Here is a 72,089-nt window from a genome sequence, read left to right as displayed (position 1 = left end):
ATAGCAGGCAAACCTCACACTAAAACTTACGACAAAAGGGAAGATTTTTCGTTCCTTATTGATATTCTGTATGCGTGTGCCTGTCTCAAGTCAAGAGCCAGTAATTCAGTATTTGTCGTTAGTTGATGTATTACATATTTGTTTTTCGTTTATTTGTTTATCATAAATAAGGCCGTTATTTTTTTCGTTTGAAATGTTTTACATTTGCCATTTCGGGGCTTTTAAAGCTGACTATGCGGCATGGGATTTGCTCATTGTTGAAGGCCGTACAATGACCTGTAGTTGTTAATTTTTGCGTCATTTGGAGAGTTGTCTCATTGGCAATCAACCCATTTTTATAAGTAAATAATTAGTAAATTAAATGTTCTTTCTTAAAAATTGTCGTGAGAAAATGCGATCGATAGGATACGATATTTTGGTGCAAGGTAGTTTACTGTGGTAAAATTTGGCTTCTAATATAGAAAATGGATGATTAAGCCTGGTTTTAAAGATAACTAAACCTCTTACCTTTATGACAATGGCATTGAATCATAAGACAATTCGGTATGGTATATAACGATATTTTGGAAAGAAGATATTTTTCGATTTTTACCAGGTAGCGGTGTTAAAATTTGGCTCTTTGTGTCATAGAAGATTTATTTTGGCAAAAAAAAATCATTATTCAATTAGTGTTTTGAATGATTATAAACATTAAAAGATGTGGTACAAGGCCGTAACTAGCCATCTTATTTTAGTGAGGCAAAATAATTGAGCCGAGCGAAGCGAGGCGAAATTTTTTTTTTTGCAGGGTATGAAATGAATGGTGCAAAATCCTGCATTCTAGGCATTTTTAGAGAGTTTGATAATGTTTTGAATTTGGACACTTTTTATATAATTTTTTCATATTTTAAGACTTTTACTAACAAATTTATTTCAATTTATATGTAAGATAATCAGTGATTTGAGTCTTCTGCCAGAACATAGAACAAACATCGATTCAGTAGAGTTTGCCAAATTTTTCTATGGCCGTTTCAGTCAAATCGTTTCAGAATCATAATTTGGTCTGCTGATATCCTTATCGCGATGAACATGGAGCATGGCAAGACCGCACAATCTCTCGCCACTCATGCATGCCCTTTTTTATAATTTTTCAGTCGTTTCAGGGCAGTCTGTGTTTCAAAATGTAGCACATTATCATCAACACAATGATCAATGTCTTCTTCCAATTCATTCTCCATCAGCAATTCGGTAGCAGCATCGGTAGCACATGTAACAGTTTTGTTTGCAAAGGGGAATTAAGTTTCCTGTAAGCACCATCATACAGTCGCAGTTACAAAATATTAAATTCGCTTTTATGCTGACAGAGAGTAGACAAACTAGGGATAGAATGTATATGATTCTATTTATAGAGTAAGTATATATGATATGGGTACAGGGGAATTGGAATGGAGTTTTTGACGTTTACATGTAGGTCCGTAATTTCAAATTATTTCTGGAAATAGTTGGTTGTATTTCAGTTCCAGAATCTATAAATTTAAGAGTTAGGGTGTCCGATTCTGAAACCCTGAATATAAAGAAACGAAATTCCGTAGTCCCGAACAAGTAAAGACAAAATCCTGTGTTAAAGGTTCTACCATTCCTCAATAATATCAAATTGGAATATGGGATATTCTTTCAATTTTTAAGGTTATACGAAACATTGATAAAAATTAATCATGCATGTTTCATATTATTTATATTTTATTTATCTGTAAAGAGAAAGATTTAAGTTAATGAAATGAATACGCAGACAGTACTGCCCCCTTGCGATGCCCAGTACTTGATTTGTCAAAAGTTCGTGAAATGGATAAATGAATACGCAGACAGGATTGCCCCCTTTCCGAAGACCAGTACTTGATTTGTCAGTCTACTTATCGTTTTTGGATTGTTCGAATGAAGTTATATGCAATACTCAGACTCTGTTCACAAAAAAATAGTTTACTAGAATTATTCCTTCTTTACCTTCAGTGTGACTGTCTCTATTCCTTTTTCTGCAAGAGCTTGTTTTTAACTAGAGATCCATGATGATTATCGTTACTAGGTTAATTTAATCGAGAAACATCAACGACACCCGTTGAGATGCTGAGTTATAGGCCAGGAAGAATAGTTTAAAAGGAATGATGACAAGTTATATAGAAATTAAGGTTGAGACAGAACAACAAATGACTATTATATTTATACATTGTATAAAAAAAAAAAACAATGTCGAACTTTTAGTGAGGCAATTGCCTCACTTGCCTCAACGGTAGTTACGGCCTTGTGGTATGATTGCCAATGAGACACCTCTCCACAAGTGACCAACTGACTAGGAAATTAACAGCTATAGGTCACCGTACAGCCTTCAACAATGAGTATAACTCATACCGCATAGTCAGCTATAAAAGCTATTTTGTTTATAAGCTAAAAATGTTTTTTATCAGCTGCTGTAATAGGACAAAATACAAAGACAAATACGATCAAAATAGTTAGTAGTAGGAATTAATCTTTAAAACAAATCATATCATATCAATATTTTAATAATTTAACGTTTAAATCGAAGGAAGATCAATCCATTTTTAATATTTTATTCATTTATGGTTTGATCTAACTCTTAATCTTGACATTAGGAAAGATAATTAAAAATGTTGATCAGTTGATGTATATACCCTACTACGATTAGAGCTTTTGCTGTAAACCATAAAACTAGTCATTACATGACCCTATTTTATAGTTTAATTATTATTTTTACTCATATCTATGATTTGTCTGGTGGGGGATACTTCTATAGCAGGAAACGCTTTATAAGATTTGGATTTTCAAATATTTTGGCTCGAGCATCACTGAAGAGAATTGATTGTCGAAATGCGCATCCGGTGCAGAAACATTTGTACCGTTTATGTTATTACTACGACTGGGACGATGACTCTGCTAGTGGACTGATAGTCCCAGAGGGTATCACCATCCCTAGAGCTAGTATTTCGATACTGACATGAAAATACGAACGTGTGTTATTGAAATTTGCTAAACTTCACAAATAATATTTGACTTCGTATTATAGTTTCTGGCTTCCATATACAGTCCAACATGTTTTATGAGACCACTCAAACGATAAGGCAAAAGTGGTCTTTTAATAAGTTGGTCTTTGAATACAGTTTTCCTAATTTAAATAGAAGACATCATTTATGTTCATTTGAACAATAAGTAAGTAAACAATACTGTATTGGTCTCGTATTTATATCCACTATGACTAATTATGATAACTGTTCATTATGTAATAACATTTTTTTCCTTGCCTCTTTGTATTTCTTTCAATTTGTTAATACACCTCAAGACGGGGTTCTTGTTATATTATGTCCAATTTAATAACTGTGAAAAAAAACAGTGTGCAGAGCCCTCACATGTTCTTTTTTATTGTCTCATTATACAAGGACTTTTAGATACGTGTTATTCAATTAAAAATATAATTTGATTGCTTGTTCCTTATAACTGTCAAGAAAAAAATATTTCTCAAGCCATGCTGGGAACAGTATATCTAACTGTATATATATATATGCTCCTGAGCAATGCTAACAGGCTATATTATGAAATTATCACCTTTAACATCGTCATTTTGGCAATTTTGTCACAATTCAGGCGGAAACCGAGTTGAAATCGAAGCTCTTTGTTAGAGAAGGCGATAAATGCTTACTGTAATGTTTACTGTAGTAACAATATTTTTAAAAGTGAATAGAAACAAATAAAACGACAATTTTCCTCTCAATTACGAAGTGTTTTATTTCAAAATCACCATTTACATAAGTTTTCAATTTATCTATTACATAGTAATGCAGAACAACAAGTTATCAAGTCGACGACATGTGTATCTATCAAGTTGGATGATGAAAATGCATAACCTCCGATTTAATTTTTTTTATTTTACCATGGACGGAGAACATTTCAATCTATTAGTTCAGTAATTTTCGTGTCTGACCATCCATTATGTGACTATGTGAAAAAAAATCCAAAAAATGGGTAGCAAATGTATCGAAAAGAGAAAATCGAGTGCACCTTTTTATGTTAGGGCGTGTTTGAGGTGTATATTTTGTCTTTAAAACGTACAAAGCAAGAGTATTTGATATATCATCTCGCTTCAGATTCTATCATTTTTATATATCAAAGCTACAGGTTGACTTTATAACATACAAAAATCACAGTACGAAAAGATGAAATATATAGGTCAAGTGAAATACCTATCTAATGAATCACAAAAACAGAGAAGGTGTGTTCGAATAGCTGTTGTTTTTTTTTACTAAAAGTACTTGACGACAGTTTTTTTTAAGTTGGATGATGAAAATGCATATCTTCGAAAAAATATATTTTTTTGTGTGTGATAACTATGGTTTATATTCTTCAACCACTGAAATCTTTTAGTCTGCCCTTCCACAAAATATTTAATATGAATTTTTTTAAATGTTTAAGAATTTTCGAAAATTCTACCTGACAACTGATCAGACAATAGTTTTAAGTTGAATCAATGCAGACAAGATCATTAACTGATGCTCATTAGCTAGTAGATACGTTTGTCTTTTAAAATACAACTGATATATAAGGATCGTAATAGTGCTATGTGGATAAATTTATCGGTTTTCAAGAGCAAAATTGGCAGCGCGTCATCCCTACAATGGCTTCCAATTCTACGATAGTGAAAATGAACTGGCGTAATGAGGAGATAATTTTGACGAAGTAGAATCCTGACTGAATTGTATAGCTGCCAACAGCTCCGTATGAATAACCGATTTCACGACAATCACGGGTTGAATTTATATATTTACCTATAAGCGATCTTTTACTTGCTAATATACGTTTTGACTGTTGAACTTTGTGGTAATCAATCGCATTAACTCGGTCGATTCCGTTCTAGCGGATTCACTTGAAGATTGACGATTATTAGAATGTCAACAATCGGCAATCCTCGAGTGAATCCGCTACTCTTGCAACGGAATCGGCTGCGTTTACACGAGAGGAAAGTGAACATAAATCATCAAAATGGCGGTACTATTATATTTTTTCGAAAGGCGCAGATACTTCCAAGTAAATTGTGGTCGTTTGAGATAGTGCATGTGGTCGTTTGAGACAGTGCATGTGGTCGTTTGCGACAGTGCATGTGGTCGTTTGAGACAGTGCATGTGGTAATAGCACACGCTACACAAGTCTGAATGAGTTTCCACTTTAACAAAAACAATCTGTCAGGATTATAGGAACCAATTTTCAAACAAAACCACTACGCCAGTATTAATTGTCTCTATAGAGGAGATGAATAATTTAACTAGTCATTTACAAACCCGAACTCTTCGAATGTATGCTCTCATCATACACATTGAGAGGATAGCATGGGATATATCCATCGTTAATACCTTATCAATTAATAACTAAAAAGTATTTTCTATCTGTATTTAATTATTTAATTATGCATTATTTGTAAGCCTGTAAGAAACTTGAAAGGCAAGCTTCACATAAACAATATTTGTAAGGTTGGCCAGAGACTGAGCGGTTATTTACATTTCCGGCCATCGAAGCCATGATGTCAGGTAGTTTCGATGTATAGGGTCACAGCAAAAAATCCAAAATAGCTTTAAACGACGTCATGGTTATTTCGACCAACTATTCTTAATAACAAACTTCTTGGTTATTTGTATTGGACATTATCCGTTTAAACTAGCTAAAACTCCTACGTTATTCCGACTGTCATAAATTACTATCTCAGTTTCATTAAAAATCAAGACCTTATAATTTGAAAAATTAAGGAGCTGGATGATCGTCACTTATTGGACATCCGAGTATAATAAGAATGAAAACCGACGTGTGTATTTCCATACATTACCGGTGTAAAGGTGAAAACTAGTATAAAAGGAAAAAGATAACGATTCAAAGAACAAACTAACGAATTATTCATTAGATATTCCTATACTGTGCGCTACATATATCAATACCGTCAAACATTGAGAATGCTGAAGAGGACATATAGTTATCTTCTCGTTTTCTTCTGTAGAGAAATTCTTGGTGAGTTGGATAAATATGAGGGGAAAAAATATTATTCAAACATTTCATTTTGTTAAAACATATTACAAAATTCTTTTACTTATTAAGAGGAATTTTGAAAAAAAAGTGTGGATGACCATTCTGGTTCATTACTTGTGTAGTCAGAAAATTTAATATACCAACAAATAAAAAGGGTTAAAAAGACATTTGTTCTGTCCATAATTTTATTTTTCACCTTGGTATGTTTTTCTTTCCGAAAGAATTCATAAAGTTGTTGACATGTTCAGATACCTACATCAAGAAGTCATTTAATTCATCTTGTTGTCCTCGTGACGTTACCAAAACCAAAAGATATACAACAGATACCAAAGACATCACATACACGGTACAATCTTTCAAAATCGAGATGCGTATTTTGATAATTTATTCTTGTTTCAGCGATGTTTGAGGACAAAATATTTGAAAAGTTTCAGCTTTCTCCTGACTACTATCAATGATAGGCTTACAATAGTGTTCTATTATAAATGATTCCCATGTCCCAATATATAAGATTTGGATTGAAAAGCATCTCCAAACGAGGTGCTAAAGGGACAAAAGACAAAATGTGTTAACAAATTTTGTTCCTGCCTAAAGCATTGCTTATATTTCTAATCTATATTCTACAACTTGTACTTATCACCAGCTTTAATAATAATGTCTTGACAAATAAAATTTGCCTTTTCTACAAATAAAATAATTCATAAATGACAAAATACTTTATTCTGCCTCTGAACCAAGATGATAAGCCATAAACTGACATTTTCGTTCTATTTTCTACCTTCAACTTTGTAATGGGTTCTTTTTTTGGGGGATTTTTTTTTTTTTTTTTTTTTTTTTTTCACAGGATCAAGCTTTAGTTGCCGACATTTAACGATCAAAATCCTTGTATACCGTGAGACTATTAACAGCTATACAAATTATGTCAGGTGTCAATATAATTATAAATGAAATATCAATGTATCTGTACATGCAAAAGCCACATCTAACAATGGGGTGTAACATGCACAGAATAGAATAAATAAATATCTTGTGATATATCAATCCCTTATCAGTGTTATCATCTCCTGAGATGTCATGACAATATTTCCATAGTCCACATGTAACCTTATCATTTGATCAGTTCTTCCATGTTGCCTGTACTAAATCAACAATACTTTCATCCCTGACCTGTGATCAAACTGACACCAGTCCTGGGAAGTTCTTATCTATATAGGAACATGTGTTAATCATTTAGAATAGTGTTCTATTATAAATGATTCCCATGTCCCAATATATAAGATTTGGATTGAAAAGCATCTCCAAACGAGGTGCTAAAGGGACAAAAGACAAAATGTGTTAACAAATTTTGTTCCTGCCTAAAGCATTGCTTATATTTCTAATCTATATTCTACAACTTGTAGTTATCACCAGCTTTAATAATAATGTCTTGACAAATAAAATTTGCCTTTTCTACAAATAAAATAATTCATAAATGAATAAATACTTTATTCTGCCTCTGAACCAAGATGATAAGCCATAAACTGACATTTTCGTTCTATTTTCTACCTTCAACTTTGTAATGGGTTCTTTTTTTGGGGGATATTTTTTTTTTTTTTTCACAGGATCAAGCTTTAGTTGCCGATACACTTAACGATCAAAATACTTGTATACCGTGAGACTATTAACAGCTATACAAATTATGTCAGGTGTCAATATAATTATAAATGAAATATCAATGTATCTGTACATGCAAAAGCCACATCTAACAATGGGGTGTAACATGCACAGAATAGAATAAATAAATATCTTGTGATATATCAATCCCTTATCAGTTTTATCATCTCCTGAGATGTCATGACAATATTTCCATAGTCCACATGTAACCTTATCATTTGATCAGTTCTTCCATGTTGCCTGTACTAAATCAACAATACTTTCATCCCTGACCTGTGATCAAACTGACACCAGTCCTGGGAAGTTCTTATCTATATAGGAACATGTGTTAATCATTTAGAATAGTGTTCTATTATAAATGATTCCCATGTCCCAATATATAAGATTTGGATTGAAAAGCATCTCCAAACGAGGTGCTAAAGGGACAAAAGACAAAATGTGTTAACAAATTTTGTTCCTGCCTAAAGCATTGCTTATATTTCTAATCTATATTCTACAACTTGTACTTATCACCAGCTTTAATAATAATGTCTTGACAAATAAAATTTGCCTTTTCTACAAATAAAATAATTCATAAATGACAAAATACTTTATTCTGCCTCTGAACCAAGATGATAAGCCATAAACTGACATTTTCGTTCTATTTTCTACCATCAACTTTGTAATGGGTTCTTTTTTTGGGGGATATTTTTTTTTTTTTTTTTTTCACAGGATCAAGCTTTAGTTGCCGATACACTTAACGATCAAAATCCTTGTATACCGTGAGACTATTAACAGCTATACAAATTATGTCAGGTGTCAATATAATTATAAATGAAATATCAATGTATCTGTACATGCAAAAGCCACATCTAACAATGGGGTGTAACATGCACAGAATAGAATAAATAAATATCTTGTGATATATCAATCCCTTATCAGTGTTATCATCTCCTGAGATGTCATGACAATATTTCCATAGTCCACATGTAACCTTATCATTTGATCAGTTCTTCCATGTTGCCTGTACTAAATCAACAATACTTTCATCCCTGACCTGTGATCAAACTGACACCAGTCCTGGGAAGTTCTTATCTATATAGGAACATGTGTTAATCATTTAGAATAGTGTTCTATTATAAATGATTCCCATGTCCCAATATATAAGATTTGGATTGAAAAGCATCTCCAAACCTCGTTACTAATTGATAACATATCAAAATACTGCAAGTGTCACCTTAACTTTTCGTTCTATTTTCTACCTTCAACTTTGTAATGGGTTCTTTTTTTGGGGGATATTTTTTTTTCTTTTTTTTTCACAGGATCAAGCTTTAGTTGCCGATACACTTAACGATCAAAATCCTTGTATACCGTGAGACTATTAACAGCTATACAAATTATGTCAGGTGTCAATATAATTATAAATGAAATATCAATGTATCTGTACATGCAAAAGCCACATCTAACAATGGGGTGTAACATGCACAGAATAGAATAAATAAATATCTTGTGATATATCAATCCCTTATCAGTGTTATCATCTCCTGAGATGTCATGACAATATTTCCATAGTCCACATGTAACCTTATCATTTGATCAGTTCTTCCATGTTGCCTGTACTAAATCAACAATACTTTCATCCCTGACCTGTGATCAAACTGACACCAGTCCTGGGAAGTTCTTATCTATATAGGAACATGTGTTAATCATTTAGAATAGTGTTCTATTATAAATGATTCCCATGTCCCAATATATAAGATTTGGATTGAAAAGCATCTCCAAACCTCGTTACTAATTGATAACATATCAAAATACTGCAAGCACATACACGGTCAATCTTTCAAAATCGAGATGCGTATTTTGATAATTTATTCTTGTTTCAGTGATGTTTGAGGACAAAATATTTGAAAAGTTTCAGCTTTCTCCTGACTACTATCAATGATAGGCTTACAATAGTCAATACATGTCTTCATTACTTGTATTTTAAACCATCATTACAGATTGTTTCTTTTATTTTTTCACGCATATACATTTATGTGTCGTGTCTTTCAGGCGAAGAAATACACATCAAACTTGAGGGAAAAAATGACAGGCATCTTTTGTCCAAATTCAATGCCTTACCAAAAGACGAGAAGTTTGTGTCTTTTAAACTTATGTCATGCTATGAAGGCATAGTCTGGTTTTTGTCAAAAAGCACAGATTTCTACAACACTAACGTTTATAATCATAACATTTATCAGGCTCATGTTGGAAGTGATTACAATACGAATGCAAAATTAGTCGAATTCAAGAATAGAATTTGGATTGACCTGCAGAGGAACCTCGGCCCGCAAGTGGACTGTAACAACTACAAACAGTTTTGGTTTAGTTGGGACGATGGGCATTTAATGGTAGGAAAAGGAAGCATTAGAAACCAGAATGTTCTGCTAATTTATGAACCAAAATGTCCTTTTTACACAGAACAGATCGGTATAAGCGGTAGCGACGTACTTACACACTGGATTTTCAATACAAGTAAAGTATATTTTTTCAAATAAAGATTACATGTTTTTGCTGTTCTGACATTGATTTGTATCCTTTTTTGTAATTTTCTTTGTTTAATACTACATAAAAGGGATAACACAAAGAAAAAACCCGTACCGAACAGTACAACTCACCATACAAACGACAACCAACCGATACCTCGGGGAAAAACCAGATGCGCAAACAAAGACAAGCAACAATTAACAATATTTCATACAGACAACCTGACTTGTAGTAGTTTATATGATTTTTACTTTTTTTAATTTAAATTAAAGTTTTAGATTTAACGAATTGTGAACCTCAAACATACAAATATGCAATGTTCGACGTATATATAATTTATAAAATGTTTCGGTCGTTTGGTGATCTGGACGAGACACCAAAATAGAGGGTCATTTACTGATCTGAACGAGACACACGATTAGAGTATACCACAAAGAACAAAGAACAAAGAAACAAATCATGATTAAAGGGAAAATATATACAGAATAGTTATTACAACAAATTGTTATACCGTATGGCGGGTTATTTTCGCGGGTGTAAAATTTCGCCATTTTCATTGAAGAAGGTAGAAGAAATATTTTGGTGGTTATTATTTTGGTGGATTCAAAACTGTTATCAATACCTTTACATGTGCATTTTGGCGATGTTGTTCTATCCGCGAAAATAAGCCAAAATTTACACCCCGCGAAAATAACCCGCTATACGGTACTCAATCAAGTCACCAACCTTAATTACAACCAATTATTCACTAATGTTTTTCATCTTTCTATCAAAGCAAACTCTTATAAAACAACTCAACAGGAACAGAAGAACACACAAATTGGTACAAGATACAGACTTACACTGAGCTGCCCAGCAAGTTGGGTTGTTCTGACTATGGACACCGAAAGTACAATTGAATGCCTGATAATGTGCACATATGACAAACAGTGCAAGAGAGCAATGTACAAATCTGATACAACACCTAACTGTGAACTGATGACAGGTGAACCTGTAAGAGATGGGACGCGCCCAAATTATATACCAATAAATTGATATCACAGTATACCGAATACATTAAAAAAAGGTATATTTCAAAGCATTGATAAGAGATATTGCAAATGAAAATCAATGACATATTTTATTAGTTATTTTTCTGTTTTTATTGTTTATTGATGAGTGATTAAAGTAATTTGTACGTGTAAAACAGTCAATAATAATTATTCTGTAACAGCAATCCGTGATGATATCGAGCTATTTATAACGTCAGGTTAAATTATTTATTTTAGAAAATATGAAGGAAAAAGCACTTAGGTCCTACGAAACTAAACAAGTGTTTAGTTTTATTCACTAGCACTTGGTCCATACCATAGCTGTTGGACTGTCAGTCCCCGAGGATATCAAAGAGTTTTTTTTATCTCTAGATCTCCGTTAATAATTTACAAAATGATTGTGAAATTAAGGTTTCCTCAGGCAAAGTGTAGATTATTTTGGGTAATTTGTCTCTTTTCAGTCAAATAGCTATTGACGAATTTATATTGTATACTTAGATAGTTTTCCAAATATTTCGCTTACAATATTCCTTTTGAAGTTAAATCAAGAAAATCGCTTCGAACGCATTAAGTTAATACAGTGCAATTTTTATGAAGTTATATAATAATTTGCACATTGCTTTTTCATTTAACACGCCGTATTAATCCATATCTAATATAATCTCTTTAACAGAATACGTTGGACTGTTGATGTGTCTGATTGATACGGTTGTGAAATTGAAAAAGCAATATGATATTCCTTATCTATTATATAACTGTACATGCTGTCTTTGTTTTGCTGAAAAGAAAATTAAATGTCAAATTTAAATAATGCTTATTATTTCTTGATAGTGTGCAAATTGATGAAAACAAATTGAAATATTAGATGGATATAACATTTTAAGCTATTTTTGTCGTCATTATCGGAGTGGTCCTGCTAATCCTTAACGTTATATGTTCCAAAACTCTGTTAAAATTAGTAGCGTCAATAAAATGTCTACCTTAAATGACTTTATTATTAAGATAAAAAGATATAGCTAATAATTCAGATAAATGCATTACTTTTAGGATAAGCAGGACTATATTTAGCTGCCTCATTGGTCTTGGTTCCTTAAATCTTTCAAGCTGTAACACAGCTTATTAGGGCCCGGTCTGAAAGAACATAATCGAAAATAATGCATATTTTAAACGCCATATGCAGGCGCTGCTGCAATGTTGCTACACAGAAATGAAAAAGTCACAATTGTGAAGCTCAAATCATTTCTTTTGTCGAAAAGTTTAGTTTTTAACCGACTCTTCTTGTCAATTTCTAGATGGGAGTCAAGATATGATTTGATATGCAATGACTGTCACTTTATTTGAACTTAAATAAGACAAACGAGATACGATTGCTTGCACTTAAAAATTTATGTAGAAAAGTAGTTATTACGATATTTTGGTGAAAAGATATTTTTCAATTTTTATCCCGAAATAAGTTTGCTGTATCAAAAGTTGTCTCTTTGTTTCATAGAAGATTTGTGTTTTGGCAAAGACAATTCATTATTTAATTCGTGTTTGGTTGACTAGTGAATATTAATAATACATTTTAACAGCTGCTGTACATGTAATAGGACAAAATACAAATTATCAAAGACCAATACAATAAAAATAGTTAGGAGTAAGAATTAATCTTAAAAACAAATGATATAATTATATTAAGAGCAAGAACATATTAATGCAAACACAGAAATATTATAAAATCAAATTATGACAAATTATTACAAGATATTAAAAAAAAACCACCTTACTTTCCTATATTTTGATAAATTTATGAATTAATCAAAATTATTTAAAAAGTTATGAATTAATAAAGTAGATATATGAAGATGTGTTATGAGAGCCAATACGACAACCCTCCATCCAATTCATAATTTATAAAAGTAAACCATTATAGGTCAAGGAATGGAATTCAACACGGAACATAGGCTCACACGGAACAGCAAGCTATAAAGGGCCCCAAAAATTACTAGTGTAAAAACATTCAAACGGGAAAACCAACGGTCTAATCTATAAAAAAAAAAACGAGAAACGAGAAACACTTATGAACCACATAAACAAACGACAACCACTGAACATCGGATTCCTGACTTGGTACAGGTGCTCACAATAGCAGCGGGATTAAACGTTTTAATGGTACCAAACCTTCTCCCTTTTCTGAAACAATAGTATAACATCACAACATAGGATAAGCATATGTATATTATAAAACAATAATATTCAGTCCGCTTTAAATTTACTGATAACAAAAACAATGTTCACTGGGGTAAAGCTGATGACCGTAACTGCATTCACGGTCATCCCAAGATGTCGGATGAAAAATTAGGTCAGTATCTGTATTGTCTGTTACAGTGTTTCTATATTATTTTCTTTGCAAAGTATACATTGATACGATGAAAATGTATACAAGATTCACACAGAAATCACAAATTACTACCGAAAAATGTTCAGGAAACGGGAAATTCAATCTGAAAAAATCGCTAAGATGTCCGTAAATCATTATCAAAATATTTTCAGATGACCGTAACATAAAACAAGGATGACCGTGATTGTTAAACAGATGACCGTAACTTGTAAAAGATGACCGTAATTTGTAAAAAATGATCGTAACTTTTAAATGATGACCCTCAATTTTAAGAATATCCGTATTTGTATTCATAGCGTTTTGTTGTGTTTGTCTCAATAGGGGCTCAGTTAATGGCTATAAACATGTTTCGTCATTTATTTTTAACTATTTGCCGTATTTTGAGTTCATGACAATTATAGTAGATTGCAAATTTCTCGTAAACAATGAAATATTTATTGATAACGACTTTAAAATTTTAATACAAATTGACAGAGATACGACGAAAAGTTGAAGAAACAAGAATGTGTCTCTAGTACATGCCTCATCTACACTATAATTTTCTATGTTCAGTGGACCGTTAAAATGGGAAAAAAAACTGTAATTTGGCATAATGATTAGAAAGATCATATCATAGAAAACATGTGTACTAAGTTTCAAGTTGATTGGACTTCAACGTCATCAAAAACCTCCTCGACCAAAAACTTTAACCTGAGGTGGGACACACGGACGAACGAGCAGACGAACGGACGAACAAATGAACGGACGAACAAACGAACGTATGCACAGACCAGAAAACATAATGCCCATAAATGGAGCATAAAAACACTAATCAAACATATGAATATCCGGTAATCGAGCCTGTGTATATGGTGACAGAGGAAGCAGATTAAAATATTAGTTTGTCTTTATATATGAATAATATTGCTGTATATACAAATTGACAAGGTTCCCCTGAGTAGTGGATCCAAGGGGGGGGTCCGGGGGTTGGAACCCCCTTTTTATTTACCAATCAGTGCATTTGAATGGGGACATATAGTTTGAACCCCCTTTACCCTGGGTTGGGACCCCTTTTTTTGAAAATAATCCGCCCCTGCCCCTTGTGATACGCTATACGCACAAAACTATTTTAAGGATCTATTTTGCTGGAGCTCGCCTTCACTAGTTTGATAGTAGTATTTTAAAAACAGGTTCCGCTATTTTACTTGCAAGACAAAATAGAAGACAAACCAAAGATGATATAATATCAACTGTTGTACATCAATTGGCATTTTTAAAAAAGTGCATTTATTATATGTTATTACAAGGAATTACAGAAATAAAAAAAATCTTTTGGCTTTAAGTCGGAGGCTATGCAGCACAATTTTTTTTTATTATACTTGTAAGGTGTCATTTAACGCGCTTTTGATGCATTTATTCCCACTTTTTCATGTGCATGTCTTATTGTATGTTCATTTTAAAAAAGATATATACCCTCTACCGTAAAAAAAGATATATATGGTGAACTATGTATTTAAAGCACGTCTTATTTTCTCCTACCTATAGGATAATACTCTCATATAAATACGTTTTATATATCAACACCATTAATCATTTGATACACAAAAGGTAGTTATACAAATACGGATATTTCTTAGAATTGACGATCATCCTTTAATTTAGAAATTACGGTCATCCTTTACAAATTACGGTCATCTTTTAACCAATTACGGTCACCCTTGTTATGAATTGCTAATTCTGTTACGGTCATCTCGATTGTGATTTACGGTCATCTTAGCAACTTTTTTAGATCGAATTTCCTGTTTCATGCACATTTCTCGGAAGTAATTTGTGATTTCCGTGTGAATCTTATATAAATTTGCATCGTATTAATGTCTCCTTTGTAAAGAAAATGATATAGAAACACTGTAACAGACAATACAGATACTGACCTATTTTTTCATCTGACATCTTGGGATGACCGTGAATGCAGTTACGGTCATCAGCTTTACCCCAGTGAATGTTTGTACCGATAAAAACAATATTCAAATATTCAAATATCTAGTTACTGTGTTGAATTGGTAACATTTTAGAATAAGTTTATCTAAAAGATCGATAATTTTACCATAATCATTTCTAAGTTTCCGGGCACGGTATACATTATCTCCGTAAAATGAAGATGTGTTATCAAGTTTGAAGAAGTTTTGATAACTATTAGCATGTCGAAATGTCCTGTTGTAAATTTATGTGTGTATTTCTTTATCAAGAATGTTCTTGCATTTATTTGTACTGTAGTCCTGTCATGTAATGTTGTCATTTTAATGTTATATTTAACATTGCCATAAAAGCGCGAGGTTTGGCTAACTGCAAAACCAGGTTCAACCCACCATCTTTTTCTTAAATGTCCTGTACGAAGTCAGGAAAATGGCCATTGTTATATTATAGTTCGTTTCTGTGTGTGTTACATTCTAGTTTTGTATTACATTTTAGTGTTGTGTTTCTGTTGTGTCGTAGTTCTCCTCTTATATTTGATGTGTTTCCCTAAATTTTAGTTTGTAACCCGGATTTGCTTTTTTGTTAATCGATTTATGAATTTCGAACAGCGGTAAACTACTGTTGTCTTTATTTCTACTGGTAAACCAAACTTGAAAACCAAATCTTTATATCTTTATATCTATGGAAGAATGTGTCTAAAGGTTTAAAGTCATTTGTTTTAACGAAATTCCTGCCTGGTACAACCAAACTTTAAAACTAAATATTTATATATATTGAAGAATTTAGTTAAAGGTTTTAAGTAATGTGTTGTAACGAAATCCCTGACTTAATAACTTACCAGTAAAACATGGAATATGTCTATTAAAATACCTATGCAATTAATTGTGTCATTACAACCATTTTGGTTCTTAAAAAGTACAGGACATTGTTAACTGAATTGCAGTCGAAATGACATATAATAAATAAATCAAATCCAATTGTTCAGAGAACAATTGAAGATCTTTCCACCCATAAAGATCAATTGTGATATAGAACTATGAAAATTCAGATTGAAACATCATATCCAGCGTCAGATGATAGCTTATTGTACACTGATTCCAGAAATGTATGGTTTCTATACATTTATTTATAAATAAGGGAGATTGGTTTGAAATATGTCACTTCCGGTTTTATTTGATAGTTTACTTGATAAATATGTTGTCAATATCTTTTTATGGTTTTTGAAAAGAATTGAAAATAACCCAAAATCAAAATTTGAAATATGACATTGACTTCTGACCTTGACCTCATTTTATTATTTTTGGACCACGGACCTCAAATCAAAAAATCCTAGGTCTCTATCACTTATGGTTCACAAATGAAAAATCAATGACATATGTTATTTGTTATTTTTCTGTTTTTATTATATATTGATGAGTGATTAAAGTAATTTGTATGTGTAAAACAGTCAATAATAATTATCCAGTAACAGCAATCCGTAATGATATCGAACTATTAATAACGTCAGTTCAAATTATTTATTTTAGAAAATAAGAAGGAAAAGCACTTATGTCCTACGAAACTAGACAAGTGTTTAGTTTTATTCACTAGCACTTGGTCCATGACATAGTTGTTGGACTGTTAGTCCCCGAGGATATCAAAGAGGTAACTCAGGTTTTTTTTATCTCTAGATCTCCGTTGATAATTTACAAAATGATCAGTCAAATAGCTATTCTCGTATTTCTATTGTATTCCTAGATAGTTTTCCAAATATTTCGCTTACAATATTCCTTTTGAAGTTAAATCAAGAAAATCGCTTCGAACGCATTAAGATAATACAGTGCAATTTTCATGAAGTTATAATAATTTGCACATTGCTTTTTACTTTTAACACGCCGTATTAATCCATATCTAGAATGTATCTAAAGGTTTTAAATTAAAAGTAATTTGTTGTAACGAAATCCCTGACTTAAAAACTTACCAGTAAAACATAGAATATGATGTCTATTAAAATACCTATGCAATTAAAGGTGTCATTACAACCATTTTGGTTAATAAAAGGAGAGATACAGAACTTGAAAAAAACCAACAGGACATTGTTAACTGAATTGCAGTCGAAATGACATATAATAAATAATTAAAATCCAATTGTTCAGAGAACAATTGAAGGTCTTTCCACCCATAAAGATCAATTGTGATATAGAACTATGAAAATTCAGATTGAAACATCATATCCAGCGTCAGATGATAGCTTATTATACATTGATTCCAAAAATTATATGGTTTCTATACATTTTTTTATAAATAAGGGAGATTGGTTTGAAATATGTCACTTACGTTTTTATTTGCTAGTGTACTTGATACTAATTCCAAAAATATATTGTTCAATATACTTTACTTTGAATAAGTACAAAAAATAGTTACTTCCGGTTTACACCAGGTCACTTCCGGCTAGATTTTCCATGGTCAACTGGCTTGCAACGTAATGCAAACAAAAAGTCCCAAGGCTTCATCATGTATACATATGAGGTAAAGCAAAGGTCAAAACCTAGAACGTCAATTTAACATATGACCTTGAGTTCAATTTCAAGGTCATAAACCAAAAGCTTCAAATCAAAAGACCATAGGTCTTAATTATATATGGTTAATGAGTTATATCACTATATGCCTAATTTGTTATATAAGAGGGGAGGAAACTCTAATTTAATGTAAGCGTACCCTTTTAACCAAAACTTATGACATGTCGCAACTTACATTTTAGTAAAAATATGTTGTCAAAGTCAAAATTTGAAATATGACCTTGACTTCTGACCTTGATCTCATTTTATTATTTTTGGACCAAGGACCTCAAATCAAAAGATCCTAGGTCTCTATCACTTATGGTTCACAAGATAGAAATGCATATCACTCATATCACATGCATAAGGGGAAACAACTCTCATATGGAGTGTTCTTATTCTTCGGTCAAAATAGGACAAATCATGCGAAGGATAAAAAGAGCAATTTTATCAAATGAATTTGTTGCTTTCTTTCATGGTTATGGAGGAGAAGTAGTCACAAGGAAAACAGTGTTCAGAGAGATAACTCTTACAAAGAAAATTGTTCGTCTGAGCAGGGTGAAAAACGCATGAACTATAAGATACAATATGAAAATATCTAAGCAACATATTGCAAAACAAACATTTATCGCAAGAACAAAATTAGGCGGAAGATTAAAAAAAAAAATCAGAACAAATACAATAGGTCTTTCCACAGAAAAGTGGAAAAGTGGAAAGACCTAAAAAAAAACTAAAAAAAAAAACCCAATTGTCACAATCGGAACAACTCGGCCTTTCTGGTTGCACGAAGAAATAACCACGTATGCATTAGGCGGAGGAATCATTGTCCGGAAAATTTTCCGATTCGATTCAAAATTATATTTTTTCGACTGGACTGGTACATTTTTTTTACCACTACTGATTTTACTTGCTCCTGTCCGGAAAATTTTCCGATCCGATTGAATTTTATATTTTTTCGACTGGAATGGTACAAATTTTTTACCATTACTTATTTACTTTGCTCCTTCTTTCGCGCCAAAATATTTGGCAGAGTTAAAGTTCTTGATTACTCTGTGATATGTAACCAAATTATAGCGCCACCTGGAGGATAGAACTTTTTTGTGTCGCGGATCACTACAATTCCGGCCAACAATTTAAGAAGAATTTCTCCGTAGTGCATACGAGGCTATTGTACTGCGTAGCGAGAATGGCCGAGTAGTTACGATTGCCAATTGTCAGAGAACAATTGAAGGTTTTCCACATTAATTTTCAAAGTTCTTGAAAAGATGCTAATTCCTGTGTACTCAAAGTTTAAATTGGCATCTAATAAAAAGTTTCTTCATACTGATGCTATGAATAAGTGGTTTCTATATACCGTTGAGCGAAATCAGGGAGATAATATGCATCTTCTGGGGAAGTAAATTTCACTTCCGGTCTCATCAGATAGCTTCTTTCACACTGAGTCCGAAAATATATCGTTTCTATATATGTTTGCATGTAAAACAGGAGATAAAAAGTAAAATCACAAAAATCAGAGGAAAATCTAATCGGAAAGTTCATAATCACATGGCAAAATCAAATGACAAAACACATAAAAAACGAATGGACAAAAACTGTCATGTTCCTGACTTGGTACAGGCATTTTCAAATGTAGAAATGGTGGATTTAACCTAGTTTTATAGCGCTAAACCTCTCACTTGTACTACAGCCGCATCAAATTTTATAATAATGATAATGATGCGTGAACAAAACAAACCGATAAAACAATAATTGTCCACTTATGGTTTATCAAAAGTCACTTGTGGTCATTAGTGAAAAGTTAATGTATCTATATTACAAAAAAATATGGATTCTGAGTATCTTTCCATGAAAAAAGTGCAAAAATTGCTACTTCAGGTTTTCTCAAGGTCACTTCCGGTTGTTTGATTGATCAGACAAATGTTTATGCATACGGAATTTTATGATTTGATATAAAAAGAAGTATACCTTAACTTTCAAATGCTCTTCATATTGTACTAGTATATTCAAAATCTATTTATATTGTAGATTGTGAGTAAGACAATTTGTCTGAACAAATAATAGACAGATAGTACCATAATTAAGCGACGTGCAAATCTTGCATAAAAAACTAGACTAAGGGAGCTACCATTTGATGTTTATGGGGGGGGGGGGGGCTAGGATGAAAAATTTTGTCCTGCATTTTTTTTTAGTTGTAATCTCTCTCCTGCCTTTTTATTTTTCACTCTATTCGGTCTTTAAAAGTGTTGAAGAAATACCAAAACAAGGAAAAGTCACAATTGAGAACTTGACCTTGACCTTTGACCTTGATCTCATTTACTTAGTTAAGACCTAGGGGTCTCAAAAAAAGATTCCAGGGTTATACGGTTAAAGGTTTATGAGTAAGAAAAACATATTGACAAATTTATTTGGTAAAGGTAGATAGCTTCTATAAAATTTCATCGAATCACTTCGATCCAAATTAGCCAAAAATTTCTAAAGATGTAACAAAAAATTTAGAAAAAGAATTTTTGTCAATATCTCTTTTTGTTACGAAGGAGATGCACACATTTGATAAACAGTGAATAGGGAGATAACTCTTAAAAAGAAAAGTGTTCGTCTTAGCGGGGTGAAATTTAAAAGCGCATATTCAATAATAAATGAGAAATATCTATGTGTGACTATTGCGAAACAAATATTTATCGCCAGAACAAAATTAGGCTGATTTTTTTTTAGTAATAATCAGTAGAAATACAATAGGTCCTTCCACAGAAAAGTGGAAAGACCTAATAATCAGAACAAATACAACAGTGGAAAGACCTAGTTAACATGCAGGAAAATGAAAATTAGATACTATAATTTTAACTGAAATGATAGGATTTAAATGTTGTTTTTTTCTTCTTCCATATTTTGAGAAAAAAAGTTATTGTGTTAAATTTTAGTTTAATTGTACGTTCATAAATCAGACAAAATGTATGTAGCAACTTAATTCAAACATTTGATAATTTTATAGAATAATAATGCTGAACTTACTGGCAAATTATTTAACAACCGATTATTTATAAAAAAAAAACAAAAAAAAAAAAAAACGGGGAACATAAAAAAATGTGGAACATGCAGACAATATGTCAATCGCACGATGTTTTCTTGCTACTCTTTTTTTATCAACATTTACGGACATTTTAGTATCAAAAAATTTGAAACAATTATAGGTACTTAGTTGTTTCCCTGTAACCTCGTTTTCAAACTGTCATGGCAGCCTCCATGAAAAATAATACTTTTGACAGGTAGGTGTAATAATTTTTAAAAATGATATTTTCCCTGTAAAAATGATGCTGTCTTTTTGCTGATGAAATACATACTGTTCAAGCTGTGATTCAAATAATGAGGAAACTTGTCTCTCTTAACCTAAGTCAGGAAATAGTAAATATTAACACAGGAATCGGAAGTTCTCTCAATAAAATTCTGTAAATAATAAAGTCGACTATCAATAGAGCTTCTCCTCAAATAATTTTGTATGTACAGAACTCAAAGAACTAGACACAGGATGTGAAATGGTATGGGTAGAACTATTGATATCAAATGCACGTAAATGTTATATATAATATAGGTGCTTATTATCGACCTCAGCCAGATGATGACACATCTTTAGATTTATTTTAGATACTTAATGAATCCATAAGCAGAATAAACGCAAACTCAAAGTCAGCCATAATGATTGGTGGGGACTTTGATTTAGGAAACAACAAGCGTCATCCCTGGAAAAGCAAACCCAAAACAACATTAGGGAGCTACCATTTGATTTTTATGGGGGGGGGGGGGGGGGGGGGGGGGCTAGGATGAAATTTGAAAAAAATAGGCAGGACAGGAGTTTTGAGTAAAATAAAAAGGCAGGATGAGACACTTGCAAAAAAAAAAGTCAGGACGACAATTTAGGTAAAAAAAGTCAGGATAAACTAAAAAAAAAAAAGGCAGGACCGAACAGAGTGAAAAATAAAAAGCAGGACAGAGATTACAGCTATATAAAAAAAAATGCAGGACAAAATTTTTCATCCTAGCCCCCCCCATAAAAATCAAATGGTAGCTCCCTTAACAACTTTTAGATATAATAAATGACCATTCACATGATTCATTAGCACAAGTTGTAAACATTTTTTTGATTATTCCTTGCTACAATGTAAATTATAAATTTTATAGTCGACGCCCGGCGAATAATCTTCAATAATTGAAGGATCGCTAGAAACTTTAAAAAGAAGAAGAAGAAGAAAACTTCTAAATAATATCAATATCAACAAAGCAGCTGGTGGGACTGATCTCATCCATGGAAAAATTTTAAAAGAGTGCAAATCATCTATCACTCCCATCTTATCAATCATATTCCAAACATCAATGAACTCTGGAAAGATCCCAGACGACTGGCATCACGCAAGTGTATGTCCAGCATTCAAAAAAGGCGACAAACACGATCCTATAAACTATCGCCCAATATCATTGACTTGCATCTGCTGCAAACTATTAGAACATGTTGTAGCTAGTTGTATAATGAAACATCTGGAAAAAAATAAAATACTGTATGACTTACAACATGGTTTTCGATCCTCCCACTCCTGTGAAACTCAGCTAATATCATTTATTCAAGATCTTGCAAATTCAAATAATAAAAACATTCAAAAAGACATCATAATAATGGAATTTACAAAAGCATTTGATAAAGTTTCACATCATCAAAATGTTGATGGTTTTCTGTAACTAAAGAAGAAGAAGAAGATCACCTCATGTATAAAATTGGTTTCTACGGTATAAATTGCAATGCATATCATTGGATTCAAGATTTCTTAACAAACAGAACACAAACTGTAGTCCTTGAAGGTGAAACATCAAACAAAATTCCTGTAACATCTGGGGTACCCCAAGGCACAGTACTTGGTCCAATTTTATTTTTAATTTTTATCAACGATTTGGCAGAATATATATTGAACATAGTACATTAAGATTGTTTGCAGATGATAGTATTATTTATAGGGAAATTAAAAAACCAGATGACGCATATAAATTACAGTCTGACTTAGAAGCAACCGCAGGTGGGAGCAGGACTGGCTCATGCATTTTCATCCTGATAAGTGCAACATTCTCAGTGTAACTCAAAAACGCAAGCCTTTAGACTTCACTTATAAATTACACAATCACTCTCTAGAAAAAGTCAACTCTACAAAATATTTAGGCCTAACTCTTCAATCAAATTTAAAATGGGACAAACATATAGATAACATGACATCAAAAGCAAATCAGTCCCTTGGATTTATTCGTAGAAACCTAAAAATAGCATCACCAAAAGTTAAAACACATGCATATAAAGCTCTTGTCCGACCAAAATTAGAGTACTGCTCAACAATCTGGGATCTACATCAAAAACAGCAAATTTCACAAATTGAAAATGTTCAGAGAAGAGCAGCACGCTTCTCATGCAACCGCTTCCATAACACCAGCTCAGATACTGAAATGATGACAGACCTAAATTGGTACCCACTCGAAATTAGGCGTTTACGATACAGACTTGTTTTCTTTTACAAAATTATTCATGAAATTGTTGCAGTCCCTACACATAACCTTTTGATCCCACTAGACAATAGAACCAGACATATAGCAATCCACACTCATTTAGGCAAATACAAACATCTAAAGACAGTTATAAATATTCATTTTATCCACGAACAATTATAAATTGGAACTATCTGCCACAACAAATAGTATCATGCAGTACAGTAGAGGGATTTAAGAGTATGATCACAGAATCTGCTCTCATCCCCATATTCTACCCCTAACTATTCTGTTATCAAATGTATATAGTTTTATCAAAATTCATTTTTCGAATGTACATATGTTATTTTGATTTTTTGATTTTTTTGATTTGTTATTTTTGATTATTTCTTGCTACAGTGTAAATTATAAATTTTATCGTCGACGCCCGGCGAATAATCTTCAATAATTGAAGGATCGCTAGAAACTTAAAGAAGAAGAAGAAGAGGAGCCTGTAATTCAGTGGTTGTCGTTTGTTTATGTGTTACATAATGTTTTTCGTTCATTTTTAGTACATAAATTAGGCTGTTAGTTTTCTCGTTTGAATTGTTTTACATTGACATTTCGAAGCCTTTTAAAGCTGACTATGAGTAATGGGCTTTGCTTATTGTTGAAGCTGTACGGTGACCTATACTAGTATGGTTCATCTATACACTTTAGTCTTTAACAAAAATGGCTGTGTTAACACCATGCAATTTTCTCTGAATGCAGACACAGCTGTGTAATTTTAAAAGTTTTAAATCCTCTATATGGTGTTTATACCTGTATAGAGGGATAAAATTATTCCTCTATAGACGGGTTATTTTTGTTTAGACTAGAAAATCATGTAGTACACGCCTAAATCGTGAAAGTTAGCATGTATGAGCTATCATAAGTAACAATTTTTTTTTTTGAAGAATAATTAAAATGAAATTGTAATGATGCTCCTTCCTATATTTTACATAAAGACTATAAAGTTATTGACAAAAAAATCAGAAGAATGGAGGAGATTTCTGTGCAAATGCGGGAAAATAAAAAAGTCAGAAAATAGGAAAATAAAAAGTTATCCATTTTGAGGATTGGAAGATTGATTTTTTTTTTTTTATAGATTTCCTACTGTGATCATGGTAATAAGGGAATTGTCCCCATATTGAAAACAACATTAACATGAATATAATACAACTTTCATTTACGAAGTTTTTTATATAGATTAGACTTTTGGTTTTCCCATTTGAATGGTTTTACACTAGTAATTTTGGGGCCCTTTATAAGTTATTGTTTGGTGTGAGCCAAGGCTCCGTGTTGAAGGCCGTACATTGACCTATAATGGTTTACTTTTATAAATTGTTATTGGGATGGAGAGTTGTCTCATTGGCACTCACACCACATCTTCCTATATATCTATCAGCATATATACATTGTATAAATACTGATTTGTTTGTACATATATATATATATAAATTAGCCTGATTGATTTAAGGTGAGTTTCTTAACCTGAATAAGAAATTCTCGACTCATTTTATTACAAACAGAAACAGATTTCATTCAAAATCTTGTTCCTTGTTATTCTCTTTGGTATTAAGATATACAAATTTTATGTAAATTACATGCATATAATTAGATGACTTGCAAGTTACAACATGGCAGCAACAATCATCAGATCAGGAACACATAGAACAGAGAAATGCTCAACTGTAAGAAATAAAATATAAAATAAAGTTAATTATTTTGAGTTCATGGGTACAAAATGTATATATATATGTTCATGATGTTATATTAGCAACTTACATTTTACGCATTGAAACAATTCTATCAGAAACATATATACAGCTAGATGCATCACAGGTCAGGAGTTTTCTACATTTTTCATCACTTTCACCTTAAACTTTGTTATATTATTTTTACAGTTTACAAATACTTCTAAGATTATTGAATGATATTGAAAAGAAAAAGATACTGACTAAGACAACTTGTAAAGGTTACCATGATCTGTTTAAACCATGGTGAGTACATGTACATCATAAATATTCATTTTATACATGTTATAAATCAACAGAAGAAACTCAAATCCAAAGTCCAAAAATTGTAAATCAATAACAAGGATGTAGAAAACCTAAACACACAAAGAGCTATATGAGAGCTTGCTCATACTGTTTTTGGTTATGTGATTTCTTGGTAGTTTTTACTAAGAGTTATATGAGAGCTTGCTCATGAATACAGTTTTTGGTTATGTGATTTCTTGGTAGTTTTTACTAAGAGCTATATGAGAGCTTGCTCATACAGTTTTTGGTTATGTGATTTCTTGGTAGTTTTTACTAAGAGCTATATGAGAGCTTGCTCATACAGTTTTTGGTTATGTGATTTCTTGGTAGTTTTTACTCAGGGCTATATGAGAGCTTGCTCATACAGTTTTTGGTTATGTGATTTCTTGGTAGTTTTTACTAAGAGCTATATGAGAGCTTGCTCATACAGTTTTTGGTTATGTGATTTCTTGGTAGTTTTTACTAAGAGCTATATAAGAGCTTGCTCATACAGTTTTTGGTTATGTGATTTCTTGGTAGTTTTTACTAAGAGCTATATAAGAGCTTGCTCATACAGTTTTTGGTTATGTGATTTCTTGGCAGTTTTTATGTTGATTATTTGATTACCAAATACTTTAGGATTATTTGCAATTGATTACAATGTATTTGATAATCTAGGACTGTACTTTTGATTATTTGATTATCAAAAAAATAATTAATGATTATGTAATTATATTGGCTTATAAGCTGGGATTATATGATAACTTGGACACCCCCATACAGGTGCTCATGTGACTCAAATGGACCTAAACAATAATTAATATAAAAATAAGGAGATACGTTATGATTGCTAATGAGACAACTATCCACCAAACATTTGCCAAAGTTCAATTGAAGTGGATGTAAGCAATTTCCAGCAACCATACGACCTTTAACAATGAGAGAAAAATCTATGCTGTATAGTCAGCTAGAAGTTCATTTAAGGTAAGGTTTGCTTTATTTCTGATGATTTTTTTAATTATCAACAGAAAATTTAAGAAAAGTTTATTTATTAATCATTCAATACAACCAAGGATTTGTATAGTACTATACAAATCCTTGGTACAACTTTTCTCTTTTATCACCAACATTAATAACAAATGGGAGGACGACCAACAATGACAAAAAAAAAAAACTCTGTACAATAACTACAGACACATGCATGGATCAGTTAACAGTAGAAAATAATTTCTAAAGTAAAAAATACACATTCAAAATCAATAAAAAGACATTTTGTTACATTCCTTTAATTTGATACAAGACATTTGATTAAAATCCTGTAGTCCTGTTAGTAACATAATTATATAAGTTGGTACTAATGCATTGTTGCAATTTATTGTTTTTAGTTGCTTGAAATATTTCAAGCTTAACTCAATAACTGAGAAGCCATGAACAGGATCATAATCATGATAATGCAAATATTTGAATATCAAGCATTATCATAAATTGTATTATTTTAATTGAAAAATTATTATTTCTTTTTATGCCCCACCTACGATAGTAGAGGGGCATTATGTTTTCTGGTCTGTGGCTCCGTTCGTTCGTTCGTCCATCCGTCTGTGCGTCCGTCCGTCCTTTCGTCCCACTTCAGGTTAAAGTTTTTGGTCAAGGTAGTTTTTGATGAAGCTGAAGTCCAATCAACTTGAAACTTAGTACACATGTTCCTTATGATATGATCTTTCTTATTTTAAAACAAAATTAGACTTTTGACCCCATTTTCGTGGTCCACTGAACATAGAAATTAAAAGTGTGAGTTTCAGGTTAAAGTTTTTTGTCAAGGTAGTTTTTGATGAAGCTGAAGTCCAATCAACTTGAAACTTAGTACACATGTTTCTTATGATTTGATATTTCATATTTTTAAACTAAATTAGACTTTTGACCCCATTTTCGTGGTCCACTGAACATAGAAATTAAAAGTGTGAGTTTCAGGTTAAAGTTTTAGGTCAAGGTAGTTTTTGATGAAGTTAAAGTCCAATCAACTTGAAACTTAGTACACATGTTCCTCATTAGTTGATCTTTTTACTTTTAAGGCCAAATTAGATTTTTTACCCAATTTCACGGTCCATTGAACATGGAAAATGATAATGCGAGTGGGGCATCCGTGTACTTTGGACACATCCTTGTTATTTATAATTTTGTTATTATTAAATCTGCTACAAAAATGACAAACACAAGCCATTAGTCAGATACCCCAGACTAGTAAACAATTATTTGGACAACATTACAAACAATGACTTATTCACCAGTCTCTCCACTTTATTCAGTGTGAGCCCTGGTATACAAAAATCTCTCTATATATAAGCTATTAAAAGGATAAAGTGCTCTCAAATCAATGTGTCACATCTTTCTTGGAGTAACAATATGCTCTATCACCCTCTCAAATGTGTTTTTTCATGTTATTTTTTTTTTTATGAAACAGGACTTTTAAAAATGAAGAAAAAGATGAGGAAACTAAATCTAAAGAAGCTCCCCTGACTGAAGAAGGTAAAGTTTTAGAGGTCACATGATTTAAAGGGATATAACTATAGCATGTCTAAATCAGGTGTGAAGGGGTGGATGGCAGAATAGACAATAATTGTTATGATTGTCAAAGAATATTATGATTATAAAGAAAATAGACCAACAAATAATGAATAAAGGAAAATGGACAAAAAAAGCAAGAATAGAGAATAATGAGGTGGTATAATCATGATAGTATGAAGACAAGAAAATAATAGACAAAAAGTATAAAGAATAGAGAAAAATTACCATAAAGAAGAAAGAAAACAAGGGCTCCCATCCAGACCCGTCCCTGACGGATTAATATATATAGCCAATGATCAGACTGGGCTATAAAATATTTAAATTAAAGTATTTTTTATTTTAAGAGCTGACACTCTCAGGAATAGAAAAATACATACTTATATACAAATGTATACTGGTTGTCTTTCTGATATTGTTTTACATCTAACCCCCTTGTTTTATTAATTTTGTATCTACATTATGTCATAGATCAAATTTATTCATTCAGTGTACGTTTATCATTTAGACCCTTCTCTTTAACATGTTTCAACAGAAATTTTCTTGGTCATGATATATTTGTATGTCAATGGTTGATGCATTTGATGAAAAGTTTCTTTTTTTATTCAATAAATATAGAGATTCAGGGATACCCAAGTAAAATTATTGCATGTAAATTAAATAGTTTCAAAGGTTAATCCTGTTTTCTGTTAATTGTAGATCAACTGTCATCTGTTGAAAAAGCCGAGTTGGAACTAGTAACTAAACTTCTGTCAAAAGCTGAGAAAGCTTACAAAGTAAAAGAAAAGGTAAGGGAATTGGAATTTTCCAGTTAAATATGAATTTTGTGTTGTTTTCTTTGATCACCAAGATTTTGTACTCTAAAATTATTATCAAGTTTGAAGATGGAAAACAGAAATTATAAAAGTTTCATAAATGACCATTTTCACTTTGTTATTGATCATATAAATTAAAAACACTGATGTAATAAAAAGCTGATAACAAAACAATTTTATTTTATTCATTTCAGCTTGCAGAACCAAAAAGATCTAAAAATGATATCCATGATGCTACAAAACTCTTTAAACACAACCATGAAGAAGATCTAGATCTTCAGACTGAATCATTGAAACCTGGAAAGGAAGAATATATTGATGAAGAAAGTGTAAAAAACAATACTGCAAGAACTTCTTCAGAGCTCAAGTCAAAGATCAATAATATTAAAACAGCTGGTTCTAAATCAAGTGCTACTGTGGTTACAAAGTCTACTTCTGTAGAAAATGAAAAAACTAAGAATGCAGTAAATAATAAGGTTAAACCAAGAACAGAAATCAGAAAACCTCAAAAAACATTCCAGTCTCATATAAAGGCACCATTTCAAACAAATTCATCCATACCATTTCCTAAAAAATCTACCTCTATTACAAAAACTGCCCCTCAAATTCGTCCAACTTCAGCTAGTAGATATAGACAAGTTAACAAAAGTTCCTCCAATCAAATTGTACCAAAGAGTTCTGCCAGTCAGCCTTCAACTAGAACTAAGGATGTGTCACAGAAAAGAGGTCAAGTTGAAGGTCAGATTGAAAAAGTGCAGTCTACGCGATCAGGTCAAATACCAAAATCAGCAGATAAGGAGGACACAGACCATTTTGAATTGCATGATGGGAAGAATGCTGAAAAGGGAGATAATCGTACAGACATCAAAGACACGGAACAAGATAGTCGACAAGTTTCAGCAGACTTTTTAGCCAATCGTTTGTCTCAGATCAATGTACCAGAAAATAAACCAACTGAAAAACAGAAATTTGATCTCCTGAGAGATGGGTAAGATTGAACAATAAGCAGTGAGAACAAGATTAAGCCTGAAAACATGAAAATTGAAAAATTATGTTTATAAGTCAAGGCAAATAATTTGTTAAAGTGTATTAATTTTATAATACAGTATCAGAGTTGGCATTAAATTTTACCCTTGTCCATCTCAAAGTTAGTTTCCTTTCTGTAGGTTTAGTTGGCTTTAATCAAATGTTTCGAAACTTACATACAAGGCTTATTACAATAAAACAAAGATCAAGTTCAAATTTTGGGTGGCGTCACTTTTGCAGTTCTCTAGTTTTTATAAAAAAGAAGATGGGGTATGATTGCCAATGAGACAACTGTCCACAAGAGACCAAAATATGCTACACCAGGTCATGAATCCTTCCAAAAACGAGAGGTGAACTCAGGGGATCCATAGGGAAAGTAGTTCTTGCTCTTTATGAGGCACCTGGGGTGTTGGTCAAGCTCATGCAAATGTAGTTTCTGTTAGAATGTGTGAGAAATTATTACACAACAGTTGGGAAACTTTTTTATCTCACAGTTATGAGGTGTTCTGTTCAACCTTAAAGTTTTAGAAGGTTAAATGAAAAACTGATATTTCGAATTTTCTGGATTTTTTTATAATCATTTGAACACTTCTTTGCATTTTTATACGACTGCAAAAATTGAAAATTTTTTGGTTGAATATTGGTATCACGATGGCATCGTCGTTGTCGGCGGCATCAGACTTTTGTTTTTTCGCACTATATAACTTTAGTATAATTGAATAGAAACCTATGAAATTTAAACACAAGGTTTATGACCATAAAAGGAAGGTTGGGATTGATTTTGGAAGTTTGATCCCAACTGTTTGGGAATTAGGGGCTAAAAAGGGCCCAAATAAGCATTTTCTTGGTTTTCGCACTATAACTTCAGTTTAAGTAAATAGAAATCTATGAAATTTTGACACAAGGTTTATGACCAATAAAGAAAGGTTGGGATTGATTTTGGGAGTTTTTTTTCCAACAGTTTAGGAATTAGGGGCCAAAAAAGGGCCCAAATAAGCATTATTCTTGGTTTTCGCACAATAACTTTAGTATATGTAAATAGAAATCAATGAAATTTAAACACAAGGTTTATATACACAAAAGGAAGGTTGGGATTGATTTTGGGAGTTGAGGTCCCAACAGTTTAGAAAATAGTGGCCAAAAAGAGGCCCAAATAAGCATTTTTCTTGTTTTTTTCGCACCATAACTTAAGTATAAGTAAATAGAAATCTATGAAATTTAAACACAAGGTTTATGACCATAAAAGGAAGGTTGGGATTGATTTTGGGAGTTTTGGTCCTAACAGTTTGGGAATAAGGGGCCCAAAGGGTCCAAAATTAAACTTTGTTTGAAGTCATCAAAAATTGAATAATTGGGGTTCTTTGATATGCCGAATCTAACTGTGTATGTAGATTCTTAATTTTTGGTCCCATTTTCAAATTGGTCTACATTAAGGTCCAAAGGGTCCAAAATTAAACTAAGTTTGATTTTAACAAAAATTGAATTCCTTGGGGTTCTTTGATATGCTGAATCTAAACATGTACTTAGATTTTTTATTATTGGCCCAGTTTTCAGGTTGGTCCAAATTGGGGTCCAAAATTAAACTTTGTTTGATTTCAACAAAAATTGAATTCTTGGGGTTTTTTGATATGCTGAATATAAACATGTACTTAGATTTTTTATTATGGGCCCAGTTTTCAAGTTGGTCCAAATTGTGGTCTCAAATCAAACTTTGTTTGATTTCAACAAAAATTGAATCCTTTGGGTTCTTTGATATGCTGAATCTAACCATGTACTTTAACTTATAATTTTTATTATGGTCCCAGTTTTCAAGTTGGTCCAAATTGCAGTCCAAAATTAAACTTTGTTTGATTTCAACAAAAATTGTATATATGGGGTTCTTTGATATATGCTTAATCTAACCATGTATTTAGATTTTTGATGTTTGGGCCTGGTTATCAGATTGGTCCACATTGAGGTCTAAAGGGTCCAAAATTGAACTTTATTTGATCTCATCAAAAATTGAATTCTTGGGGTTCTTTGATATGCTGAATCTAACCATGTATTTAGATTTTGAATATTGGACCATGATAGGTAATGTCCAATTTAAAATCTAAAGTTTTTAAGTTTAAGTTCTTAGACCACATTCATTATGTGTCAGAAACCTGTGTTGTGTCAACTATTTAATCACAATCTAAATTCAGAGCTGTATCAAGCTTGAATGTTGTGTCCATACCTGCCCTAATGTTCAGGGTTTGAACTCTGCTGTCGGGCCTAGATTAATATATTGTTTGTTTCCCCAATCCTGACCCTGCCTAGCCAGGTGTGAGTAGGTAGGTAGGGAAATAATTTTATTTTTCCAAAAAGCTTGACATTATCGGACGATCCAGCAAGCCTGAAAATCAGAAATGAATAAAATAATATTTGACTTAGTTTTGACAATAAAATTTTATGAGTAGCACCATTTTTGCAGGGTCGGTGGGGATTGGGGAAACAAACAATATTTTATTTTAGGCCTCGTATAAAGCTGCGCCCTGGTTACTCTTTTGAACAATTAGATACATTTGTCATATTACTGAAGTTTTATTGTGAATTACAAGATTTAGGGTATTCCAATGGACAGTTCTTCTTTGGAGACTATAGTCTGTTTTTGCTTAGATACTGATTAAAACATTTTTATTTGTAGGTGCCATCTTACAATTCCTGCTAAACTGAAAAAGTATGCTGCTCACAACAGAAAATTGAGACAAAAGTATGAAATGTACAAAATGACAAAGAAAGTTGATGGGCAACATTCATCCATGAAAATCTTAGCTGGTATTGAATCAACTGTAAGTAACAGTAGAAACTTTATTTAAATATTTGTTTTTAGGCCCTGTGGGGCCTCGGTGGCCAACTGGTTTAAGTACGGTAGTTACTACTGTAATCCATAGCCAGTTTACAAACGAACTGTACAAGGGGAGACAATTGTTGCATTTTTGTCTTCCTTCTTTTTCAAAATAGATTTTGTGGAAAACTATTATGACTTCATGCTGACCAATCTTGGAAACACTTCATGCTTAGCCGAAACTCAACAAATATAATAATATATAAATGTTTACATCTCTGGTTTGACATGTTAAGGATTCAAACCCATGACTTCCAATGCTGGAGACAAACACAATATAAAACCCAGAGGCAGTGCACACTCTTGAAATATGTAAAGAACCAATGTGATCCGTCTTCGTCCAGGTTAAAGTTTTTGGTCAAGGTAGTTTTTGATGAAGCTGAAGTCCAATCAACTTGAAACTTAGTACACTTGTTGCTTATGAGATGATCTTTCTAATTTTTAAGCCAAATTAGACTTTTGACCCCAATTTCACGGTCCACTGAACATAGAAAATGAAAGTGGACGTTTCAGGTTAAAGTTTTTGGTCAAGGTAGCTTTTGATGAAGCTGAAGTCCAATCAACTTGAAACTTAGTACACTTGTTGCTTATGATATGATCTTTCTAATTTTAATGCCAAATTAGATAATTACCCAATTTCACTGTCCATGGAACATGGAAAAGGATAGTGCGAGTGGGGCATCCGTGTACTTTGGACACATTCTTGTTAGTACTGGTTTCTCACTCTTACAGTCAGGGGACTTACTGAAATAAGTGATTTTTAAATCACTTATTTGAGTAGCAAATTCAAGTTTTGTCACAAATTGGGATTTTGTAGTTTTTTCAAAATTTTAAACACATAGGTTTAAATAACATCTTTTAATTAGTAAAATTAATTAGTACACTTGTTGCTTATGAGATGATCTTTCTAATTTTTAAGCCAAATTAGCTTTCTAATTTTTAAGCCAAATTAGACTTTTGACCCCAATTTCACGGTCCACTGAACATAGAAAATGAAAGTGGACGTTTCAGGTTAAAGTTTTTGGTCAAGGTAGTTTTTGATGAAGCTGAAGTCCAATCAACTTGAAACTTAGTACACTTGTTGCTTATGATATGATCTTTCTAATTTTAATGCCAAATTAGATAATAACCCAATTTCACTGTCCATGGAACATGGAAAAGGATAGTGCGAGTGGGGCATCCATGTACTTTGGACACATTCTTGTTAGTACTGGTTTCTCACTCTTACAGTCAGGGGACTTACTGAAATAAGTGATTTTTAAATCACTTATTTGAGTAGCAAATTCGAGGTTTTGTCACAAATTGGGATTTTGTAGTTTTTTCAAAATTTTAAACACATAGGTTTAAATAACATCTTTTAATTAGTAAAATTAAAAAATATGAACTTTTTGCTTCTTTTAAGTAGCAAGTTTTATGCCTTTGATGCTATCATATACCTGAAAATTCTATTTTAGTTGAAAAAACGCTATAATAACGGCTTTACATAATGAACTGATACTTTCTTAAAAGATTTTTCACAGCAGTGGGAGTATTTTTCCTGTGAAGTTCAAGGTTTCATCTTTCAGATTATGTAATAAAATTCTACTGTTCGCCATAAAAATTTCACTGTTCGGGGGTGTTGAAATTAGTGAGGGTTATTGAAAGAATGATACTTAAAGAAGTGATTTTTGGGAAGGAAATTGAGGTCTGATACTTAAACAAGTGATTTTTATGTCATTATCCTAGATTCAGTACAAGGTCATCACCTGAAATGACCTGGTCATCCTAGACAACACAGATGTTGTTTCTGATAAGTTTAGAAACATAATTAGTCCCTGGATCATTAGTATTCTATATTTAAAGCTACACTAATTTTACATCACTTCTTCTAGTGATTAATTTGTACTACTTAAAAAGGTGATTATTAAAGAAAGACAACTATAACTTCCAACCTTTATGGAAATAATGTTACTTGAATCAGTGATTTAGAAAATCACTTGTTTAAGTATTGCTAATTCTGTTAAACAATTGAAAATGAATTTGATTGCAGTTTACAGATATAGAAGAATGGGTGTTGATGAATAATATCACAGACATGACAAATATGTACACCAACTTAAGAAAATACCTCAATTCACTGGATCTGCAGAACATTTCAGGTAACTCAATTTTTATGTCCCATTTATGGGCATTATGTTTTCTGGTCTGTACATCTGTCCGTTTGTCCTTTCGTCCGTTCGTCTGTCTCACTTCAGGTTAAAGTTTTTGGTCCAGGTAGTTTTTGATGAAGATGAAGTCAAATCAACTTGAAATTTAGCGAACATGTTCCCTATGATATGATCTTTCTATTTTTAATGCCAAATTAGAGATTTAATCCTATTTTCACGGCCCACTGGACATATAGAAAATGATGGTGTAGATGGGGCATCCGTGGACTTGGGACACATCCTTATTTTATTCAGATTCTCCTCTCAAACAAATTAACAAACAATGAGAAAACTTGACTGTAAGAGTTTAGGAAATGCTGCAATTGGAATTCATTCCTCATGTACGAACTTCAATTATTTTTATACTGGCTGTATAAATATCTCACTAGAACTATCTGTAATTGTATGCAGCTAGATTGTAGGAATTTGGGTAAAAATTACCTCCAAAATTGATTGGTATGCAGCAAAAGTAACCAAGTTACAAGGCAAATTCAAAGGGACTCTAATTAATGTTAACATTCATTCCAGAAATACCACACTTTTTATTTACAAAATTTAAGACTCCTTACTGGAAAAATTGTTAAAAAGAAACAAAAGGATTATCTGCTTAAAAAAAAGTATTTTTTTTATATAGTTTATTTGGTCAAGTTAGCTGTTCTCATCTCTTGGTATCCTGTATCTAGCGTTGTAGTCTACTAACTGTTATAAAAAAAATTTCCTTCTGAAACTACTAATTCTATTAGCTGTATTATTGTCATTATTATGATCAGTTTTTGTTGGTGGTAGCCTGAACCACCTATCTTCAGCAGCAAAGTTTTTTTTTCTTACAACTTCCATGTACCGTATTTTAACCAATAAAATGTAACATAATGTTTACAGACTCTTCATCAGTGTATGAGATATTAAGATCCAGAAAAGCTTTGGAGATGATCCTGTCAACATTTCAACAAGTGGAAGAACAAAGAGGCCAATTAGATACAGGTATGACAGATTTAAACTATGAGGTCAAATTCAGACATTAACTATCTTTGTCTCGGAACTCAGTTGACTCGAAATTTCTGTTTAGTCACATGAAGTTTTCACATGGTTCGGAACTTTGTTCCATATAAAACATACCTGCCAACTGTCACCACGAAGGCTCCCAATAGGAAATTTTGTAATAGAAATTTTGTCCACAATTTAAAACAAAACAATCAATTTTACCATTGGTGTAGCATTTTAGGGACTTGAGTGTATAAATCAATTTTTTTTAAATATAGGATTTTGCTATTTTTTTCCTAAAAATGAACTTTATCATATACTTTATAGAAAAATGAAATAAAAGAATGGGGTTACTGGTCATTTAAGGTCACAATCTGCCTTTGAAAGAAGCATGCATTTTTATTAAGGTAATTTTTTTCTGTTGAACTAATAGGAGAAAAATAGGTAATAATGAAGTAAAAAAAGAACTAAATTACAGAAATCACTTAAATGTTACAATTAGAATTGAGAATGGAAATGGGGAATGTGTCAAAGAGACAACCCGACCATAGGGAAGACAACAGCAGAAGGTCACAAACAGGTCTTCAATGCAGCGAGAAATTCCCGCACCTGGAAGCGTCCTTCAGATGGCCCCTAAACAAATATATATATACTAGTTCAGTGATAATGAACGCCATACTTAACTCCAAATTGTACAAGACTTACAAAGGATTTTTTAGTTTTAGTACAGCTAATTTGAAAAAAGTAATAAAAAAAAGGTTTCCGATGAGTTTAAAAGATACTTCAATTGTAATGCAAATAAATGGCATTTTTTTTTGTACCAGAGGGAGATAATTTGGAGCTTTTTCAATGATATAACTTTTGAAAAGTCATCTGGGACCAAAACAAATTAACTGTTTTGATTGATTTTTATACCATTAAGTGTAATAAAATTTGTAATGAAAAAAAAAGAGTTTAAAATTTTTGCTGAAATTTTTGTACCCTCCAGCCTCCTTAAAAGCCTGGAGAAGCAAACAAACAACATTAAGATCAATTTGAAGGCCAAATTTGAATTCCCTTCAAAACTATGACAGCCATCTTGCACATAAAACCCCTATGGGCATTTTAAAATTCCCTTAGCTACTCATATTCATCAGGATTTATTGTAGCCTTGCCATGCTATGCAAGAGTTGTGTCCCTTGGTCTTTTAAACGTCAGGTTTTTGTTTGAGTCAAACTACAGGTATCTAAAGCTAATTCTCTGGTCTGGCTGACTTCAAGATAATTAGAGTTGACACTATTTTCTTGAAATAATCCTATGTTTATTAACAGTGTGGCTTAGGATAAAGTTAGAACTTTGCCAATATCTATAAGGAGTTGTTACAAGGATTCTTAAAATTCAGTACACTTTGAACTGTCTATTTTATTACTAACAGATAATTTTACATGAAAATGTATATCAAAATTTTAGGCTGTATGGTTAATGCAGATTATATAGGTACCTGCCATGTAGATGTTACAACACCATCCCTCCACAGACAAAGTATATGGTTATCTGATTCTTGTATCAAAGGTATTTAATATTCATAGGGGTATTTCTCACACCACCCCTCAACATCCTTGTCCATCCTTACATTCTCAAACTTTTGATTGCCTAAATCAACTGAAACTTATACACAATGCTTTTAACCTTTGAAACATATATCAAGTTCAAATTTGGAAGGCTTCACTTTAACAGTTTTTTAGTTCTGTCATTTTATAACAAAACATGCAGGCAGGGCACTACCTGCAGTGTCCCATTGACACATTCTTTATTCATTTAAGGTGGTACCTAACACTTTAACTAAAATTAATTTGGCTCGTTTAATTTTCTTCAAATTTTGATAAAGTATTTACTTTGACCCTTTTACAGAAATATAAAAATTTCAAAAATTTTAACCAACCGTTTTATCAGAAAAATTACACTGGTTATATAGCAGTTTGACAAACACTTATTTTGATCATTGAAAAGCTTAAATATTCCCTTAACAACACAACGTAATTTAAACGTTTAGCTGATTTATCTCCCTGTAGTGTTAGGTACCACCTTAATTAAAATGAATATGTATTCTTTGGAATCATTGATATCAATGATATTAATTTTTATAGTGGATTCTGGGAAAATTATACTTTCAAGCATATTCCTGGTCTTGCCACTATTTTCAACACTGTTCAAACAATACTATAGTTAATTGTTTTCAGTAACATTCACTCTGTGGTTCAAGTTTTTAAAATTTTAATAACTTTCTTAAACTATCATGGATATCTACCAAACTTTAACAGAAGCTTGTTTATGATCATTAGATAGTATTTAGAAGTAAATTTTGTATTAAAAATATAAAATTCCATTTTTTCCCTATTTTACTTTTAAATGGACTTAGTTTTTCTGCCGAGAAACATTACATTCACTCTGTGGTTAAAGTTTATGAAATTTTAATAACTTTCTTAAGCTATGTATTTAGAATTGTACCAAACTTGGACAGAAGCTCGTTTATGATCAAAAGCTAGTATCTAGAAGAAATTTGGTTAAAATTTTGTACATTACATAGAGTCTGCAGTTAAAGTTTTTGAAACATTACCGGTAAATAGATTCATAGTGTGTTAATTTATGTTTTTTGATTGAGTTAAGCCTTCCAATTGATATTTTATTGTGTGTTTTTCTATGTTGTGATGTTATACTATTGTTTCAGAAAAAGGGAGAAGGTTTGATACCATTAAAACGTTTAATCCTGCTGCAAATGTTTGCACCTGTCCTTAGTCAGGAAATTGATGTACAGTAGTTGTCATTTGTCTATGTAATTTATAGGTGTTTCTCGTTTTTTCGTTTTTTATATAGATTAGACCCTTGGTTTTCCCGTTTGAATGGTTTTACACTAGTAATTTTGGGGCCCTTTATAGCTTATTGTTCAGTGTGAGCAAGGCTCCATGTTGAAGGCCGTACATTGACCTATAATGGTTTACTTTTATAAATTGTTATTTGGATGGAGAGTTGTCTCATTGGCACTCACACCACATCTTTCTATTTTTATCATAACTATCCTGGATTTTTACCAAACTTGGACAGAAGTTTCTTACAATCAAAAGATAGTATCAAGAGGAATAATTTTATTGATTTTTTTCCTCATTTTTGTTGAGCCTGCGATTAACAGCAAAAGTAGGCGAGACACTGGGTTCCCCGGAACCATTACACATTTTTATATAAAAATGAGATGGTATGGTATAATTGCTAATAAGATAATTGTTCGTAAAAGGACAAATGACAAAATTTAAGTAATGATACTTCAACTTCTAAAAATAACTATAAGCTATAAAAGTTCTAAAAAATTGTGTATGTATAATTCAGAAATGTTTTAATGCATTTATTATTGTGATTAGTGGACAATGCAAAAAAGTTAAAATGATTATTGCAATTTCAAAGAATGCACCATAAAAATTAAATATGCTCTGAAAATTAATTTTTTTTAATTTTTTTATTATTTTTTTTTTTTTTATGGTAAACCAATCCTGACTGCATTTTTCTCATCAATAAAAACATCGCCAGTCGCGTAGCTGGGTCATATTCACGTGTACGCCCGAACTTTGGTGAGGGGTCTGAGGGGGTGACAAACCACTCAATGCCAACTCCCCTGCTGGTAGTGGGTCCAAGGGGACGGAGCCCAGTGCATTCATTAAGACCCGGTACCCGGTACTTTTACCCGCCTACGGAAGCGTCTGGTACCGGCAGAAAAAATAAAAATACAAAAAAAAATAATGTGTAAATTTTTTTTGAAATCGTTCAAATCTAATTTCTTTCTTTCCTAAAGTGATAATCTCCGTGTACGCCGTGAATGTGTATGTTTATAGGTGTCTTCGTCGAGGTCCGCTTAAAGTATAGATCTATCTTCTGCCAATTTAGGTACACCTCCAAAGTAAGGAGTAGTGATTCTGATAAACCATGTGTCCGTATCTGTATCGTAAGAGCGCTTTAAAATGCGACGATTTAGCAGTATATTTTCAAGCGGCAAATTGTTGATGAATATAAACAACAACAGCATAACTATGTCTAAGAAAAGGAAAGCAGCTTGTATCACAGATTATTTTATGAATAAAAGGTTTAATAAAGGTGAACATTCTATGAAATTCAAAAAATCGTTAATTGTATCAAATCAGTTCGTTTCCCGTTGGACCATACGTTGTCCCTGATCACCGTTTTCTCTATATGTGTTCTATGTTGTGATTTAAATGACTGCTGTCTGCAGGAAATTTTTAGTGTAAGAGTTATATATGTTACTTCATATTGTTTCACGAAGTCTAAGACTTCGTGAAACAATATGAAGTAACATATATAACTGTTACGTTTAGAAAAATATAAAATTTGACCAGATTTTAGACTTCTTAAATTAAAAAAAAAGACAGCTCTGAAGAAGTGAAAAATCACAGTTTTACAATTACTTACTATAGTTAAGAAGCCTATAATTAATTTGCCCCCCTTTTCACAATCACCCCTTTATATCAATATTAAAGTTAAGCAAAAGTTAAATACATTTTTTTATCTGACAAGAACAATCATCACAACACTTAGCATATATCAAAAATTTTTGTTTGCTGTTTTGCATGAGAGCATGTTAATTGTTTTTAAATTGTTTGCATGACACTGTTAAATTTTTCATGTGTATACATGTACCAGCTTTCTGCTATGGCAGCACCAACATTTAAACAATCTACAACTACCAGACAGGACTGTGGCCAGATCATTGAAAAGAGCAACATCTACTACAGTTTATCTTAGGTAAGAGGTTTGCATGTATTATTTTCATTTTTTTAATTATTTTTAAATTAATTTGTTTGTTGTCTCTTTGACATATTCCCCATTTCCATTCTCAATTTTACTGTTGAAGTAGGCACATGGCTTCTGCATAGTAATATGATATTATAACTAAGATTTTTAATTAATTTATTATTTATATTTTGCCCAAATTTACATTTGTCTAAAGTGGTGGTAGCTGCTGCAAATCTAAAATTTTTAGCATTGTACAGTTTTGAAATTTTATTCATATATATATATATGTATTTTATGAATTAAAAGAAAATATAATTTATTTTTATTTATATCCTTGCTTTATAAAAACACGGAATGTCTGCTGTCCACCTGTGTATTCCTCTGTTCAAAAGTATTTTTTATCCACAATTTAATAACTGAATGATTTTAAAAGAAACTCCCACAGAATCTTAAATTCAAAATTGAAAACTACTCCACAAATTTTAGTAAAACTTACATTCACTATTATTCCCACTGTTTCCGTTTTGACAAATGATTTATCTATTTTTTTAGATGATGATGAGTCACAGTCAGAGGCAGCCCCCACTCAAAATTCCACTCCAGAAGATACAGATAAACATGATAATCATAAAAATAATGAAGTAGAGATTGAGAACTCGCCTTTAATTAAAACTAATTCTACATCTCCCTGCACAGTTTCAACAACTTCAACAACAAACTTTGAAACTCAAAGAATAGAAATTGACATAGAAAAACAGAGAAAACTACTTGAAGAAACATTTAAAGGTAATACTAAGAAAATCCACCATTTTTCCATCTGTAAAGATAGATGTGAGTCTCTAAGTTTTGAAGACCCTCAGTCAACATCAAAAAATAAACACAGATTTAAACATAGCACTTTGATGGACAAAAATACCTCCTTCAGTCAAGATACAGGGTTATGGTGGCTTGTCTATATAGAACAAGAAGGAATGTACTGTCTCCTGTGCAAAAACCATCACAATTTAAATCCAAAGAACAAAGATATTTTTTGTATGAAACCAGGTCTGCGATTCAGAAAAGAAGCTATACAGGACCATTCCAAATCCAAGGTTCACAAAGCTGCAGAACTTGAAGAAAACATACAGAGAGTTTCCCCATTTCAAAAAGAGGTAAATAACAGGAAAGAATATGCATCAGAAGTACTTTTAATTGCATTTACCTCATTGTATTGGTTGGCCAAAGAAGAGGTGGCAAATAGCAAATTTAAATCACTGATTAACTTGCTAGAAGTAGTTGGAGTGTCACATATGAAACACTTTAACCATAGCAGTGCTGGGTCAATCCGTGAAATGTTCTTGAGTATAGGAGATGTTATAACAGAAGACTTAGTACAAAAAGTAAATATGGCTGATAGTTTTGGGCTGATGATAGATGAAGTAACTGATATTTCTTTGATTGAACAGTAAGTTTGCTTTATACAGTATGTTGATAGAGCTGGGTGCCCAACAATTCATTTCCTTTTTACAGCTGACCTTTTGAAGGAATCAGATTCAGCAGATGCTGCAACAATTGTAAAAGTAATAAAAGAAAAGTTACTGAATCTAGGGATTGACATAAGTAAGCTCAGAAGCCTAGCAACAGATGGGGCTTCTGTGATGACTGGAAAAAAGAATGGTGTGGCTGCACTGTTGAAAAAAGAACACCCAGGAATTATAAATATTCATTGTATCTGTCATAAACTAGCACTTGCATGTGCAGACACAAAGACAGAACTTAAAGATATTGATCTGGCACAGCTGACTCTGATACAATTATGGAAGTATTTTCAAAACTCTCCGAAAAGAACTGCAGTTTACTTGAAAGTACAAGAAGGTACAAAAAATCTTAAGCTGAATGAAAGTTCCAGAAAAATGGTTGCAAAGAGACTGAAAAAGGCATGTACAACTCGCTGGCTTTCATTTGACTTATCAGTTCAAGCTGTTTTTGACGATTATGCTGCAGTTCTGCAAACCCTAAGTCAGTTAAGTGAGAAAGACACTGCAGCCTATGGATTGTTAAAGAGGATGAAGAAAACAAGATTTCTTGGAACACTTTACATCTTAAAATGCATACTTCCACCCTTATCAAAATTGTCAAAGATTTTTCAAACAGGCAATATTGATTTTAGTAGTATTGGGCCCAGCATTCAGTATACAATTGACACAATGGAAGAAATTTCAAAATCAAAACAACCTCTGGAAGAAATGAAAAAAGATTTACAAGATGGAAAGTTAACTATGGTAACAAAGGAATTTAAAGTCAGTGATACTGATTTTAAGCAACTGGAAACACTATTGACCAAGTATGTCACAGCCCTTAAGGAAAACATAAATTCGAGATTTGAAGATGCTCTCTCTGTCCTGAAAGCATTTGATATTTTCAACCCTGTTTCTCTGCCAGAAAGAACTGATACAGAATTCAGATATTATGGTGTAACATCATTAGACAGCTTGATGGAATCGTTCTATCCTAACATTGAACAAGACGAGAAAAATGAAATAGTTACTGAATGGAATAAGATCAAGTACAATATGCTAGAATGGAAAAAGATGATAATAGATAATAATAATTCTTCAGATTTGAGCAAAACACAAATGATGTTAAAGATGATGTTAGCGAGAAAGACTGACTTATGCAATTTTTTCCCTCATATTATTGAGCTTGCTGATATTTGTCAATCAATGCCAGTTTCAAATGCCTGGCCTGAAAGGGGTGCAAGCACAATTAAAAGAATAAAAACTAGACTCAGAAGTTCTCTTAAACAAGACATGATAATGACATTAATGAATGTATCAATCAATGGTCCCAACACAGGAGATAGTCAGCAAGTAACAGAGAAAGCAGTAAAACGTTGGAGAAGTGAGAAAGACAGAAGAAAACTTCCAAAACAGAAACCCAACAATAGGACAAATGAAAGTGAAGGAGCACAAGAAAATGTAATTGAAATTCAAACAGTTGAAGCGGAGTGTCAAACTGATGTAACAGGAGACAATCAGCAAGAGCTTATAAGGGAAGAAGTGAGAGCTGCATGTAAGCAGATGATGATTGAATTTGGGCAGATTGATGATAATGATGATGATGATGAAAGTGATAATGACAGTGAATATGACTTTGATTAAAATAAATCATATATGACACTAAAAACTTACACTTGACACAGTTATGATTATAACAAAAGGTTGAAAGCAATAAAAAAAAGCTACAAGTTTTATTATCAGTTTTTTTAATACTATACTGCATTGTATGCAACTTATGAAGTTTCATTCACAATAATGAATATTGAACAAATGCAAAACATTTAATAAAAGTATAAAAACAAACAAAACATTTAAACAACATTTCACATGAAACCCCTGCATTATAGGTTATACATATTTTATAACTGATTACAAAATAATTATAAGCAATGTATTTTCAGATAATTACTCTAGAAAAAAAAACAATTCAATGTTAACTTACCCAAAATTGAAGCAAATATTACAGACTTTTCCCTATTTTTTAAAGTAAAAAATTAAGGCTGAAATCCCTAAAATCCAGGAGCTTACGGGGGGCAACCCTGGCCCCCCTACCAGGGCTTGCCCTGGACCCACTGGGGGCCTTAGGCGGCCCTCAAACCCCTCGCCCTTTGGGTTTGGTTCCCCCTAAAATCTGAAAGGTACCACCAGTCTAAAAAAATAATGAAACCCCTGCGGAGCCCCCGAAAGCGATCGAGTTATCGAGAATGACATACCATTCCTGTCAGTAAAAAATCATTGATAGTAAGATACTTTTGAATGTAAATGGTATATTTTCATGTTTAATTTTGAGAACTTATTCATTGTGTTAATAGGAAGCTAACGGACATTGGTTGTAGAGAAAATCTCAAACCAATATTACTTTCAAATTGTTTAAAGTCGTGAGTGAGCGAGCATACAATCGACAAAAGCATCTTTTAATGAACACGAAAAAAATATTTCTTAGAGATGCAATATAACATCTGGAACACGATTTCTTTCCATAAGAAGTGAATCAATTTACCAGTCTTTTCCAGGAATTTAAAAAAAAATCAAAATTTTCTTTATTATATTTTCTTGATCTGGAATTTAGCGTGTGCCCACAATCACATTTTATGAAGGTTTATAAATCGAGCAATTAATTGCGCAAAGAAAAGTCCAGCTATCAGTAAAGAACAGAAAAATAAACGAAAACATACGCTTTCAAAATTTTGCTTTAGACATTAATCATAGAAAAATCTTCTTCCAAATTTTCATAAAATTCGATGAAGGTTCGACAAGTAGTTAATGTAATTAAGAAAGAAAGAAAAAATAAGAAAATAAGCCCAAACTGTGACCACTTATTAATTGCAGAAAGAAATACTTTTTATCCGTAAAATGTGGGGGAAATTAAAGAAATAATTGCATTATTATATTGCACTGGATACTTTTTTGATCATAAACAGTTTTTTTAACAGAGAGTCATTCAAAAAAACTTTGTCCACATTCGGAACCTAAATATTGACTGCGCTGACGACGCTATGTCTCGCTTTTGCGGCACAAGTCACATGCTCGACAACAATGCAAACCACATATCGAATCTCAGCAAATAATGAATTGCTTTAAATAAAAGAAAAGTACGCAGAATTCACAGTAGATTCAGACGTTTACAGAAAATTGGAACAAATATATGAAATGAACTATTTGATTAAAGTAAATTTAGTCCCTTTTTATTGAAAATTACAATCCATTGAAGAGAGAAGCACAAGGCTGATGTGCTTTTGACCAGTTTTTCTTATTATATTTAGATAAAATAAATATTTTCAGAATTCAAGTGTACGCCCGGGCGTTTTGACGTAAACGTAGCTACGCGCATGATCGCAAAAAATTGTAAATTTACAGTTTGAATATATATATTTATTTATTGAATCTACAGATATGTGGTTGCCAAGTCCACCAGCCATCATGCAATATAGGTCTGTCCGACAGCTAGAACGATACACGTCACTTCTGTTCCAGTTACAATACAGTCAGTTCCAGTCTTATATTCAGGAGATTTTTGCCAAAGATATTCTACCATTTCTAAAGTCACTTCATCCTAAATCTAGGTGAATACTCAATTTAAGTCTCTGAACTTATGAAATGATACTGTAGATTCATTTATATTTGTGGGTACCAATTTTCATTGATCTAGGAAACTTGAATTTTTATGGATATTTCGTTTTATGGTTTGGCAAAGTCTGCATATATTCCTTAAGAGAATTTGAATTCCTTTAAGATTTAAATTGTGGTTCCCTTCAACAAAACTCATGAAAATTGGTATCCATTGAATATTAACAAATCCACAGTATGTCTCTATATTTATTAAAATGTAGTCTTTAATATAAAAAAAAAAGATGTGGTATGATTGCCAATGAGACAACTATCCACAAAAGACCAAAATGACACAGACATTAACAACTATAGGTCACCGTATGGCCTTCAACAATGAGCAAAGCCCATACCGCATAGTCAGCTATAACTGGCCCCGATAAGACAATGTAAAACAATTCAAACGAGAAAACTAACGGCCTCATTTATGTAAAAAAATGAACGAAAAACAAATATGTAACACATAAACAAACTACAACCACTGAATTACAGGCTCCTGACTTGGGACAGGCACATACATAAATAAACCTATTAATTCAAAGTGGTATTCATGATGAGGATTCAAAATATACAAAATATTGGATATTGTGCGCTTGAATAAATTTACAGAAAAGGAAGCATGCCTTTTTTGCTCAAGTTTTCTTCATTTTAAAGGTAAAGTGAGATTTAACATGCAATTTGACTTTCACCTCACTACAAGTTCAAGACTGCCTCTATTAATTTTTGACAGGATTTTTTTTCTTGATGTAGATTTGGAAGGAAATATCAATAAATAATAATCTATATCATTATGCAAATCAGTCGATATATTATATATTGTAAATTAATTTACAAAACAAACACTGTAATTAATTTCCTAATAATCACACTGTAACTGTATTGCAAATAATTTTATGATCTGCTTAACTAATATTGAAAACAAAGGAGTAGGTCCAGTAAGACCCCTTTTTGGCCCCAAAATATAGCAGTTTTACAAAATTTTTAAAATGTAAACTTTTAGTTATTTAATGGACAGTAAAATGCTTCTGCTACATAAATATGGGCTGTTTTTGACAATACAATGCACATATATCGGGTACTAGCACCAGTAAGTCATGCTAAATTACTGAAATCTTCATAATTCTAGCATTTTAGTTAAATTTTAGACGGTTTCCGTGTAAAACGAAAGTGGCCGCATTCGTGTTCATCCTAAATATTGAAATGTAAGTTGTATTTGATGATAATACATAACATATATAAAGGTTGAGGATGAACACGGATGCGGCCACTTTCATTTTTGACAAAAACCATCTGAAAAGTGACATTTTTCGGCATATTTGGTCGGTTTGTCATATTTAAGCTTTAATCGGAACGTTTTTAATGACTAAATTAGTTAAAATCTTTCACATAAATTAATTGAATCAAATGAAATAGACACTTAAGTGTTTAAAAAATGGTCAAAATCTTTTGTCAGATGAATCTGAAATTTGAGGCCAAAATCGATCCTTACCGGACCTACTCCCTTACTGAAGGAGGGAAAATAAATGAGCATGCATTAGAGAGTTTATCTAAAAAGCAGATGAATCATAAGTAAAAAAAATATAAGAGTATTTGCCTCGTGGCACAATTGAAATTTGTGTTTGACTTTTGCACAACACAGTACTGTTATGATTCAACTTGGTATTGGTATATATATTTACAATATTTAACTAAAAAGGAACTAGGGTACATTTACCTTTAGAATATATATTATCAATGGTAAATTGCATCTGTGAAATAAATCTTGTAAAATAATTGGCCAGACAGTAAGCAATGAAATCTCAACCTATTAGTCTCTAATCTTTCAAGGTAAAGAATCAGCCAGTTCAAGTTTCACCAGGGGGTCTCATTGGGGGGTTCCAATCCCGGATCCCGCTTACTGTTTTGTCAGATTCCCGTATCCCGCTTACACTATGTACGTAAGCAATTCTCATTTTTTTGTCATTTCCCGGGTCCCGCTAGACCTCATTTCCCGTTTTCACGACACAATAATTTGACTTTCCCGTGTCACGCTTACCAAAAATCGACAATCCCGCGTCACGCTTAGACCCCAATGAGACCCACTCACCAGGGTTGAGAGGAAATGGTCAACATTCCATACTTTAAAACTAGCATGCCATCACATAACAATTGAGACTATGTTGTTCCTAGGTACCATTACATATTATTGTTCAGCCTTTCTTACCTTTGTTTTAATGAATCTAATTGTTCTTTTTTATTTGTAGTGAATTCATACTCATTTTGAGAGCCTCATTTTCCCTGCTGACTAGTGATGGAACATTTCCTGTTATTGTACAGGACACTATACAGGAACTAGAAGAAAGTATCGGAGGAGATGATAGCTGATACATCCCTTAGTAGAGACATAAGCTGTTAGCATGTCATGTGAAGTCAACCTTTTTAGACAACTGAGAAGAAGGGGATGAGGGAGAAATTAGTTGACTCTTTTCTTGGTAAAGAACTCTTTTAATCTCCTTAACATGTCATGTGAAATCAAAAGACATTCTTTAAACAGTTAGAAGGTGTAGAAGGGGAAATTAGTTGACACTTTCCTTAAAAACTCTTATAATCCCATTAGCATGTCACGTGAAATCAGTCTTGTTTAGACTGACAAGAAAAAGGTGCTGAAGGAGAAATTAGTTGACACTTTCTGTTACAAAAGAACTTCTATAAGCTGTTAACATACCATGCATGAAATATCAAAAGACGATCTTTAATCAGTTAGAAGAAAGTGTTTAAAGAGATATTAGCTTACTATAAAATTCTTTTAAGCTCATAATAGGTTATGTAAAATCAAAAGATGATCTTTAAACAGTTGGAAAAAGGTGTTTAAAGACATATGAGCAGATTCTTTTCTTAGTAAAAACTTTCTATCTTTCCATGTCCTTTGAAATCAAAAGACATTCTTTAAACTGTAAGAAGAAGGTGTTGAAGTAGAAATTTTCTGACACTTTCCCATAGTCCTTATATTAGTTGAGAGCTCTTTTTAACTATTTAATATGCCATACAAGATCCTTAGATATTCTTTCAATAGTAAGCCAATTATGTTAATGATGATGTAATAGTCATTTTTGGCTGGTATAGAAATTGAACATCCTATGTTTCACCACATGGGAAATCTACTGATCTGCTAATTACAGGCAATTCAGAAACTTTTCCAAGTTTAAACTGCAAACATTAGAACACTATACACTAGTGATATTTTATCTTAGATATATATATGTTTACTGTTATTAAATCAATGTTATTTATCTGTGATATATAAAATAAAGATATTGAAATTATTTCTGTGTGCCGGATGTAGTTAATTTTATTATTATCAGATGTTAAAAATCCAAAAATCTATCTTGACCTACTTATTATATGTGACCTAACATTGGAATTATGAAGGAAATGTGTTTATGAGATTATAACGTCATTTAATATGAAACTGTTCAATCGGTTTTCATCTACATCTTTTCAAGCCACCACATAGACAAAGCATTTGCCGATAACTGATAACTGTTTGGCAGCAACCTTTGGAAATCTGGTTGAAAATATGCCAATATCATTTACTTTTACACACTAAATCACTCCATAGGAATAAAGTTAAAACAATTTCCTCCATCAACCAATATTTCTTTTCTAAAGTTGATAGCTAGGTCTGTCAAAAAAATCATGCAAATTTAATTGACCAGCCATGATTTGCCAGTATCGAAGACTTCATGTGTTATAGTAGTCTAAGCCTGTATTATGCACTTTAGGAGTATTGACCGGGGTAGTAAATACCACTGGTAAAACTTGTGCATTGGACCTAGTGCAACTCAATAATTATACATAAGTGTATTAATTATGTCTCGAGTTTATTTGAAAAAAATTGGATCAATAGGGTCATTGACCAGAAATTTGATTACGCGTGTATTTCAGATTAGCTCTTGACGATTTTAATCCTCAAGATCATTTTTTCAAAATTCAAAATAAAACCAAGACCATCCCAATTTACCCTAAAAGTTATGCAGACCGACTTGCGCCTTTTGAGATATTAATGAACTCTGACAGTGAGTAAAACTTGTACAGTATATGTAGCAAATAAGATCAGCTTTTCAATTAACTAAACGCTTTTACAGGACTATAATAAAAGGTGCATACTGAAAGAAATCTAGTGAGTTTATGAGAAACTTGCAAATAAGATTAAACAAACATTTTTATTTTTATAAATTTAATGTTATTTCTAAGATAACTTTATGCCCGTTTCTTGCCATATAACCAATTCCCCTTTCCATTTCTCTGAGGTTTTCCATAACGTCGCATCCATGTCTTTTTATTGTTATTGTTTGTTTGGTATATATGTCTAGGTCTTCCCTTGCATGCCTTTGGAACATTGCCTTCAGTTTTGCACACATCACATGCTGGACAATTCTTATACGTATAATAGCGTTTGCATTCACGTGGTAAATTACAGTCTACTGAGGCTTCTTTGGGTGCTAAAACAAACAAACAAAAGTGAAAAAATCAATCAATCAATGGTACCACGATTTCCCGAGAAATATAAGAAAAACGTGATATTCCCTAAACAAACTGATATATCCCGAGAAAAAGTATTTTTATGGTGTTATGCTACTTTTTATAGTGTTATGCTAATTTTAACAATATTAAAGAATATTTATTAAAGATATTACTCGTTTTTATTCAATAAAAGTGCAATTTCATTTCAAAAATTCGATTTGTATGTCTTGTATGCAAATTCCTTATTGAAAACAATATGGCGGACATTCTAAAGATAGACAACTCAAGAAAACAAAAATATTAATCAATAACGCAAACAATAATTAGGCAATTGTATTATGAAAAAGACGAAAATAAAACAGTGTCTACAAAGAACTACACGGAGAACGTAAGATTGTGCAACACCAACTTGACCCTGTTTCAGAGTCATCAAAATAATCACAAAGGTAGCCATATCATGCTTCAATAGTTACAACATTGTGTTGTTCACGAAAAGTTGAAGTCGACCATAAGACGTACATTACCCCATTGCTGATACCCTCTATTTAACTGTATAACATATAATGTATGAACTGTTTTATGTAAATAGGCGGCAATAGGGTAAAACTGGTTGCCATAGAAGATGAGAAGAAACACAAGTATAGATGAACGATTTTAACTAGTTTCTCAACTATCTAAAGAAACATTGAGTTGTACACGAAATCATCAAGCTGACTACACAGAGTTATTTATTTATTGTTGTTTACTCATTAATATTAACCCGATAAAAACGTGAAAAAATGCAACTTACAATTTAATAAAGGCAATACTTGCAACTAACAATTTTAGAAATTTATATTAAATCGGTACTTACGAGGTGTTCCTGATTCTGGAAGGAACGATAAAGAGAAACAATAAGATGCGAATTCATTATGATAACAGAACAACATATCTCTCGATCAGGTGAATAAAAAGTACTAGTGACATCATTTCTGATCCAAATGTAAAAGCAGTGTTTATCAATCTCCTATGGTTGTGAAGATATTAAAGAATTTAGGAGGAGACAATAGTGATGTTTTCAAACGCAAATAAATTATAGGTTAACAAACCAATTAGTTTTTTTCCCCGATACATGTATATACAATTATATTAATAAAGAATGTAAACGCCAGACTGAAGAGAAACCCGTATGGATAATCAGTGATGCGTCAGGAAATATTGTATTGGACAGAAGATACACTGAAGAGAAACCCGTATGGATAATCAGTGATGCGTCAGGAAATATTGTATTGGACAGAAGATACTTTCTTAAAACAAACGTAACAGACAAGAAATTATAGTCACTTATAAATATGCAGTCTAAACTAAAAGTATCGTTCATGGCGTACCAAATCAGAAGCCATGAATATTAAGGAGTTTTTTAACTATGGTTTCATTTATGAATTTCCAACAGCGGTATACTTCTGTTGCCTTTCTTTAGTAACACAATTATGATAATTGAATTGGGATCGACTAGGGAGCTATATTACATAAAAAAAGAGAAAGGATGTGATTGCCAATAAATAAAAATTATAACAAAACAAAAGACAACATCGCTAAAGTTACGTGAATGCATCGTAATTTTACTCTGACGACCATACATACAAAGTTGTTACAACGTGACCAATCAGACTTTACTTTTCAGCTGTTTTCTAGACGACAGATAAAAGTACAGATCTACGAAACAGAAAGTCTTTCTTTCTTTATTTCTTTACGTATTTACTTTGTTTTTTATTTGATTTTAAAAATCTAAACTGGTATATTTTCATTTCATTTTGAGGCTATTTTGAATACTGACAAAAATTATGGGACAATCATTCTTAATAATTTACTTCCCTAGAATCCATTCTTAAATACGTTTCTAAAAATCTATATATTAAAGAGTACAATTGAGGTCAATATTATACTTACCAACAAATACTATCTTTAAAGTACTTGGATTACTACAAAGGTCACATATATCGGCGAATTTGCCCTTTTTGTTTTCACGCTCGAAATCAGCTTCATAAAAAAAAATTTAAAATGCAATTATGTTTAGTCACATTTAACTTATATCTACATAAAAATGCTTTAATTTCACAAGAGATCAATTAGTTTTTCTGTTTTATTTATTTGAAACAAAAATGGTAGTCTCATCATTATAATTTCTTTTGAAAAACTAATAGGTTGATAAATAATAAACAAATGTCTAAATAGATGTATACATGTTCAACAAACTATCAATGAGTCCTGTATAAATTTATAAATTGATATGGAATCAACGAAACAAGGTCCGAAATATAGATAAATAGAAGAACAAAAATATGCGAAATTTTAATTTACAGATCTAACATTGTTGGGTTGATGTTTAGACGAGTTGTATATACCAGGGATCTCCATGGCCTGTTTAACGATGGAGCCCCGCCATCGTTCAAATGTCTTGCGCCATCGTCAAATGACTCGCGCCATCGTTAAATTGTCTTGCGCCATCGTTAAATTGTCTTCCGCCATCGTTCAAAACTTCATCGTTTTTTGTAGCCCGACGCCATTTTTTTATCAATTATAATCAAATGCATGTAATTGCATAACCCTTAGGCTTTTTATGTTATAATCCAATACAGTTCTAACGCCTGAGGGATATCCGGATTAAGATCGCTAATTACTTGTACCTGAGCTTGTACAGGTAGATCAACAAACCAGACAGGAGAATACTATCTGAGGATACACGATCCATTGTCAAAGTAATCAACTAAGTTTCAGCAAATGATTATGATCATTTAGATTAAATAAATAAATTAATAAATTAATCCAGTTACAAAGAAAACAGTTTAACAAGTCGAACAAGTGCTTTATTTTGACTTACGCAATCAGCATCCCCCTTTTTTAAGAAGTACAAAATAAGACGCAAAACAGTAAATATTATTACATCGCAAATAACTCGAGTACTGCTGTAACGATAATTTAGAATTACTTTAAAAGTTTAAAAGTAAAAACTTAAATATTTCCTGTAAAGAAATATCGTATCTAAATTCCGAATTCATTTCGTATATTACAATCAAATTGATACATCCGCGTTTCCGGTTTCTATTCAGACTCGAAAGATGCATGTTGCACAGCATCAATTTTTCCAGATAAAGTCATTAAAAACCTTTTCATTTGTCAACGTTTGCTTTACAAATCTCTTTAACCTTTTACATAACCCGTACGAATTGTTTTGTTGTTGCTGCAAATCAGCCATACCGGTAATGGGCTCTGAATTTGACTGTCCACGAAAAATAAGCTCCACATCAGATGATTTTTAACCCACATAACAATTACCAAAAATAAAAGAAATCTGCTTGGGGACCTTCATGACAGCTTTTGGTCATTCTCGACTAAGGGGGGACCATGAAGACTTGGCATTTGAATGGTTAAAAACGGCAATAAATGAAAATATTGATACTTCTAATTCTATAATGTCATTAATGAAAATTCAAATAAATATAATTTAAATAAGCAATGAATTAGCATGTTCACCATCTTTGTATGGAGGGATAAAATACTTCCGATCGCGCTACACTGTACAGCGTAGACAAGGTTTGTAATGGTGAAAGTTCCTCCATGGTTCAATTTTCATCCATGGAGATCCCTGTATACATAATGTACACAGCCATGTATCACCATCATTGCTGGTGATCCGATGGATAAATCTGTTGTAGAGTTGTCACTGACTCAGACGTACTTATTAATGTAATTATTTTCTGTGACTGTATCTTGCATTAATTTGTAGGATCCTTTACTATAGATAATTGAGCTGATCTGTAACAATAAAACCTCCATGCCTTATATATCATGTACTGTAGTACGACGCTAGATTAAAACCTATACATATAAGTAATCAGGTATCCGTTTCAGGTGAATAATTACTGTTACGTATATTTTGTGACCTAAATTATAACTCATACAAATTTTCCTTTATTATAAACCTCCATCTTTTGTATATGCATTCGAATATCTCTGACTATATGTGAATAAAATTCATATAGACAAACACTTTCGTAAACTTACTTCCATCATTCAAAGTAAATGTCACCGGATTCTTACTCCCGTCATAGAATATTGGTGAACAAAAGAAAATATCAGTACCACGATATCTGAAGAAGCAATGCAAAATAAATATTAATAGTGTCGTTGATTAATTAAAAAAAATATTGTTGAAAGTCAAAACCGCAATTTGTACATGCACTGTCACGGAATAGAAGTTCCTTCATAATATAAGTACCAAAAGGAAAATATATTCTGGAATATTATTTCCACAGGAATAAATATTACAGTATATGTTCCTAACGGAATAAATGGTATAGAATATTTGTTCCAACAGGAATAGATATTATGACAATGTTTATAACAAAGTTTCCATTGGAACTTCTGTCAGGTGGAACAAATATATGTTGACAGCACGAATAGGACCACCGGAGCAAGCTATCCTAGATCAATACAGAATCATCTTTTTTTTTTCGGAAACAGAACGTACTAAACATTAAATTATAACACACATTAATATTCTTTACTGAATGCTCATTTCAAAATTGATAAAAAGAAACGAAAGCTTGTTTTATCATGTTTATGTAAATCAGCTGAAATATTTTGGTTTTACTTTTGACAAAAAATACAAATTTATTCACGTGATATTTCAAGCTGTCGCCTGTGTTACGTAGTACAGTTGATTTGTTTTGATTGTAACTGTACAATTTTATTAACTTTTCCGTTTTTGTTTTTTACGTTGAATTTCAACTTTGATAAGAAATCATTATTTTTGAAACCTACCTGAAGATAATGAATCTATCAGTTATTTGATAACACTCGAATTCAACTCCATTTGGGAAAACTCCTGATTTTCCAGAAGCATCAACAGTCCAATTAAGGAATGGTGTGCCCTCGTCAAGCAAGCTAATGTTATAAAGGTCAAACGTTTTACTTCTCCATGGACATGGAAACCTACACGGAAATTCAGTATTTCCTAAAAAAAAAGAGAGAATAATATTTACTTGCATAAGGTAACAATTTTAGTTAGTTTCTTTTACTCAAACAACGAACATGTCGTATTTTTTTGCTAATCGATTTTTTATCTCCTAAGTTTTTCTCTCAAGGGGTGTATAAAGTAATGGGTGATTTTGTTGATCAATTATAGGGAAAATCTAGATAGACAGAACATTTTTAATATGCAATCATTTGGAAAAGCTTAAGAAAAGCAGTAAAAAGTAAAACTGGAGAAATACAGAACTCCAAGGAAATTCAAAACGGAAAATCCTTTTGGACAAAATTAAAAGCTGAAACACATTTTAAAAACGAATGGTTATATCCCTGATTTGGTTTAGTAATTTCCATATGTTGAAAATGGTAGATTAAACCTGGTTTTATAGTTAGCTTAACCTCTCCTTGTATGACAGTCGCGTAGACATTCATTATAATTCCTACAATGTGTGAGCAAAACTGACATAATAGGTAAAAATTCAAAAAAATGGGATACTGCAGTCACAATTGCAACATAATCCTAATCATTATAAAAACAAAAATATTTTAGCAACGACAAAAAATAGAATAAAGACACTCAATATATAGTCAAAGTTCACAAGCAAAAATTAAAGACTATATTACAATATTTACCATAGTACAATAACATAATTGCGGAAAATAACGAGCAACCCCAATAGTATATTACAAAAAAAATGAACTAAAGTGTATATTTAAAAATGTACAATGATTAATAACCTTGCCACGTCAGCTTCCTCCTCAGACACTGAATGTCTGAGTTGCAGCTACACACTTTAAAATATCGAATGAGACAACTCTCCACAAGAGACCAAAATGACCCAGAAATTAATAACTAAAGGTCACCGTACGGCCTTCAACAATGATCAAAGCCCATACCGTATAGTCAGCTATAGAACCCGAAATAACAATGTAAAACATGTTTCAGTGCTGACTAAGCGTTTTGATATACGTTAACACACCGTCTAAACCATGATACCTAGAGAGTAATATTATAGTATTAAAAATTTCAGAAAACCTTCTTTGACATAAAAAGTGTGATTCAGCAATGATACATGCATACATTCCAATTTAGAAAAAAGGAAACACTTATTCAGGGTATATCCGAACCATACAGGAGAGAGCATAATTCCAAATTAATTTTGGTTCTGAATGAGGTTAAGTATGATAAAAATCGGTGAATATAGATTACTAAACGACATACCTTTCTCTCCTAATGCATACTTGGAGGAAATTGAATGTCATTAAGCAGATATGGTTTTGAAAAATCGTTTCATTTATAGAATATCTGGTCACATGTTGGAACTTTAAACAAGTCTGGGTAATCATCATTGATGTAGAAGGGATATTAAGAATCAAATATGTATAAATGCCGATATAAATTGCAGCAAGTTTTGTTTAATTTACATCGATTTTACATGTATTCATATTGGTCAATATACTTTTCCTAAACTAAGTTAAGAGGGGGGGTAGGGGTCAGTGAAAAAACTATGTGAATTAAGTTTTTTGTATCCTACATTGAACTTTTGATGTCGCCTCTAAAAGATACCAAGTGGAACCACAGACAGTGATTCGTCGATTTTCGTCAACATCTTGTCATTTAAAAAAATAAAAAAGAGAGTTCCACACGCACACCAAAAAAAAAATCACTAGCATCAGTACAGTAAACAGACCAATTTCAACTAGGTACTAGCGTTGAGTTCCTTATGAGAGGTAAACAAGGAGTGATGGTTGCAGAAGATAATGGAAAAGGAAACGATAACGTTATTACCAAATCATGAAGTACTTGGACTTTGCCGTCAATATACTTCGATAGCAGCAAACGTAAATTAAGAAACTTCAGATGAGAACATTGAGGACCCAAAAATTCCAAAATGGTGTACCAAATACTGCCAAGGTAATCAATGCCTGGGATAAGAAAATCCTTAGTTTTTCGAATAATTCATACTTTTGAAAACAGTAAATATATAAAAATTAAAACAGATATTTTACTTACCGAATACTGTGTAAAAATAGGCGACAATTAAGAGTAATGAAATATTTCTTTCCATTGGTATGCTGTAGGTTGGCCCGATAAATGCGAGTAAGACCTAAAGTAAAATTAATGTTTTTGGGTTGTTTTATACACCGTTTTATCTTGACCGAGTTGTTATACCGGCTGTTGTTCATGTAGTACATTATAACAATACAAATTCTATGTTGTAAAAAAAATGAAGAAAAAAACATTTATCGGATGTAAATTTGTTCTGTGTATTTATTACAAATGTCAACGAGTACTTGAATATTCGAGTACCGCTCACTAGTACCGAGTATTGAATACAAAAACGATACTCGACTAATTGGTTCGCTGTAAGAATACTGTTGTCTCCTTTATACGATTGATATTCTTTAGAATTTTTTCGGAAATTAAAAAGCCATCACTGATTAATGATACTAGTAAAAATTTTTCGAATGGAATTCTCTGATAGATGCTAAATTGTCTTTTAAAATGCCTCCGAAAATACGTTGGATATACCAAGATTAACACTTTAACATGTCCGTCAAATCAGTACCGTCAGAGCAAACATTTTGTATGCAAGACTATAATTCACAAAGTTACAAAAGTTGACAAACAAATGCTTCCAAAATAAAGAGAACTCGTTGCATCTTCTGATGACATTTAGTGAATTGTTTAATTTCAAATCCTTACGCCTTAGTAAACCTTTAATGTGTTTCCTTAACGATTACCAAATACTATTTATTGTTTAATATTGATTTCCCTTGCTATAATTCTTAAAAATGTATATACACAAGGTATTAATCATGGTGTGTAATTACTTGTCCCAGATATTTATATAAATAGATTTTCGTTCGTCTAACCATTAATAACATAATTTGATGACGTATTTTTATGTTTTCGTGTCGAAGATATATTCTCGAGCAAGTTCTCGAATATCGCTCGATAAAACCAATGGTTACTCGATTAGTAATTGTTCATCGAGTTGACATCCCTAGTATTAAAAATGCATTATAGAAATCATTTGTGCAAATTGTAATTTAAGATAAACCCTATCTTGAGATAACGTTTTTAAAATAGCTTTAATGAGATACATTTATCTGAGAGCTTCAAATACCAATAAATGATATTTATCTGTTAATTTACCGATTGTGACTCTTTGTCTGTGTGTGTATTTGCTTGACAGAATTTGTATGCATAACGGGTTCGCTTTCTTTGAAATTTGCGAGTTTATGATCTTGCGCATAATGTTATTAACAAAAGAAAGACGGTGATTTTGTTATAAATACAACACATTGGCTAATATTTAAGTCAAAGAGCTCTTCTACAGTTACAGTATATTAAATTCGTCGATTTCAAATATTCGGCTTTGAGCGTTCTTGATGAAGATAAATCTGGAAACGCGCTTAAGACATATAAAATTTATAACGTGTTTTATTTTTATTTTGAGTCATGGCAGGAGTTCATTCGATTCTCAACGTAAGTCTTCTTATTTGGAGGATACTCTGAGAATCAATTTAATACCTGCTTTCGCACTTACTAGGTTAATAAAACTAAATATATCTTTATAAAATTGAGAATGAAAATGGGGAATGCGTCAAAGAGACAACAACCCTACCATAGAGAAGACAACAGCCTAAGGCCACCAATGTGTCTTCAATGCAGAGAGAAACTCCCGCATCCGGAGGTGTCATTCAGCTTGCCCCTAGACAAATATGTATACTAGTTCAGTGATAATGGACGTCATACTTAACTCCGAATTATACACAAAAAAATAGAATTAAAAAGATACAAGACTTACAAAGGCCAGAGGCTCCTGACTTGGGACAGGCGCAAAAAATTATTTAAATTCCATTTAGTTTTAAGTCTAGATATCTGCATTTGTGCTGTGTAAAATTATGTTTACTATTTAAACATTGGCAATTAGAACAAAACAGATTTAATAGCCATCTTTGAGTTTAACATTTAAAATCTAAAAATAACATTTAAAATCATATTCACACAAAAGTTGACATTTAGTGGTTTTTACGAGACAGAGCGTGCAAATGGCACGAATCTGTATATGTCAACTTAACCAATCCGTTGCTTGATAACAGGCTTGGACGCAAGAATAAATGCATTTGTTCCATATTGGTATTAATTTAGAAGGTTTCTCTATATGAATTGGATTTTGAATAAAGAGAATATTCATATCTGCAAGAATAAAGTTATATTCACGTTTAGTTGACGTTTGACGTTGGGCTCACTGAATATCAGTTATTCAAGAGGGACGAAAGATGGACAGTCAAACTCATAAATCGAGAATAAACTGACAACGCCATGGTTAAAAATAAAAAACAAGCATACAAATAAAAAGGTATTGTAGTTACGATATAAGGAACATATCCAATTTCATCTGTGAAACGGTTATTCCATAACGATCAACCAAACTCAAAAGTCAATATAATCGCATGTTTACCTCAATAAAAGACAGAAACTGTAAATTATACAAGTTATAGCTTGTGACGTTTCTAGATTACATAAATTTAATATGCAAGAACATGACTTTTTATATTGAATGGTAAATATTAATAAATTTACATCAATGACTACACATAACCAATGGTAGAGTACGGGCAACTGGACGTATTTATTATACGTGCACATTACCAATGGTAGAGTACGGGCAACTGGACGTATATATTATACGTGCACATTACCAATGGTAGAGTACGGGCAACTGGACGTATTTATTATACGTGCACATTACCAATGGTAGAGTACGGGCAACTGGACGTATATATTATACGTGCACATTACAAAATGGTAGAGTACGGGCAACTGGACGTATATATTATACGTGCACATTACAAAATGGTAGAGTACGGGCAACTGGACGTATATATTATACGTGCACATTACCAATGGTAGAGTACGGGCAACTGGACGTATATATTATACGTGCACATTACAAAATGGTAGAGTACGGGCAACTGGACGTATATATTATACGTGCACATTACCAATGGTAGAGTATGGGCAACTGGACGTATATATTATACGTGCACATTACCAATGGTAGAGTACGGGCAACTGGACGTATATATTATACGTGCACATTACCAATGGTAGAGTACGGGCAACTGGACGTATATATTATACGTGCACATTACCAATGGTAGAGTACGGGCAACTGGACGTATATATTATACGTGCACATTACCAATGGTAGAGTACGGGCAACTGGACGTATATATTATACGTGCACATTACCAATGGTAGAGTACGGGCAACTGGACGTATATATTATACAAGCACATTACCAATGGTAGAGTACGGGCAACTGGACGTATATATTATACGTGCACATTACAAAATGGTAGAGTACAGGCAACTGGACGTATATATTTTATGTGCACATTACCAATGGTAGAGTACGGGCAACTGGACGTATATATTATACGTACACATTACCAATGGTAGAGTACGGGCAACTGGACGTATATAGTATACGTGCACATTACCAATGGTAGAATACGGGCAACTGGACGTATATAGTATACGTGCACATTACCAATGGTAGAGTACGGGCAACTGGACGTATATATTATACGCCATAACAAGCGTTTAGACGCATTGCCGATAATGTCTATTCGAATATTAACTCGACTTTGTGAATTTACTGCTTAACCTAGCTGAGAACCTCAAATTTGTTAGTTTTATATCTTACATTTGTTTTATATTCTAAGTTATGATTCTATTCCTGTACCAAGTTAAGAATATGACAGTTGTCTTTTTGTTTGATATGTTTGATCTATTGCTTTTGCTAGTTTTCCATTTGTAATTTTCTTTGGAGTTCAAATTATTTTGTGATTTTACTTTTAACAAAACAAAGCTGCCGCCATTTTGTCTACAAATATTACAATGGCAGCAGCTAATTCACAAGAAAGATGGTAATATTCTAAATCGCTAATGAAGCAGTTTTGTTTGCTCTATCGTCATTCAATTTCATCATTGTATTTGCTTTATATCAACTGGTCATGGCATTACGTAAAGAAATAAGAAGCCATCCTACAGTTTGAAAATTTACTGAATGATGTTTTCATTTTTTTTTGGATTTTGTCTGATGCTTGGTCCGTTTTTGTGTGTGTTACATTGTAGTGTTGTGTCGTTGTTTTCCTCTTATATTTAATGCGTTTCCCTCAGTTTTAGTTTGTTACCCCGATTTTGTTTTTTGTCCATGGATTTATGAGTTTGAACAGCGGTATACTACTGTTGCCTTTATTCAAACAGAAATATAGCATGTTTTACAAATTTCAATGGAAATGACTTATCTACGAGGCAGAGCACGACAATGTGTTAACCTAAACAATTCTGATATCAGACTTGGACGAAATAAATATTCGTATAGCTTGTCACTTTTCATATAAACTACACACGATTTTTATAGATCTGTGAAAAATGATGTTTAATCTGTAGAAGATCATATATTTATGTATTCAAACATTTGCAAGACATTATAACCAAATTGTATTCAGATATATACATGAGAAACATGTAATATAAGCGTGTTTATTTTTCAAGATATAATTGGAAATTTACATCAGTTTTGACAGTTTAACAGTGGTTGACGCAGATGTGTAGTTTTACAAAGAACATAGAATCAATTTACTTCGAATAAAATTATGTCGCTAGAAAGTATTGGTTTAATAATCAACCAATTAGAAACATTTGTAACTTCCTTGTCAAAGAACAGTAACAATTGTAAAATAAGTTGTATGTAAAACAATTAACAAAAATCAATTAAAGAAATGTGTTGCAGTGATAACAGTAGAACCAAATTTTGATTAAATCAAGTTGATAAACATGAAAAATAATGTACATACTGTCAACACTTTCTATCGTTTGTTGTCCATATAATTATAGAATAGCCTTTCAATATCGTCATAATCCTGACAATTGTCTGAATTGTATAAAGCTCAAGATTACATATACGTTACATAAGTGCGTCACTGTTTGTGATATCCTGTGTGCGTTGCCGTTGATGCATCATGGTAGTTCTTGTTCTGCGGACTGTATGTTTTGTCGACTATTATAATATTTGTTTTTGTGTTTTTCTGTGATGAAGGTCCTCGTGTGTGTTTGTTTCTGTAAAGTAGTGTTGTCATTTAAACGATATATTCTAACATTGTCATAAAAGTGGGTGGTTTGTCTAGCTATACAAGCAGGTTCAACTCACCACTTTGTCTTACAATGTCCTGTACCACGTCAGGAATATCGCAATTGCTATCAAATACAATTCGTTTCTATGTATGTTTCTCTGTATGATGTCATTTGTTTTTGTTACACTTCAGTGTTGTTATTGTTCCTTTGTTTTCCTCTCATCGTTGATGTTTCCTTCAGTTTTAGTTTATAACCTGGATTTGTTTTCTCTCAATCGATTAATGATTTTTGAACAGGGTATACTAGTGTTGTGTACTGTTGAATGTTTACTTTTTAGTTTTTTGTTTTACAATTGAATTGTCAGCATCATAATAAACATCACATTTCTTACAACAGCTTAATGATTTATGAATTACATATGTAAAAAAACAATATAAATGTAGTATTTTAAAAAGATAGCAAATGGATCATGGGCGAACATTTTTGGGGCAAACTTCATTCAATGCCTATAGGTAGTATGTAGTAATTTTGATATTTGCATTAATATACAAATAAAACTGCAGTGAAATATGAATTTTTTTAAGGATTTCTTTTTTTCTACAAACTTAGTTTTTTGCTTTTAAAGGAAGGTGGGCTTTTGTGTGAACTTAAGTCAAGAGTCTGTTATATTAAAATGGTCCTATCTATCAACTCAAAACCAGAATCATGTTTTATTTGAAGGGAGTTTATTAATGACACAAGATGATCTCAACTCAACCGATGGCAAACATTTAATCTACATTGCAGTTTTAATATATGTAGGTGAACATATGAAAAGTTATAGAACAAATATTCTCACAAAGACGTTATGTTCAAGGTGTTTAAATTTACATGCGAGTCGATGACCTTTCTCTGTTTCCAGCTAACAGCATTCCGATCATTCATTCAGTGCGTTCCGAAAGGTAAAACATGTCCAATAATCAGCACTATATTTTTTTTTAAATATCTATTTACACAGTGGATTTGACCTCTTAAATGAAAATTAAACAAAGATGTTACGCCTTCAGCCAAACAAAAGCAATGAAAAAATATTTCCAGTAGGATACGATTAAATTTAGGCTTGATAATTGAATGATATTATATCTCTCTCTTTGTCTTACACAACATTGGATATTTTCCGAACTATTGGCGTACAACAAGCAATACAATAAACTCAACATAGATACCAGGACTAAACTTTGTATATACGCCAGACGCGCGTTTCGTCTACAAAAGACGCATCAGTGACGTTCGAATCCTAAAAGTTAAAAAGGCCAAATAAAGTACGAAGTTGAAGAGCATTGAGGACAAAATTCCTTAAAGTTTTGCCAAATCCAGCTAAGGTAATATGCGACTGAGGTAGAAAAGATACAAATAGTAAAGTATCAAAGAATTATCCAGCTAAGGTAATCTATGCCTGAGGTAGAAAAGATACAAATAGTAAAGTATCAAAGAACTATCCAGCTAAGGTAATCTATGCCTGAGGTAGAAAAGATACAAATAGTAAAGTATCAAAGAACTATCCAGCTAAGGTAATCTATGCCTGAGGTAGAAAAGATACAAATAGTAAAGTATCAAAGAACTATCCAGCTAAGGTAATCTATGCCTGAGGTAGAAAAGATACAAATAGTAAAGTATCAAAGAACTATCCAGCTAAGGTAATCTATGCCTGAGGTAGAAAAGATACAAATAGTAAAGTATCAAAGAACTATCCAGCTAAGGTAATCTATGCCTGAGGTAGAAAAGATATGTTAACAAATAGTAAAGTATCAAAGAACTATCCAGCTAAGGTAATCTATGCCTGAGGTAGAAAAGATACAAATAGTAAAGTATCAAAGAACTATCCAGCTAAGGTAATCTATGCCTGAGGTAGAAAAGATATGTTAACAAATAGTAAAGTATCAAAGAACTATCCAGCTAAGGTAATCTATGCTTGAGGTAGAAAAGATACAAATAGTAAAGTATCAAAGAACTATCCAGCTAAGGTAATCTATGCCTGAGGTAAAAAAAAATACAAATGGTAAAGTATCAAAGAACTATCCAGCTAAGGTAATCTACGCCTGAGGTAGAAAAGATACAAATAGTAAAGTATCAAAGAATTATCCAGCTAAGGTAATCTATGCCTGAGGTAGAAAAGATATGTTTACAAATAGGGCCAACATTAAAAATATCTTTGTTTCCCCTCTCCCGACTGAGGTTGTTAGGGTATGGGTAGGTAGGTAGGCAAATTATTTTATTTTATTCCTTGATATGGTTTTCTATATTGAATTTGTACAAAATTCAACAGGTAAGGCTCAAGTCAAGAAAAGTGGGATATTCCCTGTATTCTAATTCAGTGTATACCACAGTTTTCTGGTGTTAAAAAAACAGTATACAGTTACCTTCTTTTTTTGCTATTCATTTAATGTAATGAAATCTACAAAAGCGCACATTCTACTTGTGATAACAATGCTTAATGATAGCAAGTGATTTTTTAGTTAAAAAATCAAGCTTATTTCAAGTCTAATTTGATGCATAACTCAAAACAAAACAATTCCTTTGTTCACCAATTCATACCTTGATCATCAATTATGAGATGACAAAAAGATACATGTATGTTGATCACTTGGGAATTAAAATTCAATGAATAAAAATGTTCAATAGAAGTGAACATAATTCAGTTATTTTCAGTTACACCTGGATCATGCAGCTTGGTCAATTGATTCCTAAACAAAGATTTGTATGTTTTTTCGAGTTCTAGAAGAAACAAGGCTTCACTTTATGTTCATGTTTTGTATTTCCTAAAATACTTTTAATAAGTATTTACGAATTCTACTGATGCAGTTATAACGTTAAAACGTGCCCTTTTGTAATTTTCATGCCATAAATTGAAAAAGGAAATCCCATTTAAACTGGTTTTTTTTACACCCAACAGGGACGTTCCCTGAAAGCAGAGAATACATGTATCCCACATTTCCTGACTTGTGCCCAACCTGTTCAAAGACAAAGTAGATAGATTTTAAAGCACGAGTCAGACCATTTCTACTCAAAGTCTTTAAGATTTTATCCTTTAAACAGGAACAGAGGTTAGACACAAAGCAAATCAAGATGCACTCAGCGGGTTGAAAGATGCTTTTTTTTTATTTTCAAAAAAAAGATCACCCTTTCACACAAACAAATCGTGTGGAAAGCATTTGGTTGTTTTCCTTGAATCCGAATCATGTAGATGCTTTAATGCAAACATACATGTACCTTGATTTAAAACGCTCGTTGACTACAGCATCGGAAAGGTATCATCAAAACCCAACGATCGTTGACTACAGCATCGAAAAGATATCACCAATAACCAACATAGCAAAAAAAAAAATAGTGGACAAGAATGGCCAATAAAATTTTTCGGGTCGCGGTGATTTTACCGGGTCGGTCGTGTGAGGGGAAACAAACAATATTTTATTTTTGGCCCAGTAAAATATCCAAGAACTATCATGTCTATGACTATATCATACTGAATATAATCGAACAGTTTATCAGTGTTCATTTGTTTTTAAATGTAAGTTACTGGCGTTTGAGATATAATTGAACACTTACCTTAAAAGAATTACAGTATATAGCAAGCATACACGATCACCTTTTTACTATATACGCTAGTAAATTAAGTATGATAAAAAGGTGCATCCTTAATGAAATCTACTGAGTTAATGACAAACTTGCAAATGAAATAAAACAAACATTTTTATTTTGATAGATTTAATGTTATTTCAATAACTTTATTCCTGTTTCTTGCCATATAACCCATACATCTTTGTAATTCTCTGAGGTCTTGCGTAACGTCGCATCCATGTTTTTTTTATTGTTATTTTCTGTTTGATATAGTTGTCTAGGTCTTTCATTGCATGCCTTTGGAATATTGGCTTTAATGTCGCACACAGCGCATGCTGTACAGTTCTGACAGCATTCACAATGACTTGGTAAATTACAGTCTACTGAGGCACCATTAGGTGCTAAAAGAAAACAGTAAGATATAAAAAGATGGCAGAGGTACAATACAATAGATTACCAGTCAGATATTTAGGCAGATATTACCAACATGAACAAGGCCTAAACAATCTGTAAATGACGAAAATAAAAAACAAATAAAATAGAATGGAAAAGAGGAATGTGTCAAAGAGACAACAACCCGACCATAAAGCAGACCACAGTTTACTATAATTTACTATAAGGAAAACGGAAGACTGAGCAACACGAATTTTACCATGTTATTACATGTGTTCCTAAAGGTTAACAGACTCTGCTCCATTCGTTATAACTGTCGTGTTGTTCAAAACATTACATATGTCCATAAGTCTGAAAAGGGCAAAAATTGTCTCAATTTGAATGAACAGTTACTCGTCATTTTCCAAAAGTATGACTTGAGTCTTAATTTTTCTTTACAATTTCGGAGTTATGCATGTTATATTAATTTTGTTTGAAATTAACTTTTTGACAAATTCTCTACATTCTTAATATGGTCTTAAAATTTCTTGACAAATACCCGACATTTGAATACTGTCTTGAAACCATTTTTTATTTTCGCAGTATGGCTTGCTGAACATTTTTTATTTTCGCAGTATGGCTTGCTGAACATTTTGAATTGTATCTAACATTTACTTGACAACTTGACAAGCTTTACAAATCCTGACCAACATACATGATTCATCTTTATCTTTATTTCCCTTTATCATGTTTATATAATTTACTGTTATTTCAATTTAAACTTATCAAAACAAAAACAAAAAATGGGCATGTAAATATTTTTATACTTAGAAATGTGGGTATATAAATATTTTTTTACGACAATATAAACAAATACAAATGTGAGTATGATTTTATAAACCAATTTAAATGTATGTTGGTAAATAATTACGAATGTTGAATTATAAATCTTATAAATAATTGCTAACGGATTGAAACAAATCATACTGAAGACATATTTCATGTTCATGAGTGCCAATGAGACTCTCCATCCAAGGTACAATTTATAAAAGTAAACCATTATAGGTCAAGTACGGTCTTTAACACGGAGCTTTGGCTAACACCAAACAGCAAGTTATAAAGGGTTCGAAAAATGACTAGTATGAAACCAATTAAATGAAAAAACCAGCAGTCTAATTTATATAAAAAACGAGAAACACTTATGAACTACATCAACAGAAGACAACTACTGAACATCATATTCCTGACTTGGGACAGGTGCAAATAATTGCAGGCATAATACTCAGTGTTTATATAGTAAATGAACAATTATTGTACAAAAATGAGAATTTTTATAATAAGCAATGTTTTATTGTATCATAATTCTTCTAAGTGGTACTAGAAATGAGTATAAAAAGGCAAAATAAGGTGCTTAAACTGTCAGGAATGTTTTAAACACTAACCCCATTGTCTTTTCCCTATGTAAGTCATAGTCAAGCTGAACCACAAAAAAGACAAATTTGGCATATAAGTGTTTGTATTGCGTTTATAGAAAATGAGTGGAAACATCAAGAGGGTATCATAGATTTCAATTAGTTTCTTGAATGACTTAAAAAATGATATGATTGTTTTCTTTTTTCTTATAGACAGTGTATGCAAGGTAGCATAATTGTAAAGACAATAAAAATCTACATGTAGAAATTTGTGCATATTTAAATATGTGCATGTGGCCCGAAAAGAACGTGCTTAACAACTAAATACACATTTGCAGACGACTTATTTGCAACTAACTATGTGAATAAAATAAAAATGTTTGGTACTTACGAGGTGTCCCAGATTCTGGAAAGAACGTTATAAAGAAACAATGCAAGGTAACTTCATTGCTTTAACTACACAATATATCTTTCGAATAGGATCACAAAGGGTTTTTTTCAATTCTGTATTCTTTCTTTGTTTTGTTTTGTATTGCATTTGTTTTTATCTATCTTTTATAATTTGACTCTTTACTCTGCACATCATGTATATTATTTTCTATTCTGAAAACACCACCAGACCCACACAAAGAAGTTATTCTAACATCGTCCTCCGTCCAAACAAAACAGAACAGTCAATCTCATAAGGTTACTTAAATTTTAACTTGAAAGAGGTGACAAGATTGTGGTGTATTGAAACAGAATATGAATTCGCTTGCAGTGTGTAAAACAAATAATTTGTCTTTTCTAAATTGAACATGCAAAATGCAGACTGAAAAAAGAAAACTAATATCTGATAGTAGAGAAAAGTTAAAAATACCAAAGGGACAACCAAACTCATTAGTCGAAAATAAACTGACACATGTGACATCATTATGGCTAAAACACAAACCATAAACTGACACATGTGACATCATTATGGCTAAAACACAAACCATAAACTGACACATGTGACATCATTATGGCTAAACCACAAACCCACAGATAAACTGACACATGTGACATCATTATGGCTAAAACACAAACCAACAGATAAACAACAGTACAAAAAACTCAACATTGAAAACTAAAGACAGAGCAATCCTACCATGGGATGATCTCAGGTGCTCTGGAAGGGGAAGCAATCTTGGTCCATATTTTTTTTTTATTGAATATTAACTTTTTTGTTTTCATTTCAACATCTACCCTTTTTCTGAGTGTTTATAAATCAAAGAAAACAGTTCATATAAATGTAATACGTACCAACAAAAACAATATTCACAGGTTTTGGATTACTACAAACTTCACATATATCGGTGAATTTACCCATTTTATTCTCAACCACGAGATCATCTAAATATAAAATAAAGACGTCGATGATGTTTTAACACATTTACCTAGTACTTATATCTATATGAACAATCGTTAATTTTTTTTTATCACATTTTACTTTTTTTTTAACCAGAAGGACTGTCTTTATAGTTTGCTTTCTTTTTAGATACGGAGACATTTCTAGATAACAAGAAGATTCCTAGATGGATAACAAATACACCAGAAACAAAGAATTATTCACAAAAAAACCTGTTTAGAATTTACTGAACTTGTGTAACTGATCACGTGTCACTTGGGTAGCAGGAACTACTGACACTTCCGGATTTCATTACATCACTGTTTCTTGTCAGTTCTTGTTCTGTAGTTTTATTATTTTAGGTCATTAGTGTCATATAGTCTGTTTTTGTCTTTTTTGTTTTTCGTTTTTCGTTTATATCATTGGGTAAAATGTCGAATGATGATCATATTTTTTGTCATCGTTTTCTTTTTAATTCTTTGGCTCTTTTCTTACTTTATTATTTGGTTAGCAGTTATCTGTTTCTTGTGATTCATGAACTGTTCGTATATTTTGCTCAATACACTTTCAGTAATTATAACCTACTAGTACTTTATTGTTAAACTTCTATTGTTGTATATATATATAAGAATACTGTTGTGGAAACATACCACCATCGTTCATACTGAATATAACCGGATCTGTACTCCCATCATAGAAAACTGACGTGCAAACAAACATATCAGTGCCAACTTGTCTGGTGTAAATGAAATAAACTTTATGCAACATGTTTAGTGTTTCAAAAAAATATTAACGCAGAAAATAAACGACTTCTTTTTAACATGTGGTTACGCAGCCAAAACATGCATTCAAAGTCGAAACAAAATCATTCACATAAAACATATCTATACTATTAAACGAGAAGACCTCATTTTGGGTGTCGCTTCTCTTCCTTCCACAATAAATCAATCATCATGCCTCTGTGTCCTATAGGTAACATGCATAGTCGCATTTGTCATCCATTCTAATGATTAATCAGATTGAGTTATTTTGGGAGAAAAACGACAAAACAGGAGTCCGGATATGATTCCGTCATCGGAATGACTTTTAGTCATAGATAAGACTTCCGGTTTTAAAGATGCACAAATACGACCAATCGTATGATAGATAACAAAAATGAAAAAATAAATAAGCCAATCAGAGCGTTCTCCATATCATGGTGTTTAGATCGCAAGAACCACAACTATTATACCTCCTTATAGAGGACAATTATTTTTCGCGTTTATCTACATGTAAACTACGATTATACTACTTTAATATATAGAGACTCTCTGTATTCTGTCTACTGTTTTCTTTGAAATGTTTACTATTTAAGGGGTCATACCAGTTGTATATATATTAAAATAAGTAAAACATTTGACACATGTCACTTGACAACCAATCGTATGATGGATAACAAAAATGGAAAAAAAATAAGCCATTCAGAGCGTTCTCAATATCATGGTGTTTAGATCGCAAGAATCACAACTATTATATCTCCTTAGAGAGGACAATTATTTTTCGCGTTTCATATCATGGTGTTTAGATCGCAAGAACCACAACTATTATACCTCCTTAGAGAAGACAATTATTTTTCGCGTTTATATATCTACATGTAAACTACGATTATACTACTTTAATATATAGAGACCGTCTGTATTCTGTCAGGGACTTTCTATGTTAGTATGTTAGTATGTTAGTATGTTAGTATAGAAAGTCGCCCCTGATTCTGTCTATTGTTTTCTTTGAAATCTTTACTATTTAAGGGAGCATACCACTTGCATATATATTAAAATAAGTAAAACATGCTCGACTTCATCTAAAACTACCTCGACCAAAAACTTTAACCTGAAGCGGGACAGACACGGACGGACGAACGAACGAGCGGATGTACAGACTAGAAAACATAATGCCCATAAATGGGGTATAACAATTTATTGTTGAAAGGGAAAATAGTGAATTGGCAAAAATGAAAGTAAGGTAGAGATTAGAAGTAGGCAGGACCTTTTTCGGGGCGTCGGGATCGGGTGTTTTTAAGCTCGGGATTCGGGGATTGATCCTTACGGGATCCGGGAATATATTTTTCGATTTCGGGATTTCGGGATATGCATTTCTTTAAATTCTGCATCTCGGGATTTCATGGTTTTAAGCCCGGGATTTCGGGATCAGGACCCGTCCGACCACCCTCAAATTAACCTTAGTCATTTATACATGATTCATATCCATTGGCATGTTAATAAGGCTCTCAAAAGAAAAAGAAAACACTGATGGATTGTCCTAGAAGTATATTTTATTAGACTAATAATGGTCTATATATAAGCAGTTACATTTAGTTCATGTTTGAAACGGTGCAAATTGTTAATTTGATTTGACTTTTACCAAAAGGTGCATTGTAGCAAAGGAGAATAATTGTGGTCTGAGGCCAGACACACGAAAATAATTGAATTTAACAGAAAGGAAACAAATATCGTACTTTTGAAAAAGGGAGAGGGCTTTTGATACCTTTTATGAAATTCTCCATACATAATATCTTTTACAAAAAATCATCCTACAACAGTCTACAAGCTGTATATGCCCGCGATTTCGCGGGTGTGTTCTAGTAAAAATTAAATTACGAATGTTTAACGAAAGTTTTA

The 72,089-nt window shown here is 32.2% G+C and overlaps 1 protein-coding gene across 1 annotated transcript; it reads left to right on the top strand.

Annotated features, from left to right (window-relative positions):
- The first annotated feature begins 21,304 nt into the window (after positions 1-21,304).
- LOC143046453 (uncharacterized) lies at positions 21,305-49,321 on the top strand. The gene is made up of 11 exons (XM_076219613.1): positions 21,305-21,376; positions 25,553-25,648; positions 28,125-28,189; positions 28,925-29,013; positions 29,235-30,028; positions 32,732-32,876; positions 34,962-35,070; positions 35,998-36,099; positions 37,549-37,650; positions 45,805-45,976; positions 48,263-49,321. Exons 1-11 carry the CDS (start codon positions 21,342-21,344, stop codon positions 48,381-48,383), a joined length of 1,830 nt encoding a protein of 609 aa, XP_076075728.1. The 5' UTR covers positions 21,305-21,341; the 3' UTR covers positions 48,384-49,321.
- Positions 49,322-72,089: the final 22,768 nt, after the last annotated feature.

The sequence above is a fragment of the Mytilus galloprovincialis genome, chromosome 9 (genome assembly GCF_965363235.1).
Source record: "Mytilus galloprovincialis chromosome 9, xbMytGall1.hap1.1, whole genome shotgun sequence".
Lineage (NCBI taxonomy): Eukaryota > Metazoa > Mollusca > Bivalvia > Mytilida > Mytilidae > Mytilus > Mytilus galloprovincialis.
The sequence above is the reverse complement of the archived record's forward strand: the minus strand, read 5'-3'. Positions and strand labels throughout refer to the sequence as shown.

Bases quoted from the DNA above. Each gene is read 5' to 3' on its own strand.
- LOC143046453 (XM_076219613.1), top strand. From the start codon at position 21,342: ATGGCAGCCTCCATGAAAAATAATACTTTTGACAG. The intron at 25,649-28,124 runs GTGAGTACATGT...TTTATGAAACAG, and splicing joins CATGATCTGTTTAAACCATG to GACTTTTAAAAATGAAGAAA. The intron at 35,071-35,997 runs GTAACTCAATTT...TAATGTTTACAG, and splicing joins GGATCTGCAGAACATTTCAG to ACTCTTCATCAGTGTATGAG.